The following is a 60,948-nucleotide window of genomic DNA, read 5'->3' as shown; positions in this document are numbered from 1 at the left end:
GTATTATCCGAAATAATTTGTACATTTACATGTCTAGTTCATGCTGGTAAAATCTTATGGCTAAGCATGAAATTTAGTATCAGAATTTTCGAATTCCGAAATTTCTCTGGCAGGTTTTTTTCCTAGTTTTCATCTTTGTTATGCTGAAGTTTTGTTAGTTTCGCAACGGGTTGATAGAACAAATATGGATGATGATCGATCTCTGCCCTACCTCCTTTTACCTTCATCAAATTATGTCTCACCTCTCCAGAAAACAGGTGCTCAAACTAAACTCTTATCAAGAGATGGAATCACTTGCAGGCATCATTCCCTATCTTTAATTTAGTGAAGCTGACTTGTTTCAATCAGACTTGGAAATGAGATTGGCAAGTAATCAAGAATATGTGAACGTATAGCAATTTTTTGCAATTTATTGATATTTCCCTGCTTTGATTTTGTGAGCATCAGGTTTCTATGAAGACTTTAGGTTATTTATAAGTCTTGTTGATGTTGAAGGATTGCTTTGTTCTATTGACAAATGGATATTTGGCAGTAGAGAAGGATGTGAAAGAGGTAGATATTACTATAAACAGATGATGAAGGTTTACATTTTGCCTCACCTAATCTATACTGCATTGTTAACTACTTAGGCTAAATGGCTTTAGGTTTGAGAAGCCACCTAATACATAGTTTCTGTTTTCTCAAAAAATTAGAACTAGTTAGAGTCAACATAAGTGAACCAATGGTGGAGAAGCTTACTAGGAATGTGTTTTGCTTGAAGAATTATATATATATATATATATTTTTTCACATTTATTGTGCTCCTTACTATAGGAAGCTTAAATAGTCCTTGAGGATAAAATATTGTCCGATTTGATATGTTTAGCTCTAATAAACTATATTAATAATCAAAGAGACGTTCATTTACAAAATGTCAAGTTAACAAAACATACATCCTCAATACTTTTTTTGCCCTATATTCACATACAATTCTCAGTCCTATTGGTGCTTATGGCTGTATGTCTCTGCTTCCCCTTTCCATTTGCTTTAATGTATTTCATATAAATTGATTAATTGTGCTCATCTGTTGAGGTTATGCTATTTCTATGAGAAGAAAGCCTTGACATCTTTTGTTTAGTACCACTATCCAAGAGAAAATTTCATTACTCTTTTTAAATTGCCTTCATTCCCTCAAGAGTTTAAGGAAATTTATGAAATGATAATGCATTTTGCTACCTTGATATTAATCTGTTGTTCTTGCAACTTTTTCTGTGATCTAAATTACTCTTGCATGAATGAAAGGCAGGATACGGAGTAAGCTATGATGCGTATGGTAGATATAGCATGCATGAATGATTGTGACAGTATGAAAAGTGTCCAAGGGTGGAGATGGACTGGGTTTTGCTTCCTCCACACAAGCTCCCCATCTTGCCCAGCCCCAAATTAAAGGAAACGAAAGGTGTACTAAAGAAAGGATAAGTGGTGTTTAGCGTATTGGGTAAGTTGGGCCAAAACCAAAGCCCAAATTGTAAGTAAAGGAAAGATCATCAGAGTTGGTGGAATAGCAACAAATGTTAACCCCATTTTCTCGCAAACTACTATTCAGATCTCTTTTATCTCTATTAGCTGCGCCTTCTCCTTTGACCATAAACTCAAAGATCCACCCAATTGTCTTGTATCATCTCGTGAGTTCTGTTGTTCTTTTGTGTTTTCTCTTTCTTTTCATGTTCCGTGATCTGCTCTCCGTTTGGTTTTTTTTTTGTTTTTTTTTTTTTTTTTTTTTTTTTTCAATCAAAGAAACTCATTGTTTGTTAATGTGAATATTGTGTGTGTTAATATCTTTATGCTCTCATTTTATTTTACTTGCTTTTATTTTTATTTTGTTGTTTTTTTTGATTCATGTAATTTGATTAGATTTTGTAACTCTTTTGTGTGTTATAATGTTTTAGAAATGTAATTAGTGGAACATTTTTTTTTTTTTTTTTTAAATTCTGTATTTTTATTATGAACGCTGCAATCTGGAACTTAGAATCTCTTGACCGCAATAGACCCTTGAGAGAGAGTTTAAATAGTTATTGATTCAACACTATTCTTCCTGATGATGCTAACTGGGTAAATGATTTTTAACGTGCTCCTTCTAACCTTGCCTTGTGAGTCATTTTGATGCTTGATTTCCAGACATGTATGGTGCCACATAGTTCTGTGCTACAAGTAAGGGGCTTTTAATTTGTTCACATGGGTGTAGTATACATGAGTGCTATATGGTAGTATCGCTCACCATAGAGTGAGCAATGTTTATCCACCCATATATTGGGCTAATGACATCACATTTTCTAAACAAATGGTGTAACTAAGTTTTGAATTGACATCAATGCATATTCAACAACTAATATTACATTTGAATATAAAATTATTCATCTTGGAAATGGCATATTTTAGAGGTAATTTCATGCTTCAAAGTGCATTAATTAATTGTCTACAACTTGTATTATTTAGAAAATGGCCATTTATCCTAAGCATAAAGAACAAATGTTTTCAAAAACTGTGTTGTAATCTGTGTGTATGAAAATATATTTTCTGCTTCACTTAAACAGTGCTGTTTGTGGGCTTTTTAAATCTTGGATTTTTTTATTTCTTTTTGGTCTATCCTTGTTGGAATGATTTTGTAATTTCTTTTTTCTTGTCACGGTGAACTAATTGATATATATTTGTTGAAATGGCTGGAGGAGAAGTTATCCACCAGCACCTAAGGGGGAAACTTCAGTCTCACTCTGCTGTAAGTGCAGTTCCTCCTTTATGTGTGTTGTGTTCTGGAAATCAACTGAAGTGTTTTAATTTATATTGTATCTCCTGATTGAATAATGAATGATATTGTGGTAAATGTTTGAGATTGTTTCCAACTTGAAGTAGTGCTTCTCATCATGTATGGGGGACAATGGCATTATTGATTGGACCTTTATACTTGCTGCTTGGTAGAATATATAATTAGTGGTTGGTTCTTACCAATGTTTTGCATGTGATCTTGCAGGTTACCCACTTAATCCTTTTTTTCTCTAAGAAATTTCATGAGAATGCTGGATCTGTGGTTATGAAGTCCCTAAAGACATTTGCACAATAGCATCTCTATGAAGCGGAGAATGGCTTGGCATGTCCAAACTATCCTGGCCTCATGAAGGCATTCTTAGTTCATAAGACCACTTCGTGGTTTATGCCTCCTTTTTAATTGTAAAATTCGTTGTTGAACTAACAAATTTAAGTTGACTTGTAAGTTCTAGTTATAACCTGTTGAGTTATCACTTTTTTTTCCCTAATATTTATTTACCATTAATTAAGTTATATATTTTCATGCTATCTCCAATATCAGGTTCACATCATGTTTGCCTTACTCTTTTGCTTAGTGACTGTAAGTGAGATGTTTTCTTTTATTCTACTAGTTTAATCGTTTTTTGAAAGCATTCTGGTTGGTGTTAAAAATTACATGGCACTACATGTACTATACTTGTAGCTGTTGTTACTCCACCTATGCGTGAAAGAGAAACATTCAATATATATATTTAGACAACAAGCTGGCTGTTCTGCATCATTTAAATTCAGAGGCAGCTTAGCTCTTCAAATTTATGTATTTAGAATCTTTCATCAGAGAAATGTGTTATTATCTGTTTCTTAGTTGCTAGTAATATTTAGTTTGACGGAACTACATGTTGTAATTTTTGCGATTTAATTTCAATGTTCGGATTCGGCGTGGTCATCAGGTTTACCAGCAGTATGTGCATCCTGCCATTCTATGTCACTAATATCATACCGTGATTTGGTGGGAGCTGCGTATACAGAAGAGGAAGAAAGGCAATGACATGAGATTGAGGTGGTTGATGGACCTAATGATGAGGGTGAGTTGTTACACGTCTTGGTAAATTCAGTGATCCTTTTTCCTCAGCCATATGCCTGAGCCAGCTGCTAGGTTTGCAAATGGAGGGGCATATCCTCCGATTTGAGTCTTATTACCAAAGCAATTATCTTCTGGGATTTAACAATAAAGCTGTAATTCCTATCCAGGAAAAATCTTACTCTTTTTCCTTCCAGGCTCGTCACATGGTCAGAATTATGTGTTTGCTCTTTTAACTGGTTACCGTGATCCTCCTGCTGTGTTACGGTAAATTCTGCTTCTAAGTCTCTTTAACTCCCTGCTTCTGTAATTGGCATGTGGCATTGAAGTTATGCTTTGTGGAATTCTCCATATCTTATCATAGGTATAGACATGGTTGACTGTAATGGTACAAGGGGAACCAAAAACATTTACCCCAGTAGGAGCTCCAGCGGGATTAAGTTATAAGCAAATTAGATCTTCAGTCATTGCTGCATCAGATTCTATTATTTGTTTTACTTGCCCAAAACACAAACGAAGAAATTGTATAAGCAAACGCTGGAAAAGAATAAGTATATGATAAGATTAGCATATACCATATCACAGCATATGTTACTGCAACTTGTATCTAAGCCAAAAATAATAATAATAATAATAATGAATCGGGTCAAAGAATTGGTCTCTGTTAGAAAACCACTGCTACGCTTGATTAGCGGTGCATCTTAAATTTTGATGAGATTCATAATAACCCTTGAACATTTATTTCTCCTTTCTACGATTTCTTAATCACTGTATTACTATATAGTACATATCCCAAGGTTTCATACTTATGATTCAAGTGCATCATTAGCCCCTACAGAAAAGACATATAAATCAACCTTTGAAACAATTTTGAACTTTCAATTGACAGGTGCTGAAATTTAGAACCTGCAAGATTCTTAAGACACTAACACCTGTGACATTTAAGTGAGTCCACAAAGAGCAAATTCGTTCATGCCCAAAAGGGCAAGGCGCGTTTATAGAATAAATACCAGCAAAAATAGAGAACTACAATAAATTATAAATTTTTATGCCTTAAAATTCCACAACATTTACTTCTGGCTCACTATGTTTTAATTTGGGAACTACTTCCAAACAATGTTTTAAAACCCGGCCCGGCCCGGCCGGTTCAACCGGTTAAACCGGGACCCGGCCAGTCAGTCGGGCCGGGTGAGCCTTAAAACCGGCAAAATTACTCTGCCCAGTTTGACCCGCGGTTGGACCGGGGTACTGTAGCACCCACCGGTCCAACCAGTGACTTTCATAAAAACCGGGTCATGCGCTTTAATTCAAAATTTAAAAAATAAAAGTATTAAATTTAATAAATACTAAAACAGTAAACACTTGACTTAAATAGTATAACATTTCCCCCCATTTTAACTTAAACAGTATAACATTTTCCCCCATTTTGACATTTTCACGCTACTTCTTCAGTTCTTCCTTCTCTTTCGTCTGAAAAGTGAAAACCATTTTGCATTTTGCATTTTCATCATCCACGAGTCTCCCCTTCACCAGTTCACCTTCAAATCTCGTCGCATTAGCCTTCACCGTCAACTGTATAGCTCGTCGTCAGCTGGGCTGCTGGGGTACCGCGCGATCTGTTTCAGTCCTCTCTTCACCGCCGATCTGCTCTGTTCTTCCGTCACTGTCGATCAGGAAGCTACACCGTCGTTGTCATCTTCTTCTTGCTCAGGAAGGGACGAACTGTGGGCAGTCGCGTTCTCTTCTTCTCTTCTGCAATCTGCAGTTCTGCTCTGTTCAGTCTTCACAGTGTTCAACTGTTCATCCGTCGCCGTCGAGCTCCACGAAACAAAGACATATCTCTGTGCCTCAAGAGTCGCTCAAACAAAGAAGAAATCTCAGGAGTTTCAGCTTCAAAGGCCATGGCAGCAAGCGAAAGATCAAGAGAAGTGAAGAAAGCGGGGAGAGAAATCTGAATAATTATAATGGAATTGTGGGAGAGAATTGGAAAGGAGATATAAGGTAGCCCACGGGAAGAGAGGAAGGTTTGTGGAAAGATCGGAATACCGAGTGATAAGTTTTATTTTTATTTTTTTAAAATTTCAATTTGTGGGTCCACGGATACCCGCGGATAGTACTGGTCCATCCACAAAAGTTACGAACGGATCGGGTACAGGTCAGAGGATCAAAATATGTGTTATCTGTATCCGTCGTTGGGTGCAAGTAGCCGTTGACCCGCAGGTACACCGCCCCATTTGTCAGGTCTAACTACTGCCATCCTCTCTAAACCCAATTTTTTTTGTTATCCACTATAAATAGGGATTATAACTCTCATTTGGATCAAACCCATCTTTTCATCTTTACCCACTCCAAGAAATGAACCAACTTCATGCCAAATTCCTTGTAGAAAATTGTCGATCAGGAGCTCTTTACTTGTTTGATTGAAGGTATGTGTGTGTGGAGTCAACACTTATCTTCCCTGTTTACACAATCCGTCAATTACTTTAATTGATGGATTGTGTAATTGACGGATTGTGTAAAACATGAAAGATAAGAGTTCTTTGTAAATGAAGAATCGGGTGTTATTGTAGGCCAAAATCAAGTGCCTTCCATTGAGAATCAAGTGTGGGACGGAGCTGTAGCCTCAAATTCCATTCTTCCAGAGAGCAGTAGAGGTCTTCACTTTACTGACTCAACAGATTAATGGTAAGACGCCTCTCTTACTTCTTCCATCTCTTAATCTTCACTCTTTAATAACTCAACCGATTTACTGGCGAGACGCCTTCTTACTACTTCCTCTTCACTTTACTTCATTGTTTTCTAACTTATACGATTTTTGTCTCTTTACATATAATTTTCTGTTCTTTGATGTATTATTTTAAGTAAGAATTCTTCTCCTCGTATGAGATCTTTAATCATAGCCTTTTTTCTCTTCTTGGAAGTTCGTTATTTTGTTGTTTGATTTAGGTTTTGATGGTATTATCCGAAATAATTTGGTACATTTACATGTATAGTCATGCTGGTAAAATCTTATGGTAAGCATGAAATTTAGTATCAGAATTTTCGAATTCCAAGAAGAATTTTCTTGGCAGGTTGTTTCTAGTTTTCATCTTTGTTATGCTGAACGTTTTGTTAAAAGTTTGCAACAGGTTGGATAGAAACAAATATGGATGATGATCGGATCTCTGCCCTACTTCCTTTACCATTCATCAAATTATGTCTCACCTCTCCAGAAAACAGGTTGCTCAAACTAAACTCTTAAAAAGGATGGAATCACTTGCAGGCATCATTCCTATCTTTAATTTTAGTGAAGCTGACTTGTTTCAATCAGACTTGGAAATGAGATTGGCAAGTAATCAAGAATATTGTGAACCTATAGCAAATTTTTGCAATTTATTGATATTTCCCTGCTTTGATTTTGTGAGCATAGGTTTTCTATGAAGACATTTAGGTTATTATAAGTCTTTGATGTTGAAGGATTGCTTTGTTCTATTGACAAATGGATAATATTGGCAGTAGAGAAGGATGTGAAAGAGTTAGATATTACTATTAAAACAGATGATAAGAAGGTTTACATTTTGCCTCACCTAATCTATATGCTAAATTGTTAACTACTTAGGCACAATGGCTTTAAGTTGAGAAGCCACCTAATACAATAAGGTTCTGTTTTCCAAAAATTAGAAACTAGAGTAGAGTCAACATAAGTGAACCATGGTGGAGAAGCTTACACTGAATGTGTTTTGCTTGAAGAATTTATATATATATTTTTTTTTTCACATTTTATTGTGCTCCTACTATAGGAAGCTTAAATAGTCCTTGAGGATAAAAAATTGTCTGGAATTTGATATGTTTAGCTCTAATAAACTATATTAAAATCAAAGAGAAGTTCATTTACAAAATGTCAAGTTAACACAAAACACAATCCTCAATAGCTTTTTTTGCCCTATATCACATACAATTTCAGTCCTATTGGTGTGCTCATGGCTGTATGTCTTGCTTCTCCTTTCATTTGCTTTAAATGTTATTTCATATAAATTGATAATTGTGCTCATCTGTTGAGGTTATGCATTCTATGAGAAGAAAGCCTTGACATTTTTGTTGTTACCACTTCCAAGAGAAATTTCATTACTCCTTTTTAAAATTGAACTTTATTCCTCAAGAGTTTAAGGAAATTTATGAAATGATAATGCATTTTGCTACCTTGATATTAATCTGTAGTTCTTGCAACTTTTTCTTGTGATCTAAATTACTCTGCAATGATGAATGGCAGGTAATCGGAGTAAGCTGATGATGTGTATGGTAGATATATAGCATGCATGAATGATTGTGACAGATATGAAAAGTGTCAAGGGTGGAGATGGACTGGGTTTTGCATCTCCACACAAGCTCCCCATCTTGCCCAGCCCCAAATTAAAGGAAACGACAAAGGGTGTACTAAAAGAAAGGATCAGTTGTGTTAGCGGTATTGGGTGAGTTGGGCCAAAACCAAAGCCCAAATTGTAAGTAAAGGGAAAGACAATCAGAGTTGGTGGTAATAGCAACAAATGTTAACCCCATTTTCTCGCAAACTACACTCAGATCTTTATCTCATTAGCTGCGCCTTCCCTTTGACCATAAATCAAAGATCCACCAATTGTCTTGTATCATTTTTGTGAGTTCTGTTTGTTTCTTTGTGTTTTCTCTTCTTTTCATGTTCTGTGATCTGCTTCTCGTTTGGTTTTTTTTTTAATCAAAAGAAATCATTGTTTAGTTATGTGAATATGTGTGTGTTTAATATCTTTACGCTCTCATTTTATTTTACTTGCTTTTTTTTTTATTTTGTTGTTTTTATTGGATTCATGTAATTTGATTAGATTTTGTAACTCTTTTGTGTGTTATAATGTTTTAGAAATGTAATTAGTGGAACTCCTTTTTTTAAATTTGTATTTTATCATGAACGCTCAATCTGGAACTTAGAATCTTCTTGATGGCAATAGAACCCTTGAGAGAGAGTTTAGAATAGTTATTGATTCAAACATATTCTTCCTGATGATGCTAACTGGGTAAATTGATTTTAACGTGCTCCTATCTAACCTTGCCTTTTGAAGTCATTTGATACTTGATTTCCAGACACGTATGGTGCCACATAGTTCTGTGCTACAAAGTAGGGCTTTAATTTGTTCACATGGGTTGAGTATACATGTAGTGCTATATGGTAGTACGCTCACCATAGAGGAGCAATGTTTATCTACCCACTATATTGGGGTAATGACATCACATTTTTTAAACAAATTGTGTAACTAAGTTTTGAATTGACGATCAATGCATATTCAACAACTAATATTACTTGGAATATAAAATAATCATCTTGGAAATGGCATATTTTAGAGGTAATTTCATGCATTCAAAGTGCATTATTTAATTGTCTACAACTTGTATTATTTTAGAAATGGCCATTTATCCTAAGCATAAAAGAACAAATGGTTAAAAACTGTGTGTGTAATCTGTGTATGAAAATATATTTTCTGCTTCACTTAATACAGTGCTGCGTTTGAGCTTCTTTAAATCTTGGATTTTTTATTCTTTTTGTCTATCCTTGTTGGAATGATTTTGTAATTTTCTTTTTTTGTCACGCGTGAACTAATTGAATATATTTGTGTGAAATGGCTGGAGGAGAAGTATCCACCGCACCTAAGGAGGGGAAACTTCAGTCTCACCTGCTGTAAGGGCAGTCCTCCTTTATGTGTGTTGTGTCTGGAAATCAACTGAAGTGTTTTAATTTAGATTGTATCTCCGGATTGAATAATGAATGATATTGTGGTAAAAGTTTGAGATGTTTCCAACTTTAAGTAGTGCTTCTCAATCATGTATGGGGGACAATGGCATTATTTGATTGGACCTTTAACTTTGCTGCTTGGTAGAATATATAATTAGTGGTTGGTTCTATACCTAATAGTTTGTGCATGTGATCTTGCAGGGGTTACCCACTTTATCCTTTTTTCTTCTAAGAAATTTCATGAAGATGCTGGATCTGTGGGTATGAAGTCCTAAAGACATTTGCAACAATAGCATCTGCTGATGAAGCTGAGAATGGCTTGGCATGTCCAAAACTATCCTGGCTATGAAGGCATTCTTAGTTCATAAGACCATGCTCGTGAGTTTATGGCCTCCTTTTTTAATTGTAAAATCGTGTTGAACTAGCAAAATAAGTTGACTTGTAAAGTTCTAGTTTAATGAACCTGAGTATCACTTTTTTTTCCCTAATATTTATATTTACCATTAATTAGTTATATATTTTCATGCTATTCCAATATCAGGGTTCACGTAATAAGTGAGAATGTTTTCTTTTTCTACTAGTTTAATCGTTTTTTGAAAGACATTCTGGTGGTGTTAAAAAATTACATGGCACTACATGTACTATACTTGTGCTGTTGTTACCCACCTATGCGTGAAAGAGAAACATTCAATATATTTTTAGACAACAAGCGGCTGTTCTGCATCATTTAATTCAGAGGCAGCTTAGCTCTTCAAATTTATGTATTTAGATCTTTCATCGAGAAATTGTGATAATTATGTTCTTAGTTGCGTAATATTTAGTTGACGGACACATGTTGTAATTTTGCAATTTAATTTCAATGTTCAGGATTCGGCGTGGTCCAGGTTTACCAGCAAGTATGTGCATCCTGCCTTCTATGTCACTAATATCATACCGTGATTTGGTGGGAGCTGCGTATACAGAAGAGGAAAGAAAGGCAATAACAACGAGATGAGGTGGTTGATGGACCTAATGTGAGGGTGAGATGTTTAAGTCTTGGTAAATTCAGTGATCCTTTTCCTCGCGCATATGCCAATGAGCCAGCTGCTAGGTTTGCAAATGGAGGGGCATATCCTCCAGATTTGAGTCTTATTACCAAAGCAATTACTATCTTCTGGGATTTAACAAATAAAAGCTGTAATTTCTATCCAGGAAAAATCTTACTCTTTTTCTTCCAGCTCGTCACAATGGTCAGAGATTATGTGTTTGCTTTTAACTGGTTACCGTGATCCTCCTGCTGGTGTTACGGTAAATTCTGCTTCTAAGTCTCTTTAACTCCCTGCGTCTGTAATTGGCATGGGCATTGTAGTTATGCTTTGTGGAATTCTCCATATCTATCATAAGTATAGACATGTGTTGACTGTAATGTACAAGGGGAACCAAAAACATTACCCAGTAGGAGCATCCAGCGGGATTAAGTTATAAGCAATTAAGATCTTGCACTTACATTTTCCAGAATAGTAAATTTTGTAAAAGTATAGCATAGGAAACTGCAAATACCAATTTTCTATTTATCATGTATCAAATAATGTATTCAAAACAGTAGATTATTGTGCAGTACATCTGATAGAATGTAATATAAAATTAACCCAAAAAAAAAAAAAAAAACAACTTGTCCATTTGAAGACAACATTCAATTAAACAAAGCTTCACAACCAGAAGGCAAAACAATTGCAGAAAATGCAGCATACTAGCTGCATGAACAGAAAAGAACAAACTATAGAAACTGCATAAAATGCAGTACTCTCCCACTGCAGGTTTCTTCTGCAACCTTTCTGCAGTTTTCTTCTGCAATTTCCCGGTAAAAAATGCATTTTTCTGCTGCTGCTTCTCCAACATGCCCCAGCATCACTCCCAGCAAACACAACACTGCAGCAACAAGAATCTTCAAAAAATTCCCCTGAATCACACCAGCAAACTATTGTTGATTAAACGATGCATCCAACTTTGAGAATTCAAATAGTGATATTAATGATTAGAACAAAGTAGGTGTAGAAGTCCACAATTCCACCTCAAAATTCTATAAACTCTGAATGTCCTACACTGAAATGGTTCTACTTATATATAAAGGCTTTCACAACCATAATGAAATTCACATCTTGAAATATACAAATGACATGTGAATAAAATAGCTTATATAATGTTTGTGATATAATCTGATTAACAAGGGTAATTCCATAATATTTTATTGTTATCCCGTACTACAAATTTTGAAAAGAAAAACAGTTTATTGAGATAAAGTACTGTTAAAACAAAATTCAGAAACCAGAAGCAACCCAATTAAAGAAAAAAAATCAAAGGTTTGAATTTTTTCCATCCAACACAGGCTTGTCCTCTTCAGTGGAAGAGAATGCTTGATTGAAAGATAGTTGAGCTCGGTGGTGGTCGCCGTTGCAGATGGCTGGACATTACCACAAACAGTTAGCAAGCAATCAAAATCCAATACTAAAATACACAAACAAAACCTTTGACATCATCTACCCTTCATCCACACATTAACACAAACAGTTAACATGTAGTCTCTTCAATTGCCATATGTCCACGGAATAAACCCATTTTGCAAACGAAGCCAAATTTCAATAAACCAAACATCATTGCTGAGAAAGTTTCATTCATGAAAGATTCTTCAACTAAAGCCGCGGCCACGCCCATTGAAACCAACAGGAAAGAAAGAAAAGAACAAGACAAGGAAAATGAGTGCAAACAAATCGGCCACTCACCTAACTGCTGCTTGTCTTCACCACAGTCATTCACCTTCGCCTATTCTGAATGGCTCAAAATGTGACTTATTTTTGGATTCGTGGCAGTGGTTGAGATTGGAAGGTGGTGGCTAAGGTATTTCAAAATTGAAATTAGACATGGAAAATTTTTAGGGTTCAAATGATTAAGGAAACATAAAATGAATTGTTTTTTTTTTTTTTTTGAAATTCCCAATAAATTTCGAATTTGGAAAAAAAAATTTAATTTTGGGCGCTGAATGACTGGTAATTGGATGACGTGATAATTAGGTGGCATTTGCCCCGTGGCTGCCACACAAAGGAGTAAGAGAAGGAAGTAAAAAACAGGGAGAATTACTCATCAAACAAATCGAAAGGAAGTGTACCTACTATTAGACCTGGCAAACGGGCGGGTTGGGCGGGTATGATTCGGGTAAAAACGGGTCACGGGTGGAACAGGTCGCGGGTTCACGGGTAAAAAAATCTCACGGGTCGACTTTTCATGATTCATACCCGCCCGTGCAGGTACGGGTCACCCGTGAAAATTGATTTTTCTGTAATCTGCTTCAAATCACAGTCTCTCTCTCTTTCTCTCCCACTTGGGGAAGAAGAGACATCAGCAGACTCAGAATCTGCTGCAAGAGAAGTTTGATTCTGAGTTTGATTAGATTCAGGATCGAAATCCCCACTTCTCCTACCACTATTAAAAGAAAAGCTGACCCAAACCTCTCTCCTTTGCTCATCTCTCTTGTAACCAATTTCTTCTTCATCAACAGGCATCTTGTATCTACAAACAAGACACGACCTATGAATCCCAAGCCACTTCTCTATACACTTAGCGTGAAACCTATGCTTACATGGCATCTCTTTCCCCATCTCACCAACCTCATACTCTTCTAAACTCACTACACACTTACCCACTTCCCCTTCTTTTTCATCTTCACTATCACCAATCTCGAAACTCCGCAGAGCCTCCACAGACGCCTTGGAAGCTGGCGATTGACCATCTTTGGATACTAAGTTCCTCATCAAAGAATCCAAACTTGACGTTCCTTCAATCACCACCATTCCTTGAGTCAAAGGGTTAATTAGAATAATTCTCCCACTTGAATTTGTAGTTGTTTCTTGATCTGTGTGTTTAGGATTACTCTCTCTCTCTCGTGGAGATGTTACCCGTGAAACCCAAAATAAAGGGAAGAAACAAAGACATATCTCTGTGCCTCAAGAGTCGCTCAAACAAAGAAGAAATCTCAGGAGTTTCAGCTTCAAAGGCCATGGCAGCAAGCGAAAGATCAGAGAAGTGAAGAAAGCGTGGAGAGAAATCTGAATAAGTGAATAATGGAATTGTGGGGAGAGAATTGGAAAGGAGATATAAGGTAGCCCACGGGAAGAGAGGAAGGTTGTGGAAAGATCTGGAATACCGAGTGATAAGTTTTATTTTTATTTTTTTAAAATTTCAAATTTGTGGGTCCACGGATACCCGCGGATAGTACCTGGTCCATCCACAAAAGTTACGAACGGATCGGGTACAGGTCAGACGGATCAAAATATGTGTTATCTGTATCCGTCCGTTGGGTGCAAGTAGCCGTTGACCCGCAGGTACACCCGCCCATTTGTCAGGTCTACCTACTGCCATCCTTCTCTAAACCCTAATTTTTTTCTGTTATCCACTATAAATAGGATTATAACTCTCATTTCGGATCAAACCCATCTTTTCATCTTTACCCACTCCAAGAATGAACCAACTTCACTTGCCAAATTCCTTGTAGAAAATTGTCGATCAGGAGCTCTTTACTTGTTTGATTGAAGGTATGTGTGTGTGGATGTCAACACTTATCTTCCCTGTTTACACAATCCGTCAATTACTTTAATTGATGGATTGTGTAATTGACGGATTGTGTAAAACATGAAAGATAAGAGTTCTTTAAATGAAGAATCGGGTTATTTGTAGGCCAAATCAAGTGCCTTCCATTTGAGAATCAAGTGCTGGGACGGAGCTGTAGCCTCAAATTCCATTCTTCCAGAGAGCAGTAGAGGTCTTTCACTCTTTACTGACTCAACAGATTTACTGGTAAGACGCCTTCTTACTTTTCATCTCTTAATCTTTCACTCTTAATAACTCAACCGATTTACTGGCGAGACGCCTTCTTACTACTTCCTCTTCACTTTACTTCATTGTTTTTCTAACTTATACGATTTTTGTCTCTTACATATAATTTTCTGTTTTGATGTATTATATTTAAGTAAGAATTCTTTCCCTGTATGAGATCTTAAATCATACCATTTTTCTTCTTCTTGGAAGTTCGTTATTTTGTTGTTTGATTTAGGTTTTGATGGTATTATCCGAAATAATTTGGTACATTTACATGTATAGTTCATGCTGGGAAAATCTTATGGCTAAGCATGAAATTTAGTATCAGAATTTTCGAATTCCAAGAAGAATTTTCTTGGCAGGTTGTTTCCTAGTTTTCATCTTTGTTATGCTGAAGTTTTGTTAAAAGTTTAGCAACAGGTTGGATAGAAACAAATATGGATGATGATCGGATCTCGCCCTACTTCCTTTTACCATTCATCAAATTATGTCTCACCTCTCCAGAAAACAGGTAGCTCAAACTAAACTCTTTAAAAGAGATGGAATCACTTGCAGGCATCATTCCTATCTTTAATTTTAGTGAAGCTGACTTGTTTCAATCAGACTTGGAAATGAGATTGGCAAGTAATCAAGAATATTGTGAACCTATGCAAATTTTTGCAATTTATTGATATTTCCCTGCTTTGATTTTGTGAGCATCAGGTTTCTATGAAGACATTTAGGTTATTTATAAGTCTTGTTGAGTTGAAGGATTGCTTTGTTCTATTGACAAATGGATAATATTGGCAGTAGAGAAGGATGTGAAAGAGTTAGATATTACTATTAAAACAGATGATAAGAAGGTTTACATTTTGCCCACCTAATCTATACTGCTAAATTGTAACTACTTAGGCTAAATGGCTTTTAGTTTGAGAAGCCCTAATACAATAAGGTTCTGTTTCTCAAAAAATTAGAACTAGCTAGAGTCAACAAAGTGAACCAATGGTGGAGAAGCTTACTATGAATGTGTTTTGCTTGAAGAATTATATAATATTTTTTTTTTCACATTTAGTGCTCCTTACTATAGGAAGCTTAAATAGTCTTGAGGATAAAATATTGTCTGGAATTTGATATGTTTAGCCTAATAAACTATATTAATAATCAAAGAGACGTTCATTTACAAAATGTCAAGGTAACAAAACATACAATCCTCAATAGCTTTTTTGCCCTATATTCACATACAATTCTCAGTCCTTATTGGTGTCATGGCTGTATGTCTCTGCTTCTCCTTTCCATTTGCTTTAAATGTTATTTCATATAAATTGATTAATTGTGCTCATCTGTTGAGGTTATGCATTTTATGAGAAGAAAGCCTTGACATTTTTGTTGGTACCACTTTCCAAGAGTAATTCATTACTCCTTTTTAAAATTGAACTTCATTCCTCAAGAGTTTAAGGAAATTTATGAAATGATAATGCATTTTGCTACCTTGATATTAATCTGTAGTTCTTGCAACTTTTTCTTGTGATCTAAAATACTCTTGCAATGAATGAATGGCAGGTAACGGAGTAAGCTGATGATGTGTATGGTAGATATATAGCATGCATGAATGATTGTGACAGATATGAAAAGTGTCGAAGGGTGGAGATGGACTGGGTTTTGCTTCTCCACACAAGCTCCCCATCTTGCCCAGCCCCAAATTAAAGGAAACGAAAGGGTGTACTAAAGAAAGGATCAGTGGTGTTTAGCGTATTGGGTGAGTTGGGCCAAAACCAAAGCCCAAAGTAAGTAAAGGGAAAGATCAATCAGGTTGGTGGTAATAGCAACAAATGTTAACCCCATTTTCTCGCAAACTACTACTCAGATCTCTTTATCTTATTAGCTGCGCCTTCCTTTGACCATAAACTCAAAGATCCACCCAATTGTCTTGTATCATTTTGTGAGTTCTGTTGTTCTTTTGTGTTTTCTCTTTCTTTCATGTTCTGATCTGCTCTCCGTTTGGGTTTTTTTTTTTTTAATCAAAAGAAACTCATTGTTATGTAATGGAATTCGTGTGTTTTAATATCTTTACGCCTCATTTTTTTTACTTGCTTTTATTTTTATTTTGTTGTTTTATTGGATTCATGTAATTTGATTAGATTTTGTAACTCTTTTGGTGTATAATGTTTTAGAAATGTAATTAGTGGAACTCTTTTTTTTAAATTCTGTATTTTTATCATGAACGCTACAATCTGGAACTTAGATCTTCTTGACTGGCAATAGAACCCTTGAGAGAGAGTTAGAATAGTTATTGATTCAACACTATTCTTCCTGATGATGCTAAATGGGTAATTGATTTTTAACGTGCTCCCTATCTAACCTTGCCTTTTGAAGTCATTTTGATACTGATTTCCAGACATGTATGGTGCCACATAGTTTGTGCTACAAGTATGGTGCTTTAATTGTTCACATGGGTGTACTATACATGTAGTGCTATATGGTAGTAGCTCACCATAGAGTGAGCAATGTTTATCTACCCATATATTGGGGTAATGACATCACATTTTTTAAACAAATTGTGAACTAAGTTTTGAATTGACAGATCAATGCTATTCAACAACTAATATTACATTTGGAATATAAAATTAATATCTTGGAAATGGCATATTTTAGAGGTATTTCATGCATTCAAAGTGCATTAATTTAATTGTCTACAACTTGTATTATTTAGAAAATGGCCATTTATCCTAAGCATAAAAGAACAAATGGTTTGAAAAACTGTGTTGTAATCTGTGTATGAAAATATATTTTCTGCTTCACTTAATACAGTGCTGCGTTTGAGCTTCTTTAAATCTTGGATTTTTTTATTTCTTTTTGGTCTATCCTGTTGGAATGATTTTGTAATTTTTTTTTTTCTTGTCACGTGGAACAATTGATATATATTTGTTGAAATGGCTGGAGGAGAAGTTATCCACCAGTACCTAGGGGGAAACTTCAGTCTCACTCTGCTGTAAGTGCAGTTCCTCCTTTTATGTGTGTGTGTCTGGAAATCAACTGAAGTGTTTTATTATATTGTATCTCCTGATTGAATAATGAATGATATTGTGGTAAAATGTTTGAGATTGTTTCCAACTTCAAGTAGTGCTTCTCAATCATGTATGGGGGACAATGGCATTATTTGGACCTTTATCTTTGCTGCTTGGTAGAATATAAATTAGTGGTTGGTTCTATACTAATAGTTTGTGAGTGATCTTGCAGGGGTTACGACTTTATCCTTTTTTCTTCTAGAAATTCATGAAGATGCTGGATCTGTGGGTATGAAGTCCCTAAGACATTTGCAACAATAGCATCTGCTGATGAAGCTGAGAATGGCTTGGCATGTCCAAACTATCCCTGGCTCATGAAGGCATTCTTAGTTCATAAGACCATGCTTCGTGAGTTTATGGCCTCCTTTTTTAATTGTAAAATTCGTTGTTGAACTAGCAAATTTAAGTTGACTTGTAAAGTTCTAGTTTAAGGAACCTGATTATCACTTTTTTTTCCCTAATATTTAATTTACCATTAATTAAGTTATATATTTTCATGCTACTCCAATACAGGGTTCACGGAAGTGAGAATGTTTTCTTTTATTTACTAGTTTAATCGTTTTTTGAAAGACATCTGGTGGTGTAAAAAATTACATGGCACTACAGTACATACTTGTAGCTGTTGTTACTCCACGCTATGCGTGAAAGAGAAACATTCAATATATATATTATAGACAACAAGCTGGCTGTTCTGCATCATTTAAATTCAGAGGCAGCTTAGCTCTTCAAATTTATGTATTTAGAATCTTTCATCAGAGAAATTGTGATATTATTTGTTCTTAGTTGCTAGTAATATTTAGTTTGACGGTACTACATGTTGTAATTTTTGCAATTTAATTCAATGTTCAGGATTCGGCGTGGTCGCCAGGTTTACCAGCAAGTATGTGATCCTGCCATTCTATGTCACTAATATCATACCGTGATTGGTGGGAGTGCGTATACGAAGAGGAAGAAAAGCAATAACAACTGAGATTGAGGTGGTTGATGGACCTAATGATGAGGGTGAGATGTTTACACGTCTTGGTAAATTCAGTGATCCTTTTCCTCAGCCATATGCCAATGAGCCAGCTGCTAGGTTTGCAAATGGAGGGGCATATCCTCCAGATTTGAGTCTTATTACCAAAGCAATATATTCTGGGATTTACAATAAAAGCGTAATTTCCTATCCAGGAAAAATCTTACTCTTTTCCTTCCAGGCTCGTCACAATGGTCAGAATTATGTGTTTGCTCTTTTAACTGGTTACCGTGATCCTCCTGCTGGTGTTACGGTAAATTCTGCTTCTAAGTCTCTTTAACTCCTGCGTCTGTAATTGGCATGTGGCATTAAGTTATGCTTTTGTGGAATTCTCCATATCTTATCGTAGTATAGACATGGTTAACTGTAATGGTACCAGGGGAACCAAAAACATTTACCCCAGTAGGAGCATCCAGCGGGATTAAGTTATAAGCAATTAGATCTTCAGTCATTGCTGCATCAGATTCTATTATTTGTTTTACTTGCCCAAACAACAAACGAAGAAATGTATAAGCAAACGTGGAAAAGAATAGTATATGATAGATAGCATATACCATATCACAGCATATGTTACTGCAACTTGTACTAAGCCAAAAATAATAATAATAATAATAATGAATCGGGTCAAAGAATTGGTCTCTGTTAGAAAACCACTGCTACGCTTGATTAGCGGTGCATCTTAAATTTTGATGAGATTCATAATAACCCTTGAACATTTATTTCTCCTTTCTACGATTTCTTAATCACTATATTACATATCCCAAGGTTTCATACTTATGATTCAAGTGCATCATTAGCCCCTACAGAAAAGACATATAAATCAACCTTTGAAACAATTTTGAACTTTAATTGAAGGTGCTGAAATTTAGAACCTGCAAGATCTTAAGACACTAACACCTGTGACATTTAAGTGAGTCCACAAAGAGCAAATTCGTTCATGCCCAAAAGGGCAAGGCGCGTTTATAGAATAAAACCAGCAAAAATAGAGAACTACAATAAATTATAATTTTTATTCCTTAAAATTCCAACATTTACTTCTGGCTCACTATGTTTATTGGGAACTACTTCCAAACAATGTTTAAAACCCGGCCCGGCCGGCCGGTTCAACCGGTTTAAACCGGGACCCGGCCGTCAGTCGGGCCGGGTGAGCCTTAAACCGGCAAAATTACTCTGCCAGTTTGACCCGCGGTTGGACCGGGGTACTGTAGACACCACCGGTCCAACAGTGACTTTCATAAAAAACGGGTCATGCGCTTTAATTCAAAATTTAAAAAATAAAAGTATTAAATTTAATAAATACTAAAACAGTAAACACTTGACTTAAATAGTATAACATTTCCCCCATTTTAACTAAACAGTATAACATTTTCCCCCATTTGACATTTTCACGCTACTTCTTCAGTTTCCTCTCTTTCGTCTGAAAGTGAAAACCATTTTGCATTTTGCATTTTCATCATCCACGAGTCTCCCCTTCACCAGTTCACCTTCAAATCTCGTCGCAGCCTTCACGTCAACTGTTAGTCGTCGTCACGTGGGCTGCTGGGGTACCGCGCGATCTGTTTCAGTCCTCTCTCACCGCGATCTGCTCTGTTCTTCCGTCACCGTCGATCAGGAAGCTACACCGTCGTTGTCATCTTCTTCTTGCTCAGGAAGGGACGAACTGGGGCAGTCGCGTTCTTTCTTCTCTTCTGCAATCTGCAGTTCTGCTCTGTTCAGTCTTACAGTGTTCAACTGTTCATCCGTCGCCGTCGAGCTCACCTCTCCAACGGTAACAGTGCTCGTCTTCAGTCTCACCAACACCAGGTATTGATTTGTATTTTCATTTTTAGTTTTTTACTACAATGTTTATACTTTATAGTTATAGTTTATAGTTTATAACTTTGCACTTTTGCAGTTATATTGCGTCTGTAATCAGCAAGAGTCCCCATTGTCTCAGCATTGATTGACTTGTTATGTGATCTGTAATTTTCTTTTAGCTCTTTTCGTGGTAATTTGATGTTATCTGTTTATATGTGTATTGTAGCATTTAGTTTTAGGCCGTTGATTGACTTCATTTGTGATGCTGATGTAAAGTGAAGTTGAACACATGTTAATATTTGAACCCCAAACTTATACTTTAAATGTACAGTCTCATTTCTTATAGTATAGCATCAGAAACAGAAAGTTAAATTGCAGCTAAAAAAATTACACATTTCAAGAGAATTTCTAAAATCCCGACATTTATTCCTAAAGTGATATGTCATTTTATATAGTATTGATATGATATGGAAAGTAAAATGATATATCACTTTGCAACATCAGTTTCTTCTATTGATAGTCAGCTTCTATTGATGAGTGATTGCAAAGTGTTTGTGGTGAAAAATGATTTGATTAGTTGCTCTCTGAAGTGTTGTAACTTGTAAGTTGTAAGTTGTTGTTTAGTTCAGTCAGTTCACTACATTAGCTTACATATATATTTTGATGTTACAGGCTGTCGGTTGAGATGTCATCATCTGGGTCTTGTCAACAATCTGCTTCCATGGATGTTTCACAAACTTTTCGAGGAAGAAATGATATAGCATGGGCACATGTTAATGAGGGCGTGGATGAAAATGGGAAAGAGATATTAACATGTCTTTATTGTGGCAAGATAATAGAGGGGAGGAATTTATCGAGTGAAATTGCATCTAGCGGGTATAAAGGGAGAAGTTGGAAAGTGCCCTAAAGTTCTTTCGATGTTAAATCCAAGATTGAAGAAACTAAATGAAATTGGGGCCAAGAATAAACAAAAAGTTGAATTTCGTAAGAATGTCAATCCTTATGGATACTAGTGTACAACAAGAAGAGGGTGATATGTTAGATGAAGATCAAGAGTGTGAAGAGGTTTCTCCATGTCCAGCTCCAACTCCAACTTCATTTCAAGCTCTAAGAGAAAAAAGTCTATTGGGATAGGTGACTATTTTGCTCCGAGGACTAAGGCTGGGTCTCAGCCCTCAATAGGAGTGTTTTAGCGGGAAAAGAAGTAAGTGGAGAGGGACATGGCTGTGTTGCAAGGTTATTTTATGATTCTTGCATTCAACTAATGTTATTAATTCAATTTATTTTCAACCTATGGCGGATGCTATAGCTGCAATTGGTCCTGGGTATAAAATCCCAACTTATCATGATTTGCGTGTAAATTTATTGAGAGATGCAAGGAAAGAAGTGCAATTACTTGTGATGTTACAAGAAAACTTGGGGGATGTTGGATGTACTTAATAATGATGGTTGGACGGATAATTCACATAGGTCGTTGATTAATTTCCTAGTATACTGTCCTAAAGGAGTGTGTTTGTGAAATCAGTGGATGCTTCAGATGTTGTAAAGGATGCTACAACATTGTGTAGCTTGTTTGAGGAAATAGCTTTATGGGTTGGACAAACATATTGTCCACTGTCACTGACAATGGAGCAAATTATAAAGCGGTTGGAAAGTTGTTGACTGACAAATATAGCAGTATTACTTGGTCTCCTTGGCAGCACATTGCCTTAATTTGACGTTGAAAGACAAGCTGAGATGAGTCATATAGTCAACCTTTCGACACGTGCATCCGGTTACAAAGTTTGTGATAATCATTCATTGTGCTAGCTTGCTGAGGAAAAAAAAGGTTATTACTTTTACTTCATATGTTTATAATTACATTGTCAAGACATAGTATATATGTACACTTTTAATAATTTACTAAGTACTAACATTTATGTCTATCACTTGAATAGGGTTGGACAGAAATTATACACCCAGGTGCAACCGTTTTGCCACTACTTTCATTGCATTAAGTAGTCTACATCAGCATAAACATGACTGCATCTACAGTGACAGATGAACTTTTGTGGAGTCTCGATATGCAAAAACTAATAAAGGCAAAGCCTTTATTTCCATGTTCTAGATAACCGGTTCTGGGATGACATTGGTTAATTTCCAAGTTGTGAGTCATGATGCGTATGCTCCGGATTGTAACTCAGATGAGAGGCTCAAGGATATGTGTATGATGGCATGTACAGAACGAGGATGGGGATCAGAAGCTGTTTAAGAACAAGAAAAATTTGTACAGCCTTATACAACAATTATTAAGATGCGTTGCGATAGGATGTTGCGCCGTGATTTCATGCAGCAGCATTTATTTGAATCCTGCTTTCAAATATGACGAATATACTTTTTCCAAAAAACCTGAGGTCATGTATGGTTTTCTTGACACTATTGACAAAAAGCAGGTGCATTCAAAATGAGCAAGACAAGTTACTGGAGGAGAGTAGATTATATCGAGACCGTCTGGAAAGCTTTTCTCATGAGCTTGCTCTTCAAACTTGCAAAAACTAACCGGCCGGGTATGTAATAGTTATTAACTTTTTAAGTTTAATTTTTAAGTTATGAAATTGGTTTTTTTCTTTGTAATTTATATTTTATTCTCAATTAGATGAATGGTGGAGGACATTTGACTTAGTGCTCAAATTTGCAAAGTTTGCAATCAAAATTCTAAGTCAAAACTTCGGCCTCTTGGAGTGAGCGAAATTGGAGTGTTTTTGAACCATACATACTAAAAAGCGGAACAGATTGGAGCATCCCGGTTGAATGATTGGTTTTCACTCATTATACTGCGTTTGCAAAATAGGTATAAAGCCTTCTTCATTTTTTTATTTTTAGTGATGCTTTCTGGTCATGATTTGAATATTTAATTCTTCTATTTCAGGAGTTGGTACAAGAAAATTACATATGATCCTATTGATTATGAGAGTATTGATAAAACGAATGGTGGATAGGTGATGAGGAAGAGGAGGTTGGTGAGCTTAATTATGAAGAATTAGAATAATCATTTATGGAGAAGGAGCTATTCCATAGATGATGGTGAATCGGTGATACCTTTCTTATTATGACTCAGCAAATGCTTCAAGGTTATTTACAATTTTTTAAGCAATTTCAATTGGTATATCTAGTTTATATTCAATTAGTTTAAATGGAAAAATTTAACTTATGGTTTTCCTTTTTTGCTAGAATTTTTTGTAGATGATGTCGCCGATGAAATAATGATGACGATCCTCTACCAGGTGGTGGTGTGTGAATTATGAATTGTGAATTTTAATTAGGATAGAATGATGGATTGAAGATCATTCGGTGAAGATCATTTTTGGTTAGAATTAGAATGTTGAAGTGTTGATTGGAAGTTGACAACTTGAAACAACTATTATGTGATTTTTTATTTTTCTTCATTTATTTTGTTATTTTGATTTGAATTGTTGTTATTATGATGTAATGATGTATGATAATGCTTTGTTATAGGAGTTTTTATATAGAATTTATGATTTGGAGTAAAATCTGGGAATACGGTTCTGTGAACAGTGTTTTCGTGACGTCAGCATGATGACGTCACCGGTTGAACCAACTGGTTCAACCGGTCGACCGGGACCCAGCCATCGTGCTGGGTTTTGCCCGGGTCGGTTTTTAAAACATTGCTTCCAAACTTACAACCTTTACAGCTATGAAACTTTGTGATGTAATATTCAACTAATTTAGCTCCAAAGTTTCTAGTGTTGTGCAAGACTAACCACTAATCGATTTAGTTATCTGTATATGAGCTTTACATGCAATTATTAACTGCTGTAATACATAAGATCTAGTAATAACCACGTTCAATTTTACTGAGTTTTAGTTAAGATCGTAATATATTTTGAAACAATAAAAACCTTCACATGAAAATTTTAGGACTTCAGCATATGCACTTCAAACTCCATTATCAAATACCTGGGTTACAATTAGGTAAACATACACAGACAACCTCTGGGTCATCTTGCAATGAAAAGACCCTTTTTGCATTGCTGGATTCTAGACGCCTCCTAAAACAAGAAGATTAGGAATTTTAAGTTTTGTAATATATAGTATTTTTTTACGCTAGATTGAGGAATATCATTCTTCCCAAACCTCGTTTCTTCTCTTCCCCAAGTTTTACTTGGAAATTTCCAAGTAAATAGAGGTCATGCAAGTGGTTGTTTATGTGAATGTGTGTGTGTGGTGTGGAGCAGATCAGGCTTCAAGTCCACAGTCAATTTACAGCAATCAAAGAGTTGTCTTCATCCCTCATCGCTAGCACTGCTCTTGATTCCCAACATTTCCAATTACAAGATCTGACCTAGAAAGTCAAAACGTTCACAAATTGGATAAATGATGTAAAGCAAGATCTAACATAATCATAAGGAAATATAATCCTTTTTAAAGATATATAGAAACTAGAAATCAGTTCATTTGTAATACTCAACAACATAATTAATATCTATCCATACTCATTCATCTACTAAAATAAATATCATTGCTCATATCCTTAGTCCTAATCAACATACACAAATAACTATATATTGTTGAAATGGCAGGAGTTATCCACCAGCTCCTAAGGAGGAAACTTCAGTCTCACTTTATTGTAAGTGCAGTTCTTCTTTTATATTGTTCTACTATATGTGTCTAGAAATCAACTGAAGTTATTAATATATTTATTGCTGTTAGGAGAAAAGATGAAACTGAGGTAAGCGGGTGCTATGCTCATGAAATAGCTGAATTTCTTATAGAATCTTGACAACTAGAAGCTATTTGCTTAAATGTAATTCCTGCACAGGTTACTCAAAGCACCTTACTTAAATCTAAGATAGGTTACTTAAAGGCCTCTACCTCATTAGTTTAAGCTGGTTAATTCCTCCAACAAAACTTTTTATATTAATATATTTGACTTATGGTCATCGTACTTAAATTAATTCATTTCCCTTCCCTTTCGCTTCCCCTCCCAGTCCTTGTCCAGTCAGCTAGTGTTGTCCAGTCCAGTTTAGTCCTGTTCTGTCCAGTCCAATGTTGTCCGGTCCAGCCCAGTCCCGTCTAGTCCTGTTTGGCTTTTTTGAAGTTTTGATTGTTTTATAGAAGTTTTGGCTTATTATCTTTTTCTAGGCTTGGTGATATCAAATTACTTTAGTGATGTTGAGGTTATGGTTTAGAAGGAAAAATAATGATGAAGGAGGAAGTGGGCCTAAAGTGGAGGCAGCTGCTGCCGATTAGCTTGTAAGCAGAAGACATTGATGAAAGAGTTGAAACTGATATTGCCAATATTGATGACAATTTGAACCCAAGTGTTCTCCAATTAAGTTTCCTGAGATAATTATTTTTGGTTTAATCAACTTTGATTCTCTGATAAAGGACTTTTCTTTTATCCCACATTTTTTCGTGAATCTTTCTTTTGAAAGAATTTGTTAGTGCATCTTTTATAAAAAGACAGTTTATTTTTAATGATATTAGGAGCTTTCCCTATGTTTATAGCATCTTAGAGCTTTCCCTATGTCTATCAATTGTGCTGCGTAAGGAAGGTCCACGGGCTTTGTACAAGGCCGGCTTTCATCTGTAATTGGAGTTGTAAGTACTATTATTCCTAGCTTTTATAATTGGAGTTGGGAAGTCTTACAAGACTTTTCCTTTCTCTTAACGTGGGGTTATTCATTATTTTATGTTGGCAGATTCCGTTTGTGGGTCTCAACTTTGTGGTGTATGAATCTGTAAACAATTGGTTAATCAAAGCTATGCCTTTTGGGCTGTTGTTGGAACTGTTGGCCAAACAATCGCTTACCCTCCTCAGGTCTTTTGTCAAAGAATGCAGATGGTGGGATGGAAGAAGCTAGGCCACTCTAGAATATTCTGGCATGATTGATGCATTCTAGAAAATTGTTCGACATGAGGGGTTTGGTTCCTAATTACTTTAGCATGGCTAGACAACATTGATTTTTATTTCTATAAATTAAAACGCTTGTTCTAAACTATACTTATGATGGGCAGGTTAAGCATCATGGTTTATCGTTTGTCTTGCATATGCAAAATTGGGTTGGTTGGGTGGCTTTTTTTATATGTTTCATTGTCATTTTTTTCTCCACTAAGTACACAGATATGTCTCTGCTTCAGGCCAGAACTTCACCTTCCTGTCATAGAAAAATCTTGAAGCTGGTCTCTGAAATAGAGAGGCTTTGCCTCCATGCTTTGGTATTGGGTAGATGATTAGGTTATATCTCTTGCATTGGCTTCTTATTTCAGCATGCGGCATATATTTTAGGATATTATTTTATATTTGTAAGTTCATTTATCCACACGAGAGAAAATATACAGTTTTTCCCATGCCTAACCCCTCTAGATCTTGCACAAATTTTGAGCTAATTTGGGGAATTGACACCTATAATATATTTATTTTCAATCTAATTAGCTACTTATGTGTAGATCGCTCCCATCATTTGTTAATTGCTAGATTTTGTAGGCTGATTATATTTTAGAAGAGTTACAACAGTTACGGGTTATGCTTGTACGCAGGCCTTTATTGATTATGTTGATTTAATTGCTTGTTTGCAATGTGTCAGAGAAACCTTCTCACTCAAATGTCAGATTTCTACTCGGTAACTAAAAATCAACTAAAGTTTTTAGAAATCAACTAAAGCTTTTTTAGTGTGAGGCAGCTAGATTTTGCTAGACTATTCTAATAGTTGCATGCTAGACTTTTAGCCCTTTTAACAAACATAAGTAATCTATAGCTTTATACGATGTCGACTATTGGAAGGGTTTGTGTAGACTGATGTATTTTAGATGGATCGGTGTAAATTCATGTAGTGTAGCTCTAAATGTTATATAGAAAATCCCCGATGAAGTAAGTATATATGTTCATCGGTTAAATTTCAAAAAACACTATTCATTTTCACTATAAAGAATTTTAGAATAATTGGGTATTATCCTTGTACTTACAACGTGGTTAATGATTGCAAGATTATATAAGATTGTAGCATCCCATAAAATCAATTAAGATTTTGTTTTAGTGATCAATCAAGTAGCCAGATCCATTAGATTGAACGGGTCCACGTGCACCCCACTCTTGAGTGACATAATTATTGTCCTCAAAATGAACTGTCATATATACTTGAAATCAATGGACGAATACTTGAATTGGAAACTCCTTTTTACATTCTTAGCCTCTCCTAAAAATGGTTGGGTAACCTCTTAAGAGTCTTAGGGTGTGTTTATTTTATTATTTCTATCCTATTCAAAATACATGTTTGTTTTACTATTTTTAAAATCTAATTTTATTCTATGCAACTCAAAATATTTAGATTTTTTTAATCTCTTAGGTTTGTTAATTTACCTAAACACTCCTAATAATAAAAAATTATAAATTGACAAAAACACCGTCATCCACCCACATATTTTACTGGTTGCCGACATTTAATAGATGGATCAGGGTGTTTTTGTTAATTTTAATTATAAGGGTGTTTAACTAAATTAACAAATATAGAGATTAAAAAATAATCTTACCAAACATATTTTTAAATTCAAATCTTATTCTCATAATGATAACCTAACTCAATTTTTCCAAAAATACTACTTAAAATAATAAAACAAAAACATCCTTAGTTGGTCATTAAAAAGCAAAATTAGTGTTTACGTCTATGCCAGCACTTTGTACCAATTTAAATTCTTTCTTCTCACTCCCTAAACCCCTCCTAATTACTTATTTATTTTGCGGCTACTTCTGTCAATATCATTGCCAAGGCGCTGCTCCCGATCAACACTGCAATAGCTTTCACAGCTTTTAACTCTAGAAGCCCCTATGACACAACATGCATATCTTCGTTTTGTGATTCCTTAACTGCTGCCTTGATCATCTCTTTTGCTCTACATTTTCAAGCATTTTTATCTGTGTGTCAAGAATTTCTTTATATGCTGACTTAATTGTCTCTAGACAATGTTGTCTAATCATACTAATCTCTCCAATCCCGTCTACAATAACAATATCACCTAACCCTTTTATCTTTCTTCCCCCACCCCACTGTCCCAAAATCCTCCATGCCTCCTCCCTTCAACCTCCCCACCTCTCTTACTGGTACAGACATGCTTGAAGAAGTTCTATTTTCTCGGCCTATTTTGATATTAAATAGAGAAGAAAACAATTCTTGCTCAATTGAGGGAGCTAGAAACCTCCTGACTTTAAATAGAATCTTTTATATAAATAATCATCATCTCTTCATTCTAATAAAAATCTAGGAAATATATATGAGTTTACAGCTGTACTTTCCTACTAAATAGCAAAATACATTCATAACTTAGACAAACCAAAATACGTGTTCAAACCCAGCTAAAGAATCATAAATACGTGGTTGACTTATTCAACTAAAATAAAACTCATCTATATCTTAATCTAATTTATTTAAATTAATATTGAAATAAACTCAATCTTAATTAACAAATAAATCCCTAAGAAAACTCTTAAAGTACAATTTAATTAACATTTATTCATTATCAAAATAGGTACGTAATATTCCTCTCCTCTTGAAACATCTTCAAGGATTTTGTTTTGGTAAAATAGATGACTCTGGGCAAAAGATAACCACGACTTAATGTGAGTTGTTGGAAAAATTAGTTCAAATAAATTCCATATACTTTCCAATATTATAGTGGCTTTATAAGATTGGATTGCAATGGCTTGTTGAGAGGAAGATTGGACTGCGATGGCTTGGGTAGAAGAAGATTGGAAGACGTTGGCTTGAGAGAAAAAAGATTGGATTGCAATAGCTTGAGTGAAAGATGATTGGACTATAATTGATTCAATAGGCCAATTTTTAACAATGATTGCAACGGTTTGAATGGGTCACTGCTTCTCTATTCTCCTCAAAAAAGTGACCTATTAATTGATCTATCTTATCAATGAGTTTGTTAAATAGAATTTGGATTTTGTCCATAAACTTTTGTTGATTCATTGCTAAGGCTTTCACTAATTGCTCAAGTTTATGAATTCAGTAGTCCATGCTTGGGCTCTGATGTCACTTGGTACAAACGTGCTTGAAGAAGTTTTATTTCCTCAACCTATTTCGATATTAAATAGAGAAGAAAACAATTCTTGCTCAATTGAGGGAGCTAGAAACCTCTAAAGTTCAAATGGATACTTTTATGTAAATAATCATCATCCATTTGTTCTAATAGAAATCTAGGAAATATATATGACCATACAACCATATTTCTCTATTAAATAGCAAAGTATGTTCACAACTTAAACAAACCAAAATATGCATTCAAACCCAACTAAAGAATCCTAAATATGTGGCTGACTTAGAGCATCTCTAAATGACTCTTTATATAAAAACAAGAGTCTAATATATTTTTTATCTTAAAAATATAAATTAGAGAGTGAGTTTGACTCTCCACATTTAGAGAGTTAAATTTCACTATTTATCATAATTTTAATTAATAAATTATAAATTTCTATGTATTTTATTTATTAATTCTATCTCCTATTAAATTTATTTCTTTAAAATAAAAAGTATTTTCATTAAATTTAAAGAGTCTATTAGATTTGAATAAAAATTATGTTTTTTATATTTAAAAATTAGTAAAGATCTCTTTATTTATATGAAAAATACTTTTTAAAAAAAAAAATACGATTGGAGATGCTCTTATTTAACTAAAATTAAACTCATCTATATCTTAATATAATTCATTTAAATGAACGATTGAGATAAACTCAATCATAATTAACAAATAAATTTTATAAGAAAACTCCTAAATTACGATTTAATTAACATTTACCCATTATAAAAGTGGGTGTGTAACACCTACCCCCCACCAGTATCGGTTCCCAAACTCACCCAATCTTAACCTATTCTCACTTCCCCAACCCTCACCCAATCCCCCACCACACCCACCCGCTATTGCCGCATCTCCCATCCCCATGTCCCTCGAGCAAGGCCGTATTGGGGGCTGAAGGAGATGCCACTATTGTGGCCTAATAATCCTAACTCCCTGTCTCTTGCGTCTACCTTTCTTGTTTCTCAAATTTTTTTTTTTTTTTTTTTAATGTTTGTTATTGAGAGTGGAATGGGCATACTAATTTTTTGATTGGAATCGTTGAATGAGTTTCTAATTTTGCGGTTGATTGTGAAAATATTATTGTTATTGATGTTAGGGATCGAGAGTGTTGAATGTGGGAATTCAGACCAAACTACACCTGGCTTGGTGCGATTCTATCACCGCTGACAAATGCTGCCCTAGTTACCTCCAGGCTCCAACAGCCAAAACAATCTCTCCTTACCAAAGTCAACACAAAAGCCATTACAAAATGAATACCAATATCTACAATTACAACACCCAAAACGGAAACGTGAAAGGGGGATTGGGATGGGTTTGGTTGTTGCAAAAAAAAAATGGAGGCTGATTGGGTGGGGCTCTAGGGATTGGTGAAGAACACGACGGTAGGGATCTGACGTTGTCATGGCCTCAACTCGCTCATCAGCTACGACGATGGCCTGGTTGGGCACAATTTAGGCTATATTGCGCCTCGCCTGGCAGCTTGGCCACTGGGGTGGGGCTCTAGTGACCTGTAATGGTGGCCCTGCTTAGCAACTAAGCTTCTGTCTCAATATGCAAATCACCAACACTTCGATGACGCAAACCAAATCCTTTTTTCTTCTTTTGAGCCCACAACCTTTTCTTACTCTACTCTTATACAAACGCCATTGCACGAACTTGTTTTCCAGTTTCCAATGACAACAATCCAGTGCAAGCCTTAAGGATATTAGGCAATATCTTTAAGGCTTGCACTGGATTGTTGTCATTGGAAACTGCAAAACAAGTTCGTGCAATGGCGTTTGTATACGGGTTTAATTTAGATTCATTTGTTCAGTCTTCTTTGTTTCATATGTACATTAAATGTCAGAATATTGGGGACGCTCACAAAGTGTTTGATAGTTTAGCCCAACCGGATGTGAAAACTTTTAGTGAATTTAGATTCATTTGTTCAGTCTTCTTTGTTTCATATGTACATTAAATGTCAGAATATTGGGAACGCTCACAAAGTGTTTGATAGTTTCGCCCAACCGGATGTGAAAACTTTTAGTGCTCTGCTTGCGGGTTACGCACGGCAAGGGTGCGTGGATGTAGCGAAAAGCCTCTTTAACGAGATGGGTCGTTTAAGAGTGGAACCCGATGTGTTGTCTTGGAGTGGTATGATTGCAGGGTTTAATCATAGTGGACATTATGAAGAGGTGGTTCTTTTCTTTCAAAGGATGCATTTTGAAGGATTTAGGCCTGAGGAGCATAGTTTTTCTAGTGTTCTTTCCGCTGTGGGCGACTTGGAGATTCCCAAACTTGGGATTCAGATTCATGGGTTTGTGAGTCTATTGGAGAATAAGTGCATCAGTGGTGTACGGAAAGTGTGTGTGTACATGTAATATGTCCAAAGTGTTTCATGAAATGGAAGATTTGGATGTAAGTGCTTGCAATGCTTTTGTTACAGGTCTCTGTAGGAATTGTCTTGTTGACAATGCATTGCAGGTCTTTAGGCAATTCCAGAGCCAAGGAGTGGAATTAGATGTTGTGTCTTGGATGTCAATGATTGCTGGTTGCTCAGAAAATGGGAAAGGTATTGAGGAATTGGAACTTTTTAGAGAGATGCAGACAGGGGGGATGAAGCCATATAATGTTCCGATACCTTGCTTGCTATCAGCCTGTGGAAGTGTTGCAGCATGGATGCTCGGGAAGGCGGCTTATTGCTTTTCTATCAGAAGAGGTATTTCTGATGATAGTTACATGTATGGGGCACTAATTAATGCCAAGTGTGAAAGGATTCAAATGTCACGACTTTGTTTTGATATGATGTGATCCCAAAACTTGGGTTGATTGGAATGCTATAATGGGTGGATATGCTATGCATGGAAAGCCTAAAGAAGTTATAGAGATTTTTCATTTGATGCAAAAGAGTGGACAAAAGTCTTGTTCTATTAGCTTCACTTGTGTATTATCTGCCTGCAGCCAGGCTGACCTGGCTGATGAAGACTGCAAATTTTTTGATAGCATGTGTAAAGAGCATGGTATTGAAGTAATGGTTGCATGGCGACCCTTCTAGGCTGTGTTGGAAGGCTAGAAGGGGCGTATAACATGATTGAGCAAATGCCTTTCGAGCCAAACGCTTGTGTTTAGAGAGCTTTGTGTAGTTCTTGTAGAGTTCACGGTCATGTGAGTATAGGTGAGGCTGCTGCTAAACATCTCTTTGAATCGGAACATACAAATTCTCGGAACCAGATCCTTCTGTCTTATACATATGCTTCCAGAGGCATGTGGACTGAGGTTGATGTGGTGAGAGATACGCATGGACAACAATTCATTTACCAGGACAGTCGATTTGAATTTCACTAACTTTCCAAATATCAGTACAATGTAAGTGAAATATGCAGAGAAGTTTGCAACTTAAACTTCTATTCTCAATTATAAGTTGATTACTGTTTTCTTATGAAAATTATTGGTAACTTATTTCCAGGCATTTTTCCAACAATCAATTGACTGGCCCTATGCCTAACCTTACTGGCGTGAGCAGCCTGCGCTATGTGTAAGTAAACAGAACTTTAGAAATGCTTGCCATCTTTGACATCTTTGTACATCTCTCACTCTCTCTTTTACTCTTTCACGCAACAATTAACAATTAAGGTTTGCAGGAAACAGCTTATCCAGTATTCAGATTTGGAATGCTTGAAAACCATTGTATCTCTATCTTGTTCTTCATTTCAATGCTCAAACTATAAATGTCACTTGTCCTAGCACAACCTCTCTGCTTGAATTGCTTACCATGAGTATGACTATAATGGTTATTACCCTGTACTAGCAGAATAATGGACAACACACAACTTCAGCGATCAATACTTGTTGAACTCTTCGGTCTCCCTTGGTTGGAGTCACTGTGAGTATCAGCTTATTCTCAAAGACCGCCACATTGAAATTTATCAGAAACAAACATGAACTGCTAGTCTAATCAGATGGAATGATATTATAATCTGATCAATTTGATTATGGTTGCAGGGTACTAAAGAAAAACCAGCTCAATGGAACCTTAGATATTGGTTCAAGCTACGGAAGCAAGCTGCAATTCATTGATTTGCAGAACAATTCCATAGACTCCCTGGAAGCAACAGGATACAATAAGAGATTATAGTAAGTTAAACTCTTCAACATCGTTCTTCCCTTGCTTGTTTTGTAACTTTATGTTACCTGAAGGTGTAACTTTTCCTTATCTATTTTTCCCAGTCTTCATAATCATCCAATTTGTGAGAACTCAGAAGAAAACAACAGCTCAGCTCCGCAAGTTCCAAGTTCCTCATCTTCCACACCAACAAACCGTACGTTGTGAGACCTGTTCATCCCCACCAATCGTTGGAACCTTATACTTCAGATCCTTTACCTTCTCAAACTGGAAAAACACTAGTTAACTATAGTATTGTCAGAGACAGTTTCATGAACTCTTTCAAAGCATCAAATCTTCCTGTAGACTCAATGTTAGTGACCTTCGAATGATTACCTAGAACTGCAGGGGGTAGTTTTTACATCTGTTAACGGTCTTCTCGACAAAACAAATTTCTCTCTTATCATCTCTCAGCTCAAAAACATAAGTTTTGCTACTCTCTGACCAATTTTTCGACCCTTCTAGTACTACTACAACATTAATTATTATCAAGGTAAGAACAAATTTTGCTGTGTCCTATATCATTATCATAGGAATTCATCTACATTTTGCAGAACTTATAGGGGAAATTGATGGTATCTCATCCCTTTCCAAATGTTATGCAGAGAAAAATTCACCAAATATTGGGATCATCATTGGAGTAACAGTATGTGGATTTATACTTCTAGTACTATTAGTTATTGCTGGAAAGCCTGGAATGTATCCTATCTGTCAGAGGAAGAAAGCTATAAGAGCAACTTGACTAAACGATCCATTTGGTAAATGAAAACCATTGTGTCTCCGGTGCAGTCTATGCAGTTTCCATTACATTACTTAAAGTTCCTGTGTCATACTTGTGCAGCATCTTGGGATCTAAATGACCCTACTAGCCATCCTTGAATCAATGGTATGAAATGTTTCTCCTTTGAAGAGGTAAAGAAATGTACCAACAATTTTTTCAAACACCAACATTTTAGGATCTGGTGGTTATGGACCGGTTCCTTGGCTTGTTTCTTTGCCATTGTTCTCTTTAAAAATTGAACATGAATTTTAACAGGATCCTTACTTAAAACAAACATATGGAATAAAGTTTCTAATATGACAGCATTAGTCACTTTCCTTTAGCATTTGTTGCTTGTCTTGCAAGCAAAAGTTGCATTGAACTTTTATCTTGTGCCTTGATAATTTTTTAATTTATAATGACGTGTTCTCTAGGAAATGGATTTCCAAAATGTTCACAAGTCTACAAAGGAAGGCTTGAAACAGGGTTAATAGTTGCAATTAAAAGAGCTAAGCAGGGATCGTTGTTGGGTCGAAATGAGTTTAAAAGTGAGATTGAACTGCCATCAAGCTCTGTTTTAAAAACCGGACCCGAGGCCTTCTCTGGGTTGAGTCACTCTTTTTAACTGTTTGAAGTTTAAAATATAACAAACACACCCCTCATTATCACCATCAGTCCCTGAATGTTTCAAATCTAGCAAACACATCCTCTGGCCAAATGCAAATCGGCAATGACCTCCACTTTTCCGACGACCTTTCACTTTCCCTTATTGTCGGAAACCACCTTTTGAGTTTTGACTTTCTCCGGCGCTGTCATGCTTCATCTTCAGTCGCCGTGTGATGTTTCGTCGTCCACCTTTGCCGCGTGATTTTTCTTCCATTTCCCGACGTCGATCGGCATTCTCTGGCATCGACAGGCTTCCTCAGCCATCGATCTACCTTCTCCCTACCTTTTCCCAAGCTCCCTTGTCGTCGTTCACGAAGATCCAGTCATCTCACCAAAAAAACCACCGCGACCATTGACTTCCACCATTGATCTGCCATTTTCTGGCGATGCCTTTACTTGCTAGTTGTCGATTCGCCCTCCCTATCATCCGATCTACCCTCCTTGGTGTGTCGTCGCTGCTCTCCCAATCGATTGCCGATTTGCATTTGGCCAAGGTTGTGTTAGCTAGATTTCAAACCTATAGGGTCTGATGGTGATTATCAAGGGTGTTTTTGTTAGATTTTAAACCTGTCAAACCATCGGTCCAACCTGTTAGGTTCAACCGGTGGTCTAACCGGTTGGACCGTGACCTGGCCATTAAAGCGGGTTGCCCTCCGGTCTGATTTTTAAAACAATGCTATCAAGGGTTTATCATAAAAATGTTGTTAGTTTTGTGGATTTCTACTATGAGCAAGGAATACTGACGCTGGTTTATGAATTCATTCAGAATGGTACTCTAAAGGATGGTCTCTTAGGTACCTCATTCGCACTTGTGTCGCATACTTTATCATATACTCCATTTATGATCATCACTAGCCAAACTTAATTCTAAGTCAAATGGGGTTAACAACATAAACCAAGAGCATAAACATAAAAATTTATAATACGTTGTCTTCATCTAATTTGACAATGCAGAAAATCAGGAATCCAGTTAAGTTGGATGTGGAAACTGAGAATAGCCCTTGACTTAGCAAGAGGTTTGGCATATCTGCATGAGCTTGTAAATCCAACAATCATACACAGGGACGTCAAATTAAATAACATTCTACTTAATGATCACTTAATTGCAAAAGTTACTGATTTTGGTCTATCGAAGACATTGGGTGGCAGTGAAAACAATCAAATTCTTACTGATGTCAAAGGAACCCCAGTAAGTATAGCGGCATCCTCCAAAACTTACACTAGCAAAAGTAATGAATTATAACAGGTGATAAGCTTGTTGGTTAATGGATTTGAGTTCAGTGAACATTATATTATAGCATTGTAGAAGTTTGCCTCAAAAAAGAATTTATTTTTTAATGGTGCATGGGTAGTTAGATCCCGAATACTTCAAGATACTACAGTTAACAAAAAAGAGTGATGTTTATAGCTTTGTAGTGGTATTGTCAGGGTTAATAACTGAGCGAAGTCTGATCAAAAGAGGGAGTTACATTGTGAGTGAGTGGAAGTTGGTAAGGGATAGAAAAAACAAAAAACAAAAATTATATAACCTTCATGATATGCTTGATTCTGCCATCAGTGAGGACACAACATTAAGTGGTTTGGAGAATTTTGTTGATCTGGCTATGATGTGTGTTGAAGATTTGGGAGCCAACAGACCTACAATTAGTGAGGTAGTCAAAGAGACTGAAAACATCCTGCAGCTATCTGATTCTGATGATCTCTAATATGAACCATTAGTGTTTTCTATTAGTTTCAATTAACCTAGATAATTTGAATATTCTTAAGAGGAATGTCTTAATATTAGATTAAGATTCTTTTTCATTGAAAGTAGTTTTGACTAAGTCAATCGTGCTTTTCCATAAAATAGATAACCAGTATTGGTTCTTTATTTTTTCAGCCACTACCCAAGCCCTCTTTGTTGTTGAACTGCTTCATCCACATAAATCCTTGAAGGTTTGATGTCTTTAAGTAGAGTGTTCAAACCAGATTATTGAAAAACTCGATTAGATTCAACGGAACAAATCAGTTAAATCTTGTTGTAACTATTAGAATGTGATTAAGAATCTTGTTATGTAAGGGAAAGATTGAGTAATGAACTGAGAAACGAACTTGGGAAGGTGGAACCTCAATTCAATGCAATATGAATTTTAACTTTCGAGATCAGTGATTAAGAATCTTGTTATGCAAGGGAAAGATTGAGTAATGAACTGAGAAACGAACTTGGGAAGGTGGAACCTCAATTCAATGCAATATGAATTTTAACTTTCGAGATCAATGAGTCAAAAGTTCATCATCATCATCATCATCATCATCATATATATGGATTGAATTGGCAAGTATTTTATAATAATTATGTTTCTATCATGTTAAGCTACTCTAAGTGATGGTTGAACTATGACCATAAAATGTTTTATGTGGAGTGACATTCAAGCATGCAGCATAGTGAAACCTTCTACATGCAGTTGTTGCTCTAAAGACTCTCAAGCATCACTGGCAACACGCCACTCGACTGGGTTGGTGATGATCCTTGTGATAGTTAATTAAGTTGAAAGTTTAGGCTAATAACCAACATCATAAAAGAAAAGTTTATTTTTATACCCATAAAAAGAATTTATTATCCAAATCCACTACATTAGACCGATTTCAAGGGCCTTAAGATTTATTTATTTTTTTATTTTTTGGTGTCTAAGGATGTTCATGTCAGCTTATGTGTATTTTAATAATCTCTCAAGACCTTAAAGTTAACAATCGATTTCAAGAGGCCCCATAATTTTTTTATTTTTATTTTTATTTTTTGTGTTTTGGTGATCGAAAAGTTTGACCCAACTTGTGCGTATCTCAATTAATCTCCCACAACCCTAAAGTTAATGATCCGGTAAACCTCTAGTGGTAATCTCCATTAGCAGCGAAAGAGAATCGAACTCATGATCTCTTGAGTAATATATCTAAGACTAGAGTTCCTATTCAACCACTTGACCACCCAAGGGTGAGATTTTGGCTTCTTTATTTGTGTCAACCCCACCTATATTATCTACCAAAATTTACTTTCAAATCTTAATACATATGATTAAACTTTTGTACTTTTAGAATAACAAATGTGTATTTTCTATTTATTAATTTACTAAAGTGATTAATTGACGCAGATATTTGTGAGAGGTTTAGTTTTCCAGAAGGCTTAAGATTAACTCCGGTTAGTCAAACACTCTAGGAGAACTTGGAAACCCAAATTAGAATCGCACTGGCGACGGGTCAAGGGGAAGTACAACTGCAGAGGTGTTTAGAGAAGTTAGCAAGAAGGATAACTTGGCTGGAAGCTGACAAACTGTTTTATAAAGACGAGGAATTTAGAGGAACTACTCTACTTTATAAAGTAGGAATTCAAAAAATCGAGGTAATGAGAAAATGTCATTTGTTTGACATGATAAATCTCAAACTCGAGAATTTAAATGATCTAATAGTGAAATTAAGAAAAACTGACTTGTCGGATTTGGTCCAAGGATTAGCAGTTTATCCTAATGGCGCCATGGAATTGTACATTCCATGGAAAACCTTTAGAAAAGATTATTGTAGAAATCTTTTGAATAGAGGATGGATCAATACAATGGAAATTGATGTGCAGGAAGCAATAGTGGAGCCGAATATGTCAGACGGGGTTAAATAAACACTATGTGTATTGAATAGAAAGGTCAACACTTTCACTTGCATGATTAGTTCCTCATTGCAAGAGAACTATAATGTTCAACCTATACAAATATGAGAATTTCTTGTAGGAGAACCATGGTATGAATTATGTTAGATAACAAGGGAAGAATGAGACCTTATGCACTAGAAGAAATTCAAAGGAAAGAAGAGAAAGATTGGACCAGGTTGCATATTGCAAAACTGCTCTTAGTTAAATCCAAGTTGGAAGAGCTTGTTAAAGTAAATGCTACTATCCATATCTATAATAGGATAGCGCTAGTTTTACCAAACAAGTATACAACAATCCAGGATACACTATTCAAACATAACCAATCCCAGTTAAGAACACTACTAGAAGGGTTTGATTTAGCCCATCTATCAAAGCATGCTTTAATAGAAGGTACTATTGATCTTGTGATGATGGTCTTAGCCCATGACTAGGAAGCCCAAGAAGATGAGACTCTGAAAGATTTTATTGATCTTATAGAAGTAGATAACTTTAAAGATTGATAAAAATTTAGAGGATAGAAATTTGGACAACTGAAAATGTTCAACACGTAATACGATGACATATATCAAACAAGCGGAAGATAATGCGTGGACATCTAGGATTTTGCTGACAGAATTCAACGATCCAAATAAAAAAAAGGCACTAAATGTTGTGTATTATCGTTTGTCATAATTATATGTAAAACGTGTTATGTAATAATTATATCTTTATAAGACACGTGGGAGACATGTGGACCCTAATGTCATTATCTTTGAGATAGATGTTATTTTCTTATTAGTTTATTAGTCTTTGTAGGTTTGACAAGTCACCTTTAGTTGGTAATTGATTAGACCTTTTGTTTTATTTTACGAATTCAATTTATTTGAAATCCGAACTTCCTTATATAAAGAGAAGCTTGTGTACATTTTTTTTTGAAGAATATTTGGAGTTAATATTAAGCCTTTTGGAAAGCTAAACCCCTCACAAATATCCACGTCAATTAACCGCTTCTATGCAGTATGTGGAATCAGCATGCTTGCAGCACCTGATGATGAATCTTCAGAATTTTTTGTCTTTGGCAGTGGACAATAAGCCTATTCATGTCCTTCTTGTTTACAAGACCAGCAAACCATTGCTTTCTTTTGAGTTTTATGTTTTTCCTTTTAGGAGTAACCTCTTTTTTAGAAGTAACTTCCTTCGTATAAGTACCTTTCAAGCATTGAAATTTTGGGTTTCTTCTTTCCGAAGTATCACAGTCATAGTCTCGACTCTTTCCTTCTTTACCCTGCTTAGGAGTAGAGATCACCCCCTTATCTATAGTCTTCTCATTTTTAGCAGTAATCCTTAATGCCAAAGTTATCTTCAAGGGGCAATTCCTTCTCAAGTGTCCTCGTTGTTTACACTTAGAACATGAGAAGTGATTTCCAGTTTCCTTCTTGTTCGCCATTATCTTGTAATTCTTCAGAGAAATGTCTGAACCAAAAGTCAACAACCAAGTTAGATTTACCAGAAATATATTCAAATTTGATTCTATAATTTGCAAACCAAATTTGATTCAGAAAAGTTTTTAAATATTTAGAGTATGTCCTTAAAGTAAATTCCTGATTGATGACGAACAATCGAAATCAGTCAATACATTTTTTCGCTGCTAAAACTTCCTTTTCATGAACAGGATAGTTTATCTCAGTAAGAGAGAATTTTCCCGACGCATATTGAACAATCCATTCAATATTATCAGTACCCTTAGCCTTAAGCACACCTTTTCAATATAAGTGAGACATATCACTCTCTATGATAAGCACATCCTCATCTTCTGAGAGTTTTAAAGGTTTTAATTGCTTTGTCAAGGCTTTGGTTCGTTTAACACAGTTAGTATCTTTAAGTGTCCAAACCCAGGGCACTTTATCACTCATGCATATAATTGGCTAATCTAAGAAATTGCTGTAACTAGAGATGGCAATGGGCCCGATATTTTCGGGTACCCAGTCCGGTCCGGCTCGAAAAGGTCGGGCTTTACTTGATGTTCGTGGGCTTACACCTGGGCCTGATTTTAAGGCCCGACCTCGGGTACCGGCCGGGCCTGGGTATGTCTTCCGGCCCAGCCCGGCCCGACAATTTTAGTATTAATTATACTAAATTACCCTTATACTATATATTTAATTACAAGATTATCCTATATATATATACTCATTTTTCCAAAACCCTACATGGATGGATGGATGGATGCACTTTGTGGAAAGTTATTTATATATTTGGTGAGTAAAAATAAATTAATATTTAAAAATATTTTCTAGAATTAAAAATATAAAAAAATTGAATTTATTAATATTTAAAAATTCACATTATAAAAATAGGCGGGTTTGGGCCGAGCCTGAGGTTACAAAAAGCCCATAAGGCTAGGCTTGGGCTTTACTTGTCATACCCGTGACGGGTCTAGGCCGGGCTTGGGCATGGGCCAAGGAATGCCTGGTCCCGACCCGACCCATTGCCATCACTAGCTGTAACATGTGCTTATCTTCCAGCACATCTGGGAATTCTAGCAACTTATTCGAGATATGTTCTTGGAGTTGAATACCTTTTTCACCTAACTGAACGCCTAAGAACTTCACCTTGTTCATAAACCATTTTACCTTTCTTTTAGATAGAATCATTCCATTATCCATGAACCTTTTGATTACCAGTTTAAGATGATTTATATGCTCTTCTTTGGTCTTATTAAAAACTAGGACATCATCAATATAGACTACACAAAAGTTAGATTAGTCTTCAAAGACTTTGTCCATTTCCTCTAGAATATTGATGGTGCGTGCTTAAACCCAAGAGGCAGAACCATCCATTCAAACAATCCTTTTAGACAGGTGAAAGCCATCGAAGGAATGCTTGACTCCTCCATTCTGATCTACTAGGAACCTGACTTTAGATCAAATTTTGAGAAAATTTTTCTAAATCTAGCTTTATTCAAACAAGCTGATTTGTTTGCTATCTTATAGGCATCATCAATGGCTTTATCATTTAATTACCTATAATCGATAACCATCTGCGCCTTGCCTCTTTCTCACTCAGCTCTATTCATAACCATGAATGCCGGCGAAGAATGTGGGCTTTCACTAGCGCGTATTAATTGCTTTTCCAGCAATTGTGGTATTTGCTTGCTAAATTTCTCTGCTGTATCAGGAGTATAAGGATAGGATTTGGTAGTTATCATATCATCATCCTTCTTTAATTTAAGCGAAACATATATACCATTCCTTTCCCATAGCTTTAGCTGTTGATCAGCAAAGCATGAAGAAAATTCCTCTTTAAAGGATTTTACAAGTTCCTCAATCCTTAAAGAGTTCTTTTGGCTCTTGTTTTCAACCTTCAAGATTATCTCCTTATCTGTTGATTTATCAAAGCTCTTAAGGCATGCACCAGAGGGACCAACCTCCTGCGATATACTCCGTGTGATCCAGTTTATATGATGACTAGGATACAATCACTGAAAGGAAACATTACAAGCCTCATCCATTCATTCTGCTTTAGAAGCTTTCAAACACCATTTTTCTTTTTCCAAAATTTGGAAAACAATGTGATCTACTTCTTGCCTTAGTTTCACTGGTTTAAAACCGTTTCTAACTTTCGAAACTTTAGGCTTAGCAAGAATAGAGATTTTATGACCTCTAAGGATAATGTGGTCGTTATCCTGAGTAAATGGTCTAACTTCTGCTTGCCCTCGTAGAAAGCCATTTCTGAGAATGAAATCTACTTCTAAGTAATCCCATATTAGGACCTCCCTTAAAGTAAATTTTTTCTCGTTTAATAGTACAACCACGTTTTCAACCACATTCGTGATTACACAAATCCAGCAACAATTACAATCTTTTGCGTTTTTGCCAAATGGGCAAGTACCATAATACTTACGCGCTCCGCATTCGTTAGCATTGAGTCTACCTTTCCATGTTCGCCTAATAAACCTTTCATGATCTGGAAGATTCCGTTTATTGGCAACAGGTCTTTTTACCATATTACGAAAATGTTTCGGCTTAAAATTCTTTTTACCAAATGATCATTTCCGTTTCATATGGTTTTTCCAACTTTGATGTTTAGTCGAATTCCTTGACTCACAGCCATATTGTCTTGGCATTCCATCAAAGTTTTGACAAGATTCATTGAACTAAAGTCTTTTAGCGTTTTTATCCAATTTAGCGTTCAAACATCTTGTTCTCACGAGTTGTCTAATAGCTTCTATCCTTCCTCCCAAAGAATCAATAGCTTGATTCTTTTCGACTAGAAGCTTAACCGTTTTGTTTGCTACCTTATCCCATCCTTGGGGAAGCTTAGCAAAGAAAGTATTCTTCATGACTTCCTGTGTGCCACCAGGCAACTGATAGAAATATCATCTATATTCATACACGAAATTTTCAAACAAACACATGTCATAAAGCCTAAGCTTTGTCAAAGCTTCTAAGGCAACTACCTTTGTGAGATTCCTACTGGTTATGGTTATCCCAGTAAATTCTCGACAAAGAATATCCTTGAAGAGTGCAAAAATAGTCTCTATATTCTTCAAGTCCTTTACAATATCTAAAAAACCCGTACCAGTTTCAAAACTTCTCCAAAAGCTTCCTGTAGCTCCTTATAGAGTGGATCTTAGAAATCTATAAGTATCACTGAGTCCAAAAGCCTTATTTTGCACATGAACCTAGTTAACAGTTTCTCATGCTTCAATTGCATCAGTAACATTTGTGACGCAATCGATGTTTAGGAAACTACCACTAGACGGTATCTCTACCATTCTAGGCATTCTCCTAGGTATAAACTCCGACCTTATTTTTGTGGGATAAGTTTGTTTATATTCAGGTTTGGAGATTTCCTTAAGGAATCCTTCAAAAGAATTTAAAGGGTACGAATTCCTTCAAGTGGGCCATCTTTAAACTCAGATTCCTGAGTTTAGAGATTAGCTCTTTGAGCTCCACCTTTTTAGGTCCTGGAGTAATTTTCAAACCTCTAGTTTCTTCCCCCTTCCTTTGTTTCTTCATTTCTTCCTTATAATACCTACTGATTTTTTCAACATCAAAGGTAGAAATTCCCAGAATATCAACCTTTCGTTTGCCATCCGTTTTAGAAACAAAGTCTTTTTCTTTTACACCTTTCATAAAAAGCTTTTCTGTCTTTTCCCAATCACTGTGGGTTTCTTTGGCCATGAACTAGGCATACCATGGAGGCAAACCATGATATTTTTCCTGTAGACTTGCTACAAACTAATCCAGAACGTCCAAATCACCCATGGTCAATCTGAATCAATCCTTAAGTTGGCTACAAAGTCTGACTCTTTATATGGTTCAGGATCCGGATCCAGTTGGGATTCGCCGTACTAATAAGGAATTACCGCCTCAGCTTTTTCCAACCACTTATTCTGAAGTTCCAACTCGGTAACTTTAATGGTTGAAATTCGGTAGATAAAGCATAAAATCTTTGTGCACCCTTGACTAAAGGCCTTTTGGATAACATCCAAAAGTCATTTTTCTCCTAGCCAAGTCATATACTCTTCTCGAATATCTGGGTTTTCGTTACAAAGGTCTAACAGAACCCGTTTAACCTCTTGCTCCATATACCCTTCAATAGACCACACTTGTTCAATGTCACTTAGAACTAAGGACATCTCCTATTTTACTGGCTTAGTAAAATAGTTAGGATATGTTCTAGTGTCGTGACCTTTTGACGTGCAGAATTGACCTTTTCAATCTGTTTTCCGATCTGAGTCAATTCTTAATTTAGATCAAATATAGATAAACCGTATAATTTACTTTCCTGTCTAAGTTATCAAGCTTCTACGTCAAAAAGCTCTAACTTATCTATGGTAGTATTTAAAAAACCGATCTTTGGTTTTCCCTCGAGTCCATGATCCTAATGAAAACAAGTCTTATTTACACAGACTTCATCATTTGAACCATTATTCATGATATAGAACTTTCAACTGGTTAACAGGTTTTAGATATCCCCCCGCCCCGTCTTCCAATGCTCTAATACCATTACACCCACATAATATTTGTTATATCCAGTCCAATAAATATCATTACAATTAATAACTTGACACCTAGTTGATTAATTGGAAAGAAAAACACATAGATTCAGTTTTAAAGATTAACTCATAGCTGGGTATCAATCTTCTTGAATGAACCTTTCTCTTTGCTTCGAGTATGCAATTCAAAAGTAAAACAAGAGATTAAGAGAATGAATTTTTTCACAAACCAAAAATATTATTGATTTTTCTTCGAATAAAAATGTACATAAGCTTCTCTTTATATAGAGAAGTCCAGATTTCAAATAAATTGAATCCATAAAACAAAACAAAATGGAACAAAACAAAAGGTCTAATCAATCACCAACTAAAGGTGACTTGTCAAACCTACAAAACTAATAAACTAATAAGAAAATAACATCTATCTCAAAGATAATGACACCGGGGTCCACATGTCTCCCATGTGTCTTAGAAAGATATAATTATTACATTACACGTTTTACATATAATTATTACAAACGATAATTCACAACATCCAATGCCTTCTTTTGATCTGGATCGTTGAATTCTGTCAGTAAAATCCTGGATGTCTACACATTATCTTCCGCTTATTTTATACACGTCTGTGTATTACGTGTTAGACATATTCAGTTGTCCAAATCTCTATCCTCTAAATTTTTATCAATCTTTAAAGTTATCTACTTCTATAAGATTAATAAAATCATTCAAAGTCTCATCTTCTTGGGCTTCCTGGTCGTGGCATAAGTCCATCCTCAGAAGATCAATAATACCTTCCATTAAAGCCTGCTTTGATAGATGGGCTAAATCAAACCCTTCTAATAGCGTTCTTAACCGGGCTGGGTTATGGTTGAAGGGTGTATCCTGGATTGTTGCATACCTGTTTGGTAAAACTACCACTATCCCATTATGGATATGAACAATAGCATTTGCTTTAACAAGCTCTTCCAACTTGGATTTAACATTATAGTTCTCTTACAATGAGGAAGTAATCATGCAAGTGAAAGTGTTGACCTTCCTATTCAATACACATATTCAAAAGATTTTTGCAATAACCTTTTCTAAAGGTTTTCCATGTAACGTACAATTCCATAGCGCCATTAGGATAAACTGCTAATCCTTGGACCAAATCCGCCAAGTCAGTTTTTCCTAATTCCATTGTTAGCTCATTTAAATTCTCAAGTTTGAGATTTATCATGTCAAACAAATGACNTTTTGAAACGACAAATACTCACCTTCTATCAAAATCTGTTAATAAAAACCTTAATTTTCTATACAGCCAGAAAATCTAAAACTACATCCACACCTCCACCAAATCATCCACCGTCCACACCTCCATCAAAACTTCCACTGTGGCCAAAACCACCGTGGCCTAGGCAAAATAATTTATAAACACCATAATCAACTCCCAACTTAAAAATTCTCAAATCCTTCCTCTCAACTCAAATTCTCAATTGCTCAACTTAAATTAAAATACAAATTCAGAATTTTTTTTTTTTTTTGGCAATCCAGTAGTTTTATAGAAAAAAAAAAAAAAAAAACCTAAGGTTTTTTTTTTTCTTTTTTTTTTTTACTAGTTTTCAGGAGTTTTTAATTAGACTAGTTTTAAGGTGTTCTAAAACTATTACTTGCCAGATTTTTTATGCACTGGTTTTGATTGGCTCAAAAGCCCCCAAGAACCAGTGTAGTGTATTTTTGAGCGGTTTATAAAACACCCCAAATCAGGGTGATTTGGTTGGTTTTAAAATTTTATTCCACAAATACCCCATCCACTATAGAACTATCCCAATTATATCCAAAAAAAAAATTTTAAACATATTATGCGCATCTCCAACCATATTAAATATAAAATAATTTTAAGCAATCATAAAAAAAATAATAATATTAAAATCTCATATCTAGATGCTTTCTTGAAGAAGTGGAGCTATAATTTTTCAATCATTCCAGATATTGCAAAGAATGACGAAGAAGGATAAGGAGACTTTATCACATTTGAAGTTATAAAATTCTAATAAGTAGAAAACAAATAAAGAACCTTTACCTTGTAATTGAAAAAACAAAACTTTTAAGTATTGGTTGAAGTTGGGGTATTTTTATGGGCATATATGTAAATTTATCATTTTAAAAAACTGTCAGAACCATTAGAAAATAAACTCTCAAGCACAGGTTAGGTGTTTTAAAAACCGCTACTAAAAACCTTATGGTTTACCCTCATAACCGCTACCATGAAACTCCCAAGCGGACCCAAAGGAGAGGACTCCCCTAAACCCTCCAAGCAAAACACCTTGGGGCAAGCCAAGGAAACAACAAAACAAGAAGCAAAAAGAAACAAAAAAGAAAGATCCTTTACAATCAAAGCCGAATAAAAAAAGAAACTCCGCAATCCAACTATCCCCCTTTATGCCACATGCAATCATCATAATACGCAGTGGTTCTCCTCCAAAAACGCAACACAAATTGCAAGCAAAAGAATTAGCCCTTCCTTCACCATTCTGCCTAACCAAACAAAGCAAAAGCAAAACATAAGCATTCTCGTGAAGAGCTTCCACAACAGACAAGCACATAATTTGGTTNTCCTGCTAATTAGGGGTAAAATGGTCAAATAGTACCCAAGGAAAAAATATCTAAAACTTAATAAACTTTTCAGCCGGCACGTCGCCGCGGTGAAGAAGATTTCTTCGCCGCGGCGAAACTGTCCAGCAGCTTCCTCCGTGGCTTCAACACCTCTTCGCTGCGGCGAAGAGTATACTTCGCCCCGGCGAGCCCTGTAACATCAAAAACCTTCTAACTTTGACTAAATCCAAGGCAAAAACTCAACATATCAATACAACCTAAGACCAACCAACCACTATTCACAAAAACCGACTCAATTAAGAGCGAAGTAAGAAACATTAGCAACGTACCTCAAGTGGGGCGTTACACGTCCCACAGAGATCAAAGTGAATATTTGAAATTACCTAAAACTACCTACATGTTATTTGAGAAAACGAAATCTTAGAGTGTAAAAGTAACAGATTAAAAATAACTAAATTAAACAAATAAATAATGTGATGAACTTTGCAATATTAATGAAGTTAGGGTACATATTTCCCCCTAATTATGCTTGGCAACTACTCTTAATACCCGTTTGTGCTATGAATTGGTAGGATTCTTCTGCGGCCAATTATCCTTATTCAGGCATAATATTCAACTTAATACAGATCCCTATTCGGTTACTTTGAAATTAAGAAGCATAAATTCATCAATCCCTTACGACTAATTCACCCTATTTGGTTATGAATTAGATGGACCACAAATTAATCCTATAATCTCTATTCAATTACTTCTAGTTTTAATATGTTGTGCAATGTTATTCCCATAGAACAATTATGAATATAAATTAAGAAATAAACCATAACTTCTCTATTCGAACCATCATCAAGGTAATTGAATCAATCCAACCTTCATAAAGCATTAAACCTAAACTCTTGCGCAAATTCATAAACATAAATCTGGTATTAAGAATAAAAATTGTTCAAAACATAATTAGGGTTTCATCCTCCCCTAACAAAAGAGATTTACGCCATCCTAAGAACAAAGAAAGAAATAGAGAAGAAAGAAAACATAATCAGACTTGAAAATAAATAAAAATCAAACTCTTAAATCTGATCTTCAATCTTCAAGCCCCAAGAATGAGTCTTCTCCTCTAAAAAATATGCAAAATTCGTCCCTTGACAACTGATCTCGATTATACTTAAATACCCAAAGGAGTCCTAAGTGAAAAAGGAAAGAAAAACTGATAAAAACGCCCTAATAGTTTTCGCCACAACCCTAGCCGTGGCCAAATTTAAGTCACCACAACCCAGGCCGTGGTGCTTCCTGGTCTCTTTGTTTTCTCTTTGTTCCATCACCATGGCCATGGTGAACTACAAGGCATGGCCGTGGCCTTCAAGAATGTTAGGTAATCTCAACTTCTTCAAGCTTTAAGTCCCAATTTCATTCCAATACTCCAATTTTACTCAATCAAAGCCTAAAAAAACACAAAAGTTATCCAAATCAATAGGTAACCATTCATATCTCAAACTTAACAAAAACCAACATCAAAACAAAGGAACAAATGAGAAGTTAACTAAACTAACATCAAAACAACCCTAAAAACACTCAAATTATGCAACTTATCAACTCCCCCAAACTTAATCCTTTGCTCGTCCCCGAGTAAAGAAAATATCAGAAAAATAAACTCAACAATTATTTAGGATTCTCAGCATTCCCAAAATCAAGGAAAAGAAAGCAAACATGCTTTAAATAATATTCATGCTACCAAACATATAACCCAACTAATTGTGCAACTCTAATCTTTCCTCAACCCGATCATGCCTCACCAAGACTTTATACTCAACCCCCTACTTATTTTTTTTTCTTCAATTGCTTCCTCAGATTGTCACATCACCTTTTTACACGAATGCACATATTTGTGATGAGTGCCCTCGGTTACTCAAGAATGTCACAAACACATAAAGTGCTTTGCATACTCATACTTGAAGCCACAGTTTGATGCAAAAGTAATCATGGGGCTCATGAATACTCCTAGTTACTAAGCAGCTTGAAACAGCGGAGTAGTTCATTCAAAAACAAACAAATAAGCATAGTTAATTTATTTCAAGACTGTATATACAATATTTTTTTTTCTTTTTTCTTTTTCTTTTTTGTGTAGGGAGTGAAGACAAGGTTCAGCTAGTACACAACAAAGTCAAGTAATAAACCAGATTTGTACAACCATCTAGAATTGCAAACTCTTCAGCATTCCTAAAGATATGAGCATGTTTGAATCCTTTCAATGACTTGATACTACCACTATTCCAAATGNATAGATAAAAATTAATCCTATTTTTTCGTTTTCAGATTGCTGCTAACTTGGGTATACAATGTATTTTTCAAGTTTTGAATTTAATTATTTACCGTCTTGATGACTTATAGATATTTGTTTGCATTGCAATCACTTTATGCAATCTTGTTGAATAGGGATTTGAATTATTGCAATTCTTGTGATTTCAAGTATTGGCGATATTACTTAAAAAGATATAAAGATTGAATGTTTCTTACCGATGCTTGATCCAAAGCCTATGATTATAGACAATTTGATGGATGTATTGCAAAAGCTTCCAAAACCGAGTTCATCTAGATTGGTGTTTCCCTGAAGTTGATGAGATGGTTTAATGGTTTTTTTTTTTTTAATTTTTAATTTTTTGTTTATACTTTTGTTGGAAGTTGAAACGTAGTTTGTACTTATCTAAAGTAATAAAGATAAGTTAACAAACATTTCTCACTTTCTCTCACAAACGCGACATGGCAGCTCGCAATTAGTTAGTTCACAATTGGATAGACGTGATCTATTATGAGCTTACCAATTACGAACTGTCACGTTGCGTTTGTGAGAGAATGATATTATTCTATCTAAAGATGCTTGGCCATTTCACAACCATATTTAGAGGAGAAAAAAAACTACCCTTCACTTATAGCCTAACTATTAATTCAGGACATATTTATTTTTATTGGCAAATCAGTCCTCAAAACTGAGGAAGTTAAAGGAATCTATTGGTGACACAAAATCTTGGTGAAAAGACCACATTGCCTGTAAAATTTTCTCGTAAAAAATATTTAAATTAAAAATGTTAGTAAAGAAATAAAATATTTAAATCTAGAAAATTAAAAAAAAATACATTACATATGTGGAGAGATTATACAAAATCTTATATATAAGTGACGTGATATCACTCATATTGCCACATTATTTACCATCATTTTATGTGTAATATTACTTAATAAAGAATAATAAAACATTGCAGGTTTGCCCTCCAAGAAAAATTCTCCATTTCTTTTCTCCCTAGTCAATTCCTCGTCATCTCCTGTCACACAACAAAACTCCTATTGAAAACGAGCCCACATTCATCATGTATGGCCTAAGCCTCATTAAATTTCAATTTTACCATCTAATAATTAATATAAGTTTCCTACGTTAACCTCCACACCATTAATTGAAGGGGTGACAAGTGTCATGGCCAGCCCAAATTAAGAGATCCATTGGGCTCCATCCATGATGGAAGGTTTGAATCCAAAGGGTATTGAGAGAATATTCAAGTTTTTAAAATATTATAGCAGAACACTCTCCCTCAAATAGGTAATAGATAGAATAGATTATGATTCTTATTCTAATATGACTAATCTTGATCATCCAATTTATTACATTATATGAATCTGGATCCTCATATATGTTTGTAAACTCTTAGTATTGTATTATTTGAGAATAATAGTAATAGAAGAGAGTTTTCTCTCCACTCTTTCTTTCATATTTTTTAGATGTTTTGTGGGGCGGCATGATTCTCTAAGGTCGTGACACAAAGTTAACAATTTTGAAATGTTAGGGTCGTGAAATTTTTCTAAAACTTTTGGAATTTGTCAAAACGTTTTTCTCTTTAATGCAGAAACCTTGACAAGCCCCCCCCCCAAAAAACCCCTCCAAATCATGGCTTTCAGAGCCTCATTCATTCGTCTTTGTGCACTCAAAACCCATCTTTGAAGGTACTGTTCATCTTTATTCACTTCTTTCAAAAACCCCTAGAACCAACTTCACTTGCCAGATTTCCCATCAGGTAACTTCACTCTAAACGAAGCTATTATTTTTTTATTACAGGATAATTTGCAACTCATTTCTCCAATTCATCCTTCACTAAGAAGAAATTTGTTTGATTTACACAAGCAATTCATCAAATGCTCAAAGACATAAAATCTGGAGACAACCCAATTGAACATTTTTATGAATTGCTTTGTAATATTAAAGTGTATCTCATGGTTTTGCCGTTTTTGGGGAGATTTTGAAGAAAGGTTTAGCCTAAATTCTCAAAGGTAAGATTAGGAGTCTAACAGGATTTGTTTAAGAAAATGGTTGCTTTTGGACGTAGGCCTGAGTGATTACTTATGGGACTTTAATTGAATTGAGGATTGTGTAAAACAGTGTATTTTTTTTTTTTTTTTTTTTTGGGTAATCTTGTGTAAAACTGTGTTGCCATTAATGCATGAAGAAATGGTTAGGAAATGAAGAACTGGTGTTATTTGTAGGAAATATTGTTACTTATAATGTATATTGATGGTCTTTGTAAGGTGATTTTTGAGAAGACGAAATTATTGTCTTTGGAAATAGAGTTTGGGTATAGTCCAAATGCAATCGCTTATAATATCTTATACATGGTTATATTGTCCAGTGATTGCGAGAAGGGTAAAAAATTAATCTTGGATGATGGATCAAGGTTGCGGCCTGTGGTGACGTTTAGTGTGGATTAGTATAAGCTTTACAAGAAAGGTGTAACACCCAAATCAAGGTACGTAATTTACTTATGCCCTAATATCCTTAGTTGAATTTCTTTGAAGTTATCTTAGGCAAATGTGAAGAAAATTCTTTAAAAGTTCATTCGGGGTAAAATGGTCTTTCACTCCTAATTAGATGAAAAAGTGAAGTGAAAGGAAGCAAATAATGTGAAGAAGATAATAAAAATGAGGGTATTTTAGTAATGACTAAAGGACATAGATGAAATTTCACAAAAAGTGCAGGGCAAAATGGGAATACATGTTTATATTATTTGATATAAGACTTTATTGAATAAACCCTAACATACCTTCAGCCCTTGTTCACGCCACCTTTACCCCATTTCTCTCTATTTTTCACATAATTTCAAAGGAAAATCATTATATTGGTTTGGATTTTTGGAGATTTTCATCCTAAAGTACCTAAGGTAAGATTCTAGCAAAAGAGGTGATTAAACTTTAAAGTTTTGAATTCTTATGGTTTTTATATGATCTAGGTCCAAGAGAAGAGATTTTGAGCAAAAGGGAAGTGATCTCACATATTAAGTAATAAACTTAATTTAAACCTTGATTGAGCAAGACTTGTGTTGAATGAATTTTTGCATGTTTGTATGTGATGGTATGAGAGAATTATGGTGTTTTTGATGTTTAATGATGCAAAATTCTAGCCATGAGATAGTGTACGGTTATGTGATGATTTGGTGAAGTGTGGAAGATTTGTGTGAAATTTGGAGTGTAGAGAAGTGATGAATTGGCCAGGTTTGATACTAAAGTCAGTGAGTTTTTGCTCACAATTTGGTGTTAATTAGAGAGTTGGGAAATGTAGCCAACATGGTAGTTGCATGTGCATATGAAGTGTTGATGAAAATCTAAAGAGAAAATGCATGCATGGAGTGGCTAAACCTAATGAAGAAAGGGTTAGAGAAAGGCAAGAATTGAAGTAGGAAGATATGTTTGGGCTAACCAAGTGTAAATTTAGTATTCAGGGTGCAATTGTATGCCAAAATTAGAATATCACTTGGTCATGTTAGTTCCATGAGAGAAATGACCCTCAGTGTTGGTTCTAGTTATGAACCTTCTACTTTTGACAGTACATGAAAGTGTAGAAAGGAATTGCAAGTTGAAGTGTTATTTTGATATGACAATTGTGATAGTAGAGAATGGTAGAAATGTCATGACATACCATTAGTCATAATATATTTGCAAGTTATATATGTGATTTGATGAAAGCATATTAAAGAATGGGCTTGATCATGCATATTTTGTATACATGATATATAGTATAGCCTTGATTAGTTGAGAATATAAAAGAATATGTTAGCAAGAATGAGAAGAAAGAAAAGAAAATGACTAGTAATTGTCTTTTAAGCTAACATGCAAGTATGTAGTTTCATTTACTAAGAAATGCCAGTGTAGAATTTCATAGCTTGGAAATTATGTTGAATGTGCATAATCTCTTTCTATTCTCTTTCTACAGATGCTTAGATATAAGGATTTGGCAATGGGGAACCCGTGAGTGCAGAGATGCCCCATACATGCCGCCACGAGCGAGCACCACAGCAGAGAGATACAATATTTGTATAGTCTGTTAGTAGGTATGTGGATAAGGACTATACCCCGCAGAGCATACCTACATGCACGCCACCATGAGCGAGTGGCCACAGCAGAGAGATATAGTATTTGTACAGTTGTCAGCAGTGCAAGTAGATCATGAGGATTGTACCCACTCATATGGCCAGGGTTTCAAATCCATGCATCAACCTAGTTCGATCGGCAAACCAGAAAGAAGAAAGAAAAGAAAGAGAAACAGAGAAGAAAAGAAAGAGATAATCATAAGAGAAACAGAAACAGAAAAGAAAAGAAAGTTTTTTTCTCAGGAAAGTTTATTATTCTACATATGTATTATGCTACTTACATGATTAGTATTTCTTATGGCTTGATGATGTACAATTTTATTCATTGTCTTTGCATGTTGGTAAGTAGCAAATCAGAGTATCAGAAAAGAATGCAGAAATCAGAAAAGAATGAAGAATATTATCAAAGAATATGAGAAAAGGAAAATCGAACATGAGTAATGGAGGAAACATAGTTGATGCAACTAAATCAACCTTAGCAAGTGCAATAGTCGTGTTCAAGAATAAAGTGATCAGTTTGAGTATGTCCTGTAATGCCTCCATTCTCATAAAAACATGCATAGTAAAAATCATGTAAAAATAACATAAAAAGTTGGGCCCAAAATTTTCTTTTATTAACATATGTATTCTTTATACAAATTATATAAGATTTGTATCAATGCAAAACTACAGAATAGGGTGGACAGTGTAGCCATTTCTCTTCGTGTGCGATGTACATCTGACTGTGTCCTCACTAGAACCTGCAAAAACATAGGGAACATGGATGAGCACAAAACAATGCTCAGTAAGTAAACCCATTTACTCAAAATCCCCGTAACTCTCTCTCTAATTCTTCCCTACCATTTCTATTGACTCTTTCTTTATACAACTATCTATTTTCTCTTTCTCATAACTCTTTTATAATAACTTTCTTTCTAGTAAGTCACGGCCCCATCTGACCGGAGGCACGGCTGGGACCGCTCCCACCCCGTGACTTCTACTCATTCTAGCCGATCAGACTTGGTTATGCAGGATTCGGAACCTTTGGCCATGTGAGTGCATAGAATTTCTCGGGTAAGCTCGGGTATAGTCCTCATCCGCATGTACTCTACGGGCTACACCACTTCTCTCTCTGATGTCTTGCCGCTCTCTCTATGCGGCGTACATGCGGGAATACCTTACCGTACTCACAGGTTCCCATCGCACAACCTACTATATTCTCTTATTAAGCATACTCTAGCTTTACTCTATAGTGCTCATCTCTCATTCCTTTACTCTAGAGTAGTCTAAACTCAAAAGTCTCTACTCTTTCTCTACTCTCTTTTCTAGTGCATAAATAAAGCATAGTTATGCACATAAATGACTCATACTCATTAATGCATTTATGAAAAGCAACTATGACATGTAGCAACAATTAAGGATTTCTACTCTTACTTATGCTTCTCTGAGCATTTCATCATACAACTCATGTGCATAAAAACTCTACTCTAACTCTAACTTTCTCTTTTCTTTAATCAACCAATGGGAGAAAACTCCCTATAAACTCATAATTTCCTGTCAAAAGAAAAACACTTCCATAAGCTTGCTCAACACTTCTCCAACTTCTAGCAAACTCAACCCAACATCAAGCCAAATAAAACACTTCTCATAATCTAATTTATGTGTATCACTCAATCATCACTACTAACTCATTCAACAATTTAATGAATACACACACACACACACACACACACACACATATATATAATATATAATATATATATATATAATATATATATATATATAGATATATATATATATCTATCTCAAGAGTTCTTAAATCTCAACTTAGGTTGAATTTACTAACTTATGGGGAAATAGCATCTTTAACACTTCTTCTTTCCTTTGGGAGCTTGCTTTTCTCTACAACTTAACCAACAACCCTACATGAGACTCTAATCAAAACATAATAAAACTCTCATCTAAAGAGAATCCTTACCTTAGGATGCTTTAGATTAAAACCCTACTAAAAGTACTCAAAAAGGCTCTGAATCCTTGGAAGTTGAAGGAATTGAGAGAATTTGGAAAATGAAGGAGGCGGTGGAATGGGAAAATGAAGAGTTCTCAAAGACTAAACCCCTTTAAATACTCTTAACAACTCATTCTTCCCATTTTGCCCTTGCTCTTTCATGGAAATTCCATCCATATCCTTTGATTCTACAAACACACCCCCCATACTAACATATTCCATGAAATTTCCTCACATTTTACTCCCCACTTTTCCTGCATTAGGGGTAAAATGGTCAAATAGTACCCAAGGAAAAAATATCTAAAACTTAATAAACTTTTCAGCCGGCACGTCGCCCCCGGTGAAGAAGATTTCTTCGCCGCGGCGAAACTGTCCAGCAGCTTCCTCCGTGGCTTCAACACCTCTTCGCTGCGGCGAAGAGTATACTTCGCCCCGGCGAGCCCTGTAACATCAAAAACCTTTAACTTTGACTAAATCCAAGGCAAAAACTCAACATATCAATACAACCTAAGCAACCACAACACATATTCACAAAAACCGACTCAATTAAGAGCGAAGTAAGAAACATTAGCAACGACCTCAAGTGGGCGTTACACGTCCCACAGAGATCAAAGTGAATATTTGAAATTACTAAAACTACCTACATGGTATTTGAGAAAACGAAATCTTAGAGTGTAAAAGTAACAGATTAAAAATAACTAAATTAAACAATAAATAATGTGATGAACTTTGCAATATTAATGAAGTTAGGGTACATATTTCCCCCTAATTATGCTGGCAACTATCTTAATACCCGTTTGTGTATGAATTGGTAGGATTCTTCTGCGGCCAATATCCTTATTCAGGACATATATTCAACTTAATACAGATCCCTATTCGGTTACTTTGAAATTAAGAAGCATAAATTCATCAATCCCTTACCACTAATTCACCTATTTGGTTATGAATTAGATGGACCACAAATTAATCCTATAATCTCTATTAATTACTTTAGTTTTAATATGTTGTGCAATGTTATTCCCATAGAACAATTATGAATATAAATTAAGAAATAAACATAACTTCTCTATTTGAACCATCAAAGGTAATTGAATCAATCACACCTTCATAAAGCATTAAACCTAAACTCTTGTGCAAATTCATAAACATAAATCTGGTATTAAGAATAAAAATGTTTCAAAACATAATTAGGGTTCATCCTCCCTAACAAAAGAGATTTACGCCATCCTAAGAACAAAGGAAGAAATAGAGAAGAAAGAAAACATAATCAGACTTGAAAATAAATAAAAATCAAACTTTAAATCTGATCTTCAATCTTCAAGCCCAAGAATGAGTCTTCTCCTCTAAAAATATGCAAAATTCGTTTGACAACTGATCTCGATTATACTTAAATACCCAAAGGAGTCCTAAGTGAAAAAGGAAAGAAAAACTGATAAAAACGCCCTAATAGTTTTCGCCACAACCCTAGCCGTGGCCAAATTTAAGCACCACAACCCAGGCCGTGGTGCTTCCTGGTCTCTTTGTTTTCTCTTTGTTCCATCACCATGGCCATGGTGAACTACAAGGCATGGCCGTGGCCTTCAAGAATGTTAGGTAATCTCAACTTCTTCAAGCTTTAAGTCCCAATTTCATTCCATACTCCAATTTTACTCAATCAAAGCTAAAAAAACACAAAAGTTATCCAATCAATAGGTAACCTATCATATCTCAAACTTAACAAAAACCAACATCAAAACAAAGGAACAAATGAGAAGTTAACTAAACTAACATCAAAACAACCTAAAAACACTCAATTATGCAACTTATCAACTCCCCCAAACTTAATCCTTTGCTCGTCCCGAGTAAAGAAAATATCAGAAAAATAAACTCAACAATTATCAAGGATTCGCAGCATTCCCAAAATCAAGGAAAGAAAGCAAACATGCTTTAAATATATCATGTACCAAACATATAAACTATAATTGTGCAACTCTAATCTTTCCTCAACCCGATCATGCCTCACAAGACTTTATACTCAACCCCTACTTATTTTTTTTTCTTCAATTGCTTCCTCAGATTGTCAATCACCTTTTTACACGAATGCACACATATTGTGATGAGTGCCCTCGGTTACTCAAGAATGTACAAAAACATAAAGTGCTTTGCATACTCATACTTGAAGCCACAGTTTGATGCAAAAGTAATCATGGGGCTCATGAATACTCCTGTTACTAAGCAGCTTGAAACAGCGAGGAGTAGTTCATCAAAACAAACAAATAAGCATAGTAATTTATTTCAAGACTGATTACAATATTTTTTTTCTTTTTTTTTTTTTTCTTTTTTGTGTAGGGAGTGAAGACAAGGTCAGCTAGTACACAACAAAGTCAATAATAAACCAGATTTGTACAACCATCTAGAATTGCAAACTCTTCAGCTCCTACTAAGATATGAGCATGTTTGAATCTTTCAATGACTTGATACTACCACTATTCCAAATGGTACAAAGTTCATCAAGCAATTTTTTTTTTCTTTGGAGATATCACAAAGTTTCGTTTGGGATTGTGTCAAAAGCACAACATAATAACCACCATGCAACCAATACAAAATACAACCAAAACACACAAATAAAATAAGCACTTCCTAAAAACCCACCAAACAAAAGATAGACTATCAATAATGCAACACAAACCAAACAACAATGCAACGCAAATCAAACTGCTCACTCCCCCAAACTTAAAGAATGCAATGTCCTCAATGCATGAAAAAAAACCAAAAAATAGAAAATATGGAAAATAAAAGATAGAAACTTCCCTGAAAAAGAAGAGACTTTTTTTTTTTTTTTTTTGGCACATGGCACGATATGTAAAATGACATAGGGTACCCATGGTGAAGGCTAGAACTCGCAAGCTTTTTATTTTTAACATGACCACAACTGTGTAAAATAACACAGGGTAGCCTGGTTTTATTCTACTCAAAATTGTCTTCTTTCTATCACTTAAGCTTCCTCAAACTTGTTCCTTGTTCTAACGATAACAAAACAAAAACAAAACAAAATCAAACAAAAAATAAATAATTGTAGAAGAGAGAAAAGAAAAAAAAATTTATAGTTCTAATTTAGAGTGTTAGCTTGACTTCGTCAACTTTCTTCATTCAAGAAACTAGACGGACGCGGTGTTTGGATCCAAATGTCCTCCAAAATAGTGTTTCAAGCGGGTCCATTAACTTTAAACGTTTCACCTATCTTTCATGGTGGATCTCAATTGCTCCAAAAGGTTCACTGAATTACCTCATATGGACCGCTCCATCTTGATTTCAGCTTTCCTGGGAAAAGAAGAAGACGACTATGTAAAGAAGAAATTGCTGTCCCAACTGAACTCCTTTTTCACAATGTCTTGCTATGCCATCTAGCACTCTCGTATGCCTAATGACAAAATTCATCTAGCTCACTCACCTGCAAAAGACGTTTAGCACCTGCACTTTGCATATCAAAATTCAAAAATTAGTAGCCTATAAGCTTTGTGCTCTAATTCTATGGCAGGTGACATGCTTTTCCAAATACTAACCTATAAGGTGACATAACTATAGGTGTTTAAAGGCTATCCTATATGCCCATAAAGCATCATCTAACTTTGTCGCCCAATCTTTTCTAGAGGCACTAACGGTCTTTTCTAAAATTGTTTTAGCTTTATTAGAGACTTTTACTTGACCACTAGTTTGGGCATGGTAGGGAGTGGCTACCTTGTGTGTGACTCCATATTTCTTTAGAGTGCATTAAATTGGTGATTACAAAATGCTTCCCACCATCACTAATGATTGCCCTAGTAGTTCATATCTAGTGAAAATATTCCGCCTAAGGAATTTGGGACTGTTCTAGAATCATTAGTTTTGGTGGCAATTGCCTCCACCCATTTAGAAACGTAATCTACTGCCACAAGTATAAAAGCGTTTCCATACGATGATGGAAACAGTCCATGAAATCAATACCCCACATATAAAATTTCACATACCAATATATTATTAAAGGCATCTTATCTTTCTTAGAAATATTTCCTATTCTTTGGCAGCGATCACAAGAGGATACAACCTTTGAGCATCCCGAAACGCAGTGGGCCAATAAAAACCTGATTGCAACACCTTTGCCGCTGTGCGATTCGCCCCAAAATGCCCTCCGGTTCTCTATCATGGAAATGACTCAAAATAGCTCCAATCTCTACTTCGCCGACAACATTTTCGAACAACTTCATCTGCACATAGTTTGTACAAGTAAGGGTTTTTCACCAAATAATATTTGACATCAACCAAAAATTTCTCCTTTGCTTGAATGTAAAATGCTTTGGAATCTAGCCTCCTGCAAGAAAATTAGCCAAATCAGCAAACCATGGAGATTTGGAAAAAGAAGAGTTAATAGATAGAATTCGCTCATCAGGAAATTTTACACTAATATCTCCTCTTCAAGGATTGAATTATCTAGTCGGGACAAATGATCAGGAACTTTATTTTTTGTCCCCTTCGATCTTTAATCTCCAAATCAAACTCTTGAACTAGAAGGAACCATCGATAAGGCGGTTTGGCATCCTTCAGCAAGAGATGTCTTAGAGTGTGTGTGATCTGTGGACTATGGATTTCGTGCCATGAGGTAGGATCTAAACTTCTCGAATGCAAAGACCATTGCTAGTAATTCTTTCTCGGTTGTTGTGTAGTTCAATTGCGGACCATTTAAGGTATGACTAGCATAGGATATGACCTGAAACATTTTTTCTTTCCTTTGACCGAGAGTAGCACCGATGGCATAGTCACTCGCGTCGCATATAATTTCAAAGGCGTTGTTCCAATCTGATGCGACCACTATTGGTGCTTTCACTAACTTATCCTTTAGCAAAAAAGGCCTGCAAACATTCTAATCAAAGTTAAATTTTATATCCTTGGCAAGAAGATTAGATAGGGTTTCAAATTTTTTAGAAATCTTTAATAAATCTTCTATAAAATCCCGCATGGCCAGGGAAACCTCTGACTGCTGGAACCGTCATTAGGGTAGGTAATTTTTCAATCATTTCCACTTTTGCTCATCAACCTCAATCCCTCGCTTAGAGATCTTGTGTCAAGCACGATACCTTTCGTACCATAAAATGGCACTTCTCCCAATTTAGCACAAAGATTGATTCCTCACAACTCTGTAAAACAATGCAAGAATTTGCAAACAAGATTCAAAGGTTAGTCCATACAACGTAAAATCATCCATGGCAGAAATTTTTCAATCATGTCAGAGAAAATTGTCATCATGCAATGTTGAAAAGTAGCTGGCATTACATAAACCAAATGGCATACGTCGATAAGCGAACGTGCCATAAGGACAAGTAAATTTTGTTTTCTCTTGGTCCTCTAGAGCAATAGGAA

General features: G+C 35.5%; 5 pseudogenes; 4 read left to right on the top strand and 1 right to left on the bottom strand.

Annotated features, from left to right (window-relative positions):
- The first annotated feature begins 2,695 nt into the window (after positions 1-2,695).
- LOC116139657 lies at positions 2,696-3,971 on the top strand (annotated as a pseudogene).
- A 1,561-nt stretch (positions 3,972-5,532) lies between these two features.
- LOC116139656 lies at positions 5,533-13,628 on the bottom strand (annotated as a pseudogene).
- Positions 13,629-17,353: 3,725 nt separating this feature from the next.
- On the top strand, positions 17,354-26,320 carry LOC116139655 (annotated as a pseudogene).
- Positions 26,321-31,084: 4,764 nt separating this feature from the next.
- On the top strand, positions 31,085-34,510 carry LOC116139685 (annotated as a pseudogene).
- LOC116139654 lies at positions 32,656-36,651 on the top strand (annotated as a pseudogene).
- The last annotated feature ends 24,297 nt before the right edge of the window (positions 36,652-60,948 follow it).

This window comes from Pistacia vera, unplaced genomic scaffold, assembly GCF_008641045.1.
Source record: "Pistacia vera cultivar Batoury unplaced genomic scaffold, PisVer_v2 Contig357, whole genome shotgun sequence".
NCBI lineage: Eukaryota > Viridiplantae > Streptophyta > Magnoliopsida > Sapindales > Anacardiaceae > Pistacia > Pistacia vera.
This window is presented reverse-complemented; position numbering and strand designations above follow the sequence as displayed.